This window comes from Cheilinus undulatus, linkage group 6 (genome assembly GCF_018320785.1).
Source record: "Cheilinus undulatus linkage group 6, ASM1832078v1, whole genome shotgun sequence".
In the NCBI taxonomy this organism is placed as follows: domain Eukaryota; kingdom Metazoa; phylum Chordata; class Actinopteri; order Labriformes; family Labridae; genus Cheilinus; species Cheilinus undulatus.
Window position 1 is genome coordinate 32,667,363 of NC_054870.1, and position 72,089 is coordinate 32,739,451.

The window sequence follows — 72,089 nt, forward strand, 5'->3', positions numbered from 1 at the left end:
ATGTAAAATGTGGGCTCTGTGACAGCTGCTGAATACAGCTCCGGCTGTGACGACATCCAATCCTGGTGTGGCTCTTTGCTGTCATGTAGAGTTGGGAAGTGGTAGAGTAGCGTTTTAACCTTTCCTTATTTTGCATTTCAGCCAATAGTGTCTCTCATCTTAGACAAGGAAAAATATAAATTTGATATGAATTATACTATTGCATGAAAACAGCGTGTAGGCTGGCAAAAATTAATCAGACCAAATATGCAAGTTTGAAGAGATGGGATTTGAAAACAGAGAGATATGCTGGTGCAGATGTCTGGTGGGAGGAAGGTTCAGAGGTGGGGAACAGAGTGGCTAAAAGCTCTAGATCCCGTGGTGATCATGCGGGCAGGTGGGACAGTGAGGTGGATAGAGGAAGAGGACCTGAGAGTGTGGAAGGGAATGCTGATGTGAAGGAGGTCAGAAAGGTATGGAAGAGCAAGGTCATGTAGAGCAAGGTCATGTATGGCCTTGAAGGTGAGGAGCAGAATCTGAAAGTCAATGCAGTATCTGACCGGGAGCCAGTGCAGCTGCTGAAGGACAGGTGTGATCGTATTTCTGAGGGAGACCGAAAAGAAGAGAGTTGCAGTAATCAATTTGGGAAGTGACCAGAGTGTGAACTAAAACAGTGACAGAGTTGGGAGTGAAGGATGGATAAAGGCAATTAATGTTGCTCCGGTGGAAGTATGTAGATGTGGTATCATTATTGATGTTTGATTGGAAAGATGGTGTGCTGTCAGAAAGACACACAGGCTCTACACTTGAGGGGAGGGAGAAACTGTAGAGTGATCAATTGTGAAGGAAAAACTGTTGGATTTGGCCAAGGTGGATTTCCTGCCGATAAGAAGAACTTCAGTTTTATCACTGTCATGTTTGAGGAATTGTGTGCGAACAAAGATTTAGTTTACTGCAAATATTCACAGAGGGAAAAGGATGGGAGATTTGGTGGATAGATAGAGCTGGGTGTCATCCACATAGCAGTGAAAGAATAGGATTTTTAATTATTTGAGTTGCAGGAACTGAGTGTGGCCAGAGAGGTATGATGTTTATGTGATGAATTGTGATTGATTTATCAAAAAGCTTCTAATTCATATGATTTTTTAAGTTTTTTGTTATTACTGCTTATTTTTCAAAAATACATTCAAACACTGCTTCCATCCTTCCATCCTTCAATTGTCAACTGCCCTGCATTGTGGAGGGTTGAAGCCAGTTAAAGCTGTCATTGTGTAACACTAAGGTACACTGGACTGGTCACCAGTAAACCATAACCTCTAATTCCCACATACATTTCCACTGTAGAGAAATGTTTTCCCTCTCTTGTTCCACTAACTGCACGCTACTCTGGCTCAGGCAAATCCCTGGAGCACCACCCCTCTCCGCTTTCAAGGTGAAAAATCACGGAATATTACATTAAACCACACTTCCATTGTAGCAAACATTAACCTTTTAACTTCCTAATGTACTCAACCTTGGTCGAAGCAATAAAATCATGGAATCGGGTCACAATAAATGGCAAAACAACCCCTAAAAGGCAAAATAATCCACTGTTGATAAAATATTTCTGCGTGAACTCAAAGTTCTCCAGTGATCCCTGGCCTCTTTTCCCAAGTTGATCAGGGCTGTGCATTGCCCTTGACATACTTTCAGTGTGCAAGGTCACTCGCCTTTGGTCAGAGCAAAACCATGGCGCTGCAGAGCGTGGCACAGCCGGTTTAAGGTATTCATGATTTATGATCAATTGTTTTGTTACAACATGCCCAGTATAATGTTAATCACTGTAATCCATGCTGATATTGATTACTGATTCATGGACTATGTTTACCTTCAAGTTTTTTTGTTTAATGGCACTGACATCATAATTGTTACCAGGAATATGTGGAGTCATACCTGTAATGGTTTAGTTTGCCCCTTACCTTACTACATACTGTCTGTGGTCCTTTTTCTAGAACTCCCAAGGTACACCATAGAAAGTAGTGGATTAGCATTTTATTTCAGTCACAGACACAGTCTTTGTCTTCCCTTGTCTGAGTCAGTTTGGTGTTTTCAACCTTTGTTCCTCGTATGGATACCCTGGTGACTCCTGTGTTTTCACCTGCTTTGTAAGACCTTGAAGTCTTTCCTTTGTATGTTTAAATCCCCAGACAATTCAAAGTCAGCCTTTTTAGTGACATATTCTTCTTAGTCTGTATCTTGGTCCTTACACACCAAATGAGACAAGCTCTGCCCATGTTCCAGCTGTATTTCCTTTCATATTCAGTAGACATAGCAGCACACCATATCACCTTCAGTTTAAAATGATTTAATAGTGATGTAGAAACAGTAGAAAAATGCATAATATTGCACATTTTCATTGAATTGCACTTTCTCAAGGTACAGATCTTTGCATGGACATTGGTGACCTGATATATGTGATCTATTTTCTAGTGATGGGAGGCTAGTATGAGTCTTCCTGACATTTCTTGAACATTTAACAGTACGATAACCTACGTAAGAGCCGCTGCTATAAAATGACTTCAAGTATTCTGCAAAATACCTGCTTTGTAACAGCGTGCAAGTTCAATATCATTGCTACATTATCTTTAGAATCTTTTTCTGCACTTGTCCAAAGCTGGTGGCTACAAGTCATCTCTGCTGTAAGATTGCTACCATACTCCTTTAGCACTGTATATAGCCCTTCTACTCTTGCAAGTTCAGTGCACAGTTGTTTGTGTTGGATGGTAGACAGATGTTCTTTTAGTTCTGTCACTGACTTCTGCGTGAAAAAGAAGCTTCATTTTTGATAATGGAACTTTCGGCTAAATGACAAAATAGAAATAATACAGAGCAATATTTCAATTGTTAACATGAAATAAATGACTCAAGGATGTTTAGGAGATTTTCTGCATGACCCGAGAAGCAAAGCGGACTCTCAGTGGACTCCACAAGAAATGTCAAAATAGCCTTTACTTTTTGTTGGAAATTTAAAACCAAAAAAGCAAACATTATATAAGTTCCCATAGAAAATATTCTGCCTTAGAAGTAGTGAAAACATATATGTTGTTAAAAAATCTCACTTGCTCCAGAGGACTCCATTTGTACCTGCTTCAAGAGGAGGGACCCAAACATAGGTGTTTTTAATGTTCATTTCACAGTACTTTGCTTAAAAAGAACTTGATACTCTAAAATATAGATTCTGAACATTACATGTCAGTGTAGCCAACAGAAACAGACAGGATGGCTGAGGCAAAGTTGGCTGGCTAGTTTGTTGCTTGCACAGTGAGCTAAATGGAAAGAGAGAGACAGAAAGAGAGAGATAAAGGGACAGAGTTACAAAGAAAGGGAGGAGACGGGGGTTATTAACAAAGGCAGGCAGACGTTCAGTCACACAGACAAACTGAGCAGGATGTTAACAGATAAGGAGAGAGAGGAGAGAATAGACGAGGTTTTAACAACAGTGCTGACACACTGCCATGTACTGTACTGCGGTTCGATCTTTTTTATGCGTGTTCCTCTCAAAAAGTCAAATGTTTGTGCTTTGCTGCAGGTGGGGCTGATGTCCATTCAAAGATTATCACTTCAGTCATAAAAGGCCCTCCACATGGCGCCTCCTCTTGTTGCCAAGCAATATGCTCTAAGGGGGAAACAGACCAAAAAGTGCATTGCATTGGAGGAAGCGATAAGAACATATAAATATAAAGTGAAAGGTGAATTTATCCTCTGTATAAACCATCACATCCTTCCTAAAAAATACTGAATTGTATCTCAAAGCTCACCTAGTTTCTGCAGGTGTGTTGATCCTCTTCAGCAAACATACTGGAAAAAGATCTGATAGATTTTAAAAATGTTTTTTGTTTTTCTTTCCCATCTTGCAGTCTCAACCTAGAACCCAGTAAGAACTGATTCCCCTCTTCATCTGTTTTCTTATGTTGACCACTCCTTAGGAATGCTTCTTTATCCATTTTTTTGGGATAACCAGATATTAAAGCGCCCAACATAAAGGACAAAAAGGCTTCTCCAAAAGCTGTCACGTTTAATTCAAAGAAACCAGAGTTTCCAACGAGCATGCTTTTTAGACTCAGTCTTGGTCTTGCGTTTTGGGGTGGATGTGAATACTTCGTTGGAGTAAGGCAGAGCAGGGCATCGTTGGCTGTCCAGGGGGCAGAGTCTTTTCATCAAGGGCTGTAGCTTGTCCTCCTGCAGCTTGAAGTCCAGCTCGACACTGTTAGAAAACACAAGAAGAAAAATTATAAAGTGTAATTTAATAGTACTGTAGTTGAGTATTGTAAAAAAGCATTATAAAGCCCAATAATAGTGGTTGCCATACTATTCAATGTTCACTTAAATTTTCCATTAGTTTTTCCTTTGTCTTTATAGTCCAGTAACTTCTTTAAAAACTGAAGTGGCATTACTGCAGCCAATATATTCTTAAAGCCCAGGTTGTCCTGGATGTTTAGCTTGACCGTGCACCACAGGGTTGATGTTTTACAAGCTTTTCAAGACAATACGTCTTGGCAAGACAAAATGGTTAATAAGTAGCTTAGGGTGAAGGGTTAACAGGCATGAGCACATCAACAGATAAAGTGCCATGAACAGATGTCGGTAGCATATTTGATTTTCATCTGTTGTCTAGTATCAATTTAACTCTGGCATCTATGCTCAAGCTTTTAAATGTCAGAGAAACTCAGCATTTTTGGTCTTACACCAAAATAAGAAATGAAAAAACATTTGTATCAGTACAGTATTAATTTAAAAATCAATATCATCATTGGTATGAAGTTTAATAATTAGTATGTCTCTGTAAATGCCAGGACAGAAATACTCTTTTTGGCTATGAAATATAGTTTGCTGTTGTATGTCATATGGAGGCTTTACGGCTTATTTCACCCTCATTCGTAATCAGTTTTTATGTAGAATTATTAAAGGATGGCCTTGTGATGCAGCATCTTATTTTCAAGGGGGACAAGGTAAAGCACTAAAAAACAAAACAGCATCAGTAAACAGTATACTACAAATACTACAGTGTTTATAGCTGCACTATTAGGTATAGGTGGTTCCCTAGGGTGCTACACACTCAAGGGGGGGCATCATCAATATAGTTTAAAACACATTTGGAAATATTGGTATATAAGATATCTGCAAGAACGCTATACTATACATCCTTACAGAAAGAGAAACGGTGGGATGGTCATCTGCACAAGTCCAGATTTCATTCTGTAGGAAACACTGCACTTCAAACAACAAACAGGAAAACAAGGTTTATTTCTCAAAAGTTAATGGCTAGTATTTTGCTTTGCTCCAACATAAATGACTCAGTTTTTGCCTTATTTCCTGTGTTAGCAGTCTACTGATGTCCAGATGGAGGCTGGGAGTGAAGGCACACGATTCAAATGCACCGGCAGACACCCTGGCAGCACATATCTCCTGCTGCACATATCCACATTTCAGACTCCTCCGAGTAATAGAGTTCCTTTGCATCATCTCTGTTTTTTTTCTCTCATGCAGTCAAAGGGCTTTTCCTGCATAGATTTATAGTGGTACCAAAAAAAAAAAAAAAAAAACAGAGCTAGAATGTGGGTTGCTCCTGACATCAGACTACCACATGCGCCAGTATAATCCCAGCCTGGTCATCGTCTGATTTTGTCCCGGCACCGTAGTTGAACTCTCTCTCCGATTAAATCTCTCTGGCCTGGGAGAAATGTAGGGCTTAATCCCATCCAAATGAAACCATGGAGAGGCCAAACAGATCCTGATTAACTGCCTGTATTCAAGCAAAGGATAAATGCATTATTATACACCGTCTCCCTTCACTTTATTACTATTGATTTGTAGTGTGCTGTTAATGTATTTATTCCCAGAGTGCTCAGTAAATTTTGAAAGCATCGTAGGGCGAATAAATGAGAGTGAATCATATGCTTTTTGCCTGCCAAAGTGACGCTGCCTGACTTTTGGTTTTGGACATTTTTTGATTCATTCCTCATTTTGAACACATTTATGAAGCACAGAGAACAGCACATCTTACAAACCTCATCCTTGCCATTCAAAGTCAAGAGGATTAAAGGTAGGAGAGAGACCCCGAGCTGCCAAAAGAGTCGACATGTGACATGCCAAGGTCAAGCACGCCGGTCCTCTCCTTGTCTGCGGGCGTACAAACAGACGTTGAGACACAAAGCTCGGCCTGATAGGGGAAGCCGCTTTGATGGGCAGCGTAATTAGTTCGCTGAAGGATATGCTATACTAAAAGTGACATAATGAATCCCGGGAACTGTCCTCACCCTTAAGATAAGTGTCAGTTAAGAACAGAGCTCTATTAAAGCCTTCAGGGTAGAAGCACGATGGAGGGCTGGATAGGAGTTTGGCAGGCTTGGGCTTCCAATGAATCAATGTTAGATTAAATGAAAAGCAGGACAAAAAAGGCACAGGATTGTGAGTTTAAAGTCTGTTTAAAGAGAAGTCAGAAATTGGTCTCTAAGCACACTATATGCCAGGCATAAAGCTGTGGTATATGAGAAAAGGCTGAGTCATACATTTGACCAAATAAGTGGTCAAGGCAGACAGTTTTTAACGTTAAATTTTTGTTGTAGTTGTTGTTTTTGGGCGGGGCTATATTGTGGGGTAGTGTGGGGTTCCCTAGCTAAATCCTGCCCTTTTGCACTCCATAATAAAAGCACTGAGCACATAATGATCTTAGTTCACCTGTTTGATTGGAAATAACTACTAGTTTCAACATTAGAGTCCACAGTATTGCTTGGGCTTTTATTCTACAAGTGTATTGTCCCTGGATGCCAGAATTAAAGAAAACTTGATCTGTGTCTTTTATGGGAGTGACAAGATGCTCAGCTAATGAGTCAAGTCAAGACGAAACAGGACAAGAGAAAATTTGGATCTATGAGTTCAAGACTGGACAAGACAAGGTGTGATTGGGATAGGGATGCATGATATTGGATTTTTGCAGATATTTTCAAATTCGTATTAGCCTATGCCCATACCATTATGATCTTCAAATGTAGTTTGTAGAAATATCAACAATCATTGCCTTAAACAGAGTTTTAAAAATCTGACTATCTGAAGACATTTTTAAGATTTATACTTGAGGTCCTTACATCACTGACTGCTGCTGGCTTGTTTTGTTGTTCTTGTTCTTGTTCTTTCCCAGTCCAATCCAAATACAGACCATGTCTTTGGCTTGAACTTCAACTGCATTGTTGAATCTAAGGTAACAGCACTACAAATCAGATCTCAGTGCAATTTTAGTGTGTCATTTACTCAGTTAAGTTTAATGTACACAACATATACTACAAAATACTGAAATATAAAAAGCTTCTTCGCTTTGATACAATTATTTTCAATCCTTTATCAGGGACATCAGCGACACAGACACTTTTGAAAACACTTCAAAATAATTTTGTCATCTCTTTCTCATATGAGCTTTGACAGTGTTGGACACATTACACACACACATGAGTGTATCTGTGTGAGTCTGCTCTGCCTGCTGCAGGGTGTGTGAGTCAGACAACAATGGTTTGTTAAGGACTGTATCTCTGGTTTTGTCTGAGCTACCTTAGAGCGCTATAACAAACTTTGTTTTGCTCAATTTACATTTTCTGTTTACTACGGGCTGTTGTGTAGTTTCAGATTGATGTCATATGCAGCCAAAAGCTGATCATGTGTGACAAATACAGACACAGTGAGATGAAACAGAGAGAAGTCCCAGCAGTGTTGAGTCAAAGTCACAAAGTCACAAATTTGAACACTTCATGAGCCTTCTCTGTGGACATATACTGTGCATAAATTAGACACTGTGGTGTTCTCAGTGAGACTCTGCACAGGTATGTAGCTGCAGTATTTAGTTTTCTCTGTGTTAATGAATTTTCCATCAGTCTCTAGATCAGTGGTTCCCAACCTTTTTTTCATTGAGCCCCCCCTTCACATATCTAAGAAGAGCTGGGCCCCCAAGGATCCACGCGAAAAAAAACAGTGACATATTACTGTCAAAATACAAATCAAATTGAATTATTTTCATCAATTGAAGTCAGAAAGATAGCCAAAAACACAAGTATGATGACCAAAAGTATGGCTAATTCATGTGTTTTATCAATATTTTGGTAGTTTGAGTGACCCTAATTTGAACAACCTTGCGCCCCCCCTGAAATTATCCTGCTTCTATTGTGTTGTTCTGTGCTGTTTCACTGATAGAGCTTGGGCTAGATTATTTATTTTCCTTCATTTTTTTGATCATGCAATGTTACTTTTGCCACTTTAAGTACATTTACTACATCATAATAAATGCATATTCATTCCAAATATCAGATATGGGTCTCCTGAACTACAAATAATGGGTATTGTATCGACCCTGAAAAACCAATATCAGTCGACTCCTAGTTAGAGCAGTCAGATGAACCTCCATTTAAGCAGTTTTTAACTGTTTAGATAGGCGTGTCTTTACCATGAATGCACTGAAACCACATTCAACAGACACGCCCACATCCTACTGCAGCAGAGATAGCTGTTCATGTTTTCATAATCTTGAGACTACAATAAGTGCTAACTAAAAATCTTCTTGGTGTGAGGCTTCTCTTTGTCTTTTTTATGTAAATTGTCATTTAAATCATGTTTTATATCAATATTTAAAGCCTCTTGTACACTGGTTGGCACGTTTTCATTTATTAATGTGTGTTTTTGTTTTTTTCCTCTTTAATGAAAGCTAACATGCTGGAGGAGAGAAAGGAAGGAAAGCTGGGCTTTTATCTTGACAGAACTGCTGTTTCTAGCACTGTTTGATGCACTTGTTTTACTACATCTCTTATTCATATCATCCTTTCTTTCATTTCCTCCTGCCTTTATCTCTATTTGTATCTTTTGTTTTATGTTTAAGCACGTTGTGCCTTTTACAACTGCTGTTTGAAAAATGTTGACTTGACAGAAAGCATAGAATCAGAGATTCACAGTACCGCCACAGAATAGCCTCAGCAATTATTAAGCAATTAATCACTTGGCAGATCACTGCAATTACTGTACGCTGTGGACAAACGCCTCAGTGGGAAGCCACAGGCAACGTTGTACGATGCAGGTGGTGCTGGGCAGCAGGTGCTTCTGCAAACAAAAACCCCTATATCTAAGATCATCTCCTCACACAAACAGATTGAAGCGACTGGAGACACGAGGCTTTTCTAGGGCATTCAGCAAAGCAGATTAATCACCTCTTTAGCTATGCAGTGTGAGTAGCCGGCTGCTGTGATCAGTGGCGAGCCGTTTGTTTGTCTGTGGTCGTGGTGTGCTGAGCGCCATTCAATGATTGTTGCTCCTGGGAGGGATTCTGCTGCTGTGAGACATCTTTTTAGCACCGCATACTCAATTCATCCCGCAGTGTATACCTGCTCACTACAACTCTCTGTTCTCTCTGCCGTGAATTTCCCTTTGGCCGTTCACAGTTTGAGATCCCAACTTGACAAGACGAGGGGTTCAGGCCCAGAATAGTGTAACATCTTCAGAACTACGTGGGGAGGCACAGTAGATGAAATCAGCAGAGAGTGACACTTATTTCCTCCATTGACAGGTAACAGTTGAAGCAGAAACTCCCCACAGGTTATGCAGATGAGATGCAGAAATGCTCCCTGTCATGTATATTAGATTTTAAAGCCATTGCTGTTGTCGTTTACATGACTCTGTGCACCACAGACACAGAGAAAACCCCAGTCTCATTAATGAGAACAAAAAAAAGGGGATCTTGACAATTGTCCGCCAAAACAACCACAGCCCCGCCATCTCAGCATGGATCACAAGTGCTAATTAGCTGCTCGCGACTCATTGTATTGCATTTTAGTTGTCTTTCCCTGAACTTAGCTGTTCTTCAAAGTCGGCGATCGTTCCAAATTGGATACACCACGATGTACACTTTGATTCAAATGCTGGTTCTTATTCAACATAGCATGATGGAAAAAAAAGCCTCTCATGCTTTGATCATAGCATGTTGTTAAACTGGGCTTCCTGCTGTACACTCGGTGGACTCAGCGGTAGGCCACATATACAGTAATTTGCAAATGATGCTCTTATCAACATGAAACCAAATACAAAGGCTTCCACTTTTTTTGGAGTGTCTATAAAGCCATGGTGTTTTTGCATTCCTTTAATGCAAAGGGCAAAGTGAAAAGGAAGGAGTATCAGTGAAATAGAAAACAGTTTGAACATAAGGGTTCCCGGACCAGCCATTGTTGACACGTACAACAAGTTGACGTTGTGAAGTGACATTGATCTTCTTGATATGCTGTCTGCACTTTACAAGTTCATCTTCAGATCCCAAAGATAGAAAATGTACATTTGGTGGCACACTGTTACAGTGGCAGTAATCAATGCATGGATCTGCTACAGAAGAGACCTGAAACAACCCCAACACAAGCCTGAACCCTCGCCCCTGCGAAGGTTTCAGGCTTGTGTTGGCACCTCTCTCACAAGTACAGGAAAAGTCAAAAAGTGTGGCAGACCACTGTCCTCTCTAGAGGCAATGCCAAAACCTCCCCAGAAGAGGAAAACCACTGGGGTGCTCCCTGATGTGAGAAAGGATGGCCTTAATCATTTCTTACATGGGAAACCCAACAGAGATGTAAGCACTGCACAGGCACTTTGCCCGTGTCCACTGTGAGAAATTCAGAGTGCATCTTTGCCTGAACAAGGACAGAAACTGTTTTCAGGCATACCACCAAGAAAAATGAAAGCTGTTGTTATCCACAAAATGAGCCAAAATAATTGAAAGGTTCCTCTTCCACTATGCCAGCTGCATTGGTGGAATTGTCATTGCTGACAATGCATGATGATAGCAGATTAATAATAATAATAGATAATGGAAAATATGTTCTTATTTGGAATTAGAATAACCAATTTGCTGGATATTTTTTTGTGTTTCACATATTCTTATTAGTTGAGAAAAACAACATTTTAATCATTAGTGCCGTTGTTATCAAATTTGATACAAACTGAAAGTCATATATGGAAATTTATATTTGAAAAAAAATTTTTTTGGTTTGTTCAAAAGGACCAACAAAGGCTCCAGTTTCAAAAAAATGGGAATTTTCTGTCAATTATTTGATGGTTAAGGCGTTACAGGTTTAAATGGTCAAAGGTACGAGCATGTGCACACAAAAATGTTGGTCTCAATGTTAGCTATAACTCCTAAGGTGCAGTTTTTGCAAGAAACATCTAGAATTACTGCACAATAAATCTGTCTCTTGGATAGGGATAGTACTGCATATTCCCAGTTTTTTTCTGTCTTTTTTTGTCAAAATAATGCGTAACATTTTTGTCAGTTACCAGTGTATGAGAGTGAATCATCACTAAATCACCAAATCCCTTGTTAGCACCATCGTAGTGTGGCAGCACAATTTCATGGCACTTGTAAATATAAAAATGCTTTTGCTAGCTTAGTCTTGTTATAATGAAGATATAATTATTTTCCATGGACAAATTTCATTCCTACAGCCTTTTATCTCATGTGTTAGTGTATATAGTGCTGCAACTCGTGCACCGGTGATTGAGAAGACAAGAGTGTTTCTGTGCTGAAATTTCCATGTGAAAAGATAACAAAAGAGAAACGTAATCATTTCCTGAATTAATGGCATCAATATGAATATTTCACTTTGAATAAGGATGTTTCCAGGCACCTCTTTACCTATTACCTATTTGGCTATACATCTGCTTAAATAGCATTTAACTGACTTGTCTAAAGAGGAGAAAATGCTGGAAAAACAGTCAAATTCATCAGAGTCATTGTGTCAGTGGGTATGATATTAGCCTGATATACTGTGTAGAGCATGGCTGATATAGCATCTAGCTTTACCACCTTTTGTTAGACACTAGTAAGTCATTTTATGAAGCTTTAAACAGCAAAGACTCACTGCAACAGAGGCACTGAATATGCTAATGCTAGCGAGAGTATTGAGGTATAGAATTGGAATCTGTTAACTGGTGATTTTCAGTGAATGAATGAGATGTTGAAAACTTTGTGTAGTTCTCCATTAAATACATACCTAATGAGCATATTTTGACGTTTCAATATAAAACTAAACAACAAGGTAATTTAGAGAACACCTACTGTATGATTTAAGATTACTGCCTGTGTATGGAGAAATGCCTTTTCCAGTCTGCTCTTCTTCAGTTCCCCTGTGAGCACCCTTTAGGTGACTCACTTCATTTGACAGAGTCACTGACTTATGTGTGAACTATATTATGTAACTTTTTGTTATCTCTGTGGCTCTAAATTATAGACTTAAATGCATAGCAGCCTAATGGAAGCACCTGTACTTCTGTCATCTACTCTACTTAGTGATGCCATAATAGTCATGTGTCCTCAAGTGGTCAATGTTTGCTTGCCTGAGCAACTCTGATGGATCCTTTGAAGACTCTAGTGTTGACAAGGCTCATGGGTAAATTGTTAATACTTAACAGTTTCCTGCTACATGCTTAACCAAAGAATAAAACACGTTATCTAAGAAACTGCTTATTTGATGATGGCTGCAAAAGCTAGGGAATCCTCATCAGTTCCAATGTAAAAATGCTCATTTGTGGTGCACCGGTAGTGGCGTGGTTAAGGCGCGTGCCATGTACGCAGACGACCCGGGTTCGAATCCAGCCCGTGGCACTATTTCCTGCATGTCTCTCCATGCTCTCTTCCCTATTTCCGACTCTATCCGCTGTCCTAGCTAATAAAGGCAAAAAGGCCAAAAATAAATATCTTGAAAAAAAAAAAAAAAAGCTCATTTGTGAGAAGGAATAAATATAATTACAGTATGGTTTTAAGCAAATTGGATGTTAATGGTTCATGTCTTTGTTAGTGCTCATTATGAGACAGGCGATTGTAATTTAACCTCATGTGTTTTTATTTTATCAAGCCTAAGATTTATATATAATTTTGCACTTTCAGGGACATGGCTGAGTTGTCAGGTGGGGCAATCAATTCCAGAGCTATCAACTACTACCATTCTCCAGGTTGTCCCATTTTTGTCAAGGTAATGCCACAAGTGTCTCTTAAAACTCGTCTATGTGAAATCAAAACTTCCTGAATGCCAGATACCATAAGGGTTATATGATAAATTGTTATTTTTAAAATTGGGTAAGAGCGGCCCTTTAAACAGTGCCTCCATCCAAAGGTTTGATAGACAGCATCAGTATAGCTATTCCCTAATTTATTGCCCATACATTCAGCCTCTCCTGCTCTTTCACTTTCCATATGCATGCCCTGTTTGTTACAATGATGTATGAGATGCTGCAGTGTAACAGAGGGTGGGTGGAGACTGTCAGGAGAGAGCTGAAGTCTGGATAAGACCAATAGATTGACTTCCTTAGCTCAGCAGCTGTTAGAGTCCTGAATTTATCGGACACATTGGAGAGGCTGGACTGCTCTGGAATCAAGGCCCACATCTCCGGGGCTGCTAGTCTTGGTAACAGTTGCAACATGCAGTGGTTGTCTATCTCTAGAGGGTAATTGGTCTTGCGGTCCTGCCTTGCTTTTATTTGCTCATTTTAATTTGCTTTCCTGTACTCATGGCCTCCTCATCAAGGTGTCAAACAGAGCAGTTTGTCTGGCAAGGTGATTACTGCTGCCCTGTGAACTGTTAAACTCCTAACAGACTATTTTAATAGGGATGCTGGCGGCTGGATCATACAGCAGTCTGAGCTGTGAAGTAGTTTTACATGACTCACTAAGAAAGCACAGCTGAAATAGAGAACATACTGAAACAATAATGAGAATTTCCTGAGAAGGTCTGTGCAGCTGGATTTTTTTCCGGAAAAATACTAAGCACCATTTGCAGAATTTAAGATATTTATTACAATTGCTTTGGCAGCGATAGATAGGACTGTGATAGATCACACCATGCTTGCCAACTGCAGCTCTGCTCTATTCAGTGACTGTAAAGAACCAGTTGGATGAACTGAAATAAATGGCTATTTAATGATACAGAGCACAGATGAAATGATAATCTTGCACATTATTAGTACTCTGCAGAGTGCTTCTTTTTATTAGCATACCACATGCTCCGGTTTAGTTACAATAGACTGAAAGCACTTCTTTTGCAATCAGAAATCCCTCCGAGTTTGCTAATTAAGCCAAGCTGCTCTGCTGAAATACAGAGTTGGCATACTTTGTCTTATTGAGGCAGTCGACTTCTTGGTTTTGTCGTACAGATTATGTTGCTGTCACAACTATGATTTTCCATGAAACAAAAATAACCTCTATTGCCTCATTTACTGTATCTGCAGAAGTCATGAATAAACAATGAGTTTGGGTAAAACCATACAACACAGATGGGATGCACAGATAACAATACCAGTATTGGGTACCAAAATCAAGCCTAAATATTTATAAAACAGTACAGATATTATGCACTGTGTCATTTTTTATCATTATTTTTGCCTCCCATTATATGAGTATTTGGTCAAAGTATGAGCCATGCCTACTATTTGCTGATATTTCAACATAAATGAGGGTGAAAAATTAGAGGAGACTGAAAACTGTGCACTGATAAATTGTAAAGAGAAGCAATGAGGAACATTTGATGAAAATAAAACAAACATTCAAAATAATTTTAAGAACAGTTATGGTATTATTAGGTTCTCGTATTCAAACTTGGTGTCAGTGAATACCCAAATTTAAGTACTGGTACTTGTGCTTCGTCTGGACAATATGATATTGGTGCGACCTATAACACAGGGATGTTTGCGCCTTCACAGACTCATTGATTATTAATTTACCCAATTCTGTATATCATAACCTAACTGTATTAAATTATGATATATAAAGTCAAACCAAGTCATGGTAATGGCAAAAGATCTGGAAAGAAAATAATAAGATGGTTAAGTTAATCAATAGAAACACTAAGGCACATAAGAGAACACCTGAAGGCTACATTTGATCCACATGCCATAACAGCTGCATTCATTTCACCTGTGTTTCTACAGTGTTTTAAGTGTACATATAAGGACCAAATGTTTCAGTACCACGGAGAATCATGGGAGCAGTGCTGGGCAGTGTAACCAGCAGTCCAAGCCAGACCAGTAGGACACATTAAAAAAATATATTTTGAAAATGGCAGAACTTAATGAATGAATATTGTGCAAGTTGTTTGAAAACTAGTGGTAGCACCTTGATCTGCATTTAAAGGTGCTATTTTATATTTTTGTAGTACCCTGTTAAATATATTTATTGCAAAGAGCAAAAAAAACTATTAAGTAAAATAGAATGAAATACCACAATCTAAATTGGAAGCCATATCTCTCAGCTCAACTCGAAATTATTAACATAAATGATGCTAGCTCGCCCATGCAGGCCAGATAGACGACAACAACAGAACAGTCATGTTGCACACATGCAGGAGTTGAGTGTCAGTTGGACGGCAGCAAAGGAGGAGCAGAGGCCCTCTTGTGCGGACATGCTCAGCCTTGGGGGTCTGACCACCATGGGGATTTCAAAAAAATGTCTAGGGATTTCCAGACGGTTGTCTATAACAAATTTAATGGTTGGTTACAATTAAGTAACATGTTTTTTTGACTTGGGATTGCACCAGTGACATCATTAGTTATTTATGGCTGTTAGGATGCTGTTTTAGGTTGGCAGTGTGCTGGCTGCTCGTGCACATACCTTCATTGTGTTGTTAACATTAAAGCTGCTCTAGTGGGTGAATTGCACAGTGGCTATGTAGGTAGAGCCAGTTGTCTCATAATCAAAAGGTTCGATCCCCTGTCACATGCCGATGTATCCTTTGGGCCCACTGCTTCATCGGAGGTGTCTATATGGATACGTTTGAATGGGATTAGCTACCACTGATGACCAATTCACTGTGTAAATGTGGAGTGATTGGAGTTAAACAGTGCAAATGGGTAGGTGTTACTTACAGTGCTGCAGCGCTTTGAATAGTCAGATGACTAGATAAACACGACACAAGTTCAAGTCCATTTACATTCACCCCAAAGTACATTATGTGTATGGTATATTTGTACAGATGGCTGTATTGTTTCAAATGTATGGAGCTATTTTCTTTTTTTCCAATCTTAAAAGGCAGTTTTACAACATGTAGGGTATCCTTAAACTTGCCACTGTAGTGCCCTTTTCTAGATTTTCAGTCCATGCCCAAGAAGTAATAGTTTTAAATAGGGATGTTCCTAGGTGTCTATTTCTCTGTTCAGCTAAACAGACATTTAAATAGTGTTTAACTGACTAGTCTGAGGAGAAGAAAATATTTAGAAAACAGTCACAATTATCACAGGGCCACTGTGTCACTGTGTTAGTGGGTGTGATGTGATGTGAGCCTGATATACTCTGTACAGCGTGGCTAACATTAGCAGCTAGCTCTGCCAGCCTTCGCTCCTCTTTGCAGATAAATATTGTGCTTTGATATGTGGCCTCTTTTCACTTTGGTTGAGTAGTTAAATGTTATCTACTTAAGCTTTTATTTCCATTTATTACTTAAAAAACGGTCCTACTGCGCTGTTCCTACTACATTCAAACTGTTAAGCTACTCATATTTTCATCAGCTGAAGTGCCAGAAAGCTCGGACCGGAAGGCAGCGGCCATCCACTGAAGCTACAGCAGCCTATCGTGGTGGGAGGTTTATTACAGTTTAAAAGGCATAATAGACCAGGAATTCAACCCCTCATTTATGAAAAAAATTATAGGTACCGTATTTTCCGGACTATAAGTCGCTCCAGAGTGTAAGTCGCATCAGTCAAAAAATGCGTCATGAAGAGGAAAAAAATAAGTCGCACTGGACTATAAGTCGCATTTGTTTAGAAATTGACACACTGTTGTCCGTGCTCTGATAGAGAGGCAGTTGCGTTGCGTGAAGCAGTAATACCAAGAAGGCCCACCTGCAAAGTAATTTATATTCATCTCCTTGGCAACTACCAGGGCGTGGTGACGTAACTGTACCGTTGACAAGCCTCTCCCGGCAGCACGTTGTTTAAGCACCCATCTGTGGACTCGTTCCTCCAGCTCTGACCATCTTGCTTTCAGCCCACGATTAGCTTTCTTTGTTTTCTTCATTGCAGTAAGATTAACCTCTGCTTTTTGCCAGTCCCTCACAAGTTTCTCACTCACTCCAAACTTTCTTTCTGCTGCTCGATTACCGTTTTCGTTAATTTTGTCAGTGGTACAGGAGCATATAGCATATAGTTGTCACAAGCCTAGAGCGCCCCCTCGCGGCTGTAGACGGTAATGTTTACTTCTTGTGCATGTCAGTCAGTATGAATTAACATTAAAAAACATGATAAATTATATATATTTTGATATATAAGTCGCACCTGACTATAAGTCGCAGGACCAGCCAAACTATGAAAAAAAGTGCAACTTATAGTCTGGAAAATACGGTAATTAGTTAAGTTGGGTGCTGCTGTGTTTAGCCACTTTCTTATAATGCATATTTTATTTGCAGCCAAAAGAGCCTGCAGCAGATGGAAGGCTTTCATTCAAAAGGGGCATATATGAGTCTTTAGAGTTCTGTACATAAGAAAGAAAGCATAACCCAAGTTGTAGGTTTAATAATGAAACAAATATTTCTGTCTCACAGTTAACACTTGTATACCAATTCATTTCTTGTGTTTTTGAGATAATTTTTTAGCCATTGCAAAATTCATGGACATCATTATTACATAGAAGTCCTATTTTCAGCTCTTAGAATCATCATATATTTCCTGGCAGTGATAACTCTGCCATGCTAAACTTGGACTGTTGATACTGTAGGTGTACTGTGGGCTTAATGCTTTCTAATATTAAGATCCACAGAATGTATTTAACCTTCAGTGTTTTTCCTCAGATGCGCACAGCTACACCTTTATGATAGGGTTGTTTTAGTTCATCAAACTTTTGATGAATTGATATACTCTGGAAAGTTCTTCCCTTGCAATATATACAATGATATATTCATATTAATCTGAAAGTCTTATCAGTGCAGATTTATCAAGTTTTCTAGTTGGAACCTCCTTTATTGTAGGGCAAGTAATTTAAACATTTAAATCAGAGTAAGCACTTCCTTTCCTTCCTTCTTTCTTTTGTATTCAGATTTATTCTGAATTTGTTTACTGGTTTGAGGAGAGCCGTCTTTAAAAGAGTTTGCCTCAGTTCCTTCCTCCTCTCTGATTTTCTGGCTCAGTAAAGTCCATTGGAATAAAAAGGAAAATAAGGCATTTGGAAAACTGATGCTGGGCCATTACCATGGAGATAATAATAGTTATTGAACCAGACAACCTGAAGAAATTTGGTGAAATCGGAACAAAAGAAAAGTGGCATCAATTTATCTGGGCTATTCTTCTTTAATTATAAAACCTTAGCCTTGTTTATTTCAACATCTGTAGGAACAGCTGGGTGAAGGATTATTCTAGGTTAAAGTCCATCTGTTTTAGTAACATCATTTAACAGAACACTAGTCTCTCCAGATTGGTTTGCAGATAGGATTTGAAGGACCTATTTAGGTTAGGTGAGGCATCAGGTCATCCGGAAAGCAATTGCCTGACATCTGTCAATGTCTCTGATTGCAGGATCAGATCCAGGTCCAATTATTTTGCCATACTGGTTGGCTATTTTTATACCTCTTACTAAGGTAATGTCAGGTCAGCTGATGATTGGGGATCCGCAATTGGCCTAGGTTGGGTGATCTTAATTTCTAATGAGAACTCAGGCACATTCTGTGGCAGGGTTGTCACTCTACCATTTATTTAAAAAGAAAAAGAAAAAAAAACATGCTTTGATGCAATTCTTTAAAAATCTAATGATATATGTATTGTTCTTGACCAGTTATTAATCTGTCTGTAGTTGTCAGACTTTAATGAAAGGCCTACAGCAGTTGGTTCCATACACATTTGTCTGGTATAAATGCTTACACTTGTTGCATGACTCCCGATAACCCCTATTACGTGCAATCACATGATCCACAATGCTCGTTGGGTGTCAGATAGTGGGGGGCAGTCCCTTGGAATGAAGGAGGAAGGTTAGGAGTTACAGTTGTAAATGGATCTCTGGGCTGCAGTTATCATCAGAAAAGTTCAATATAATTGCACATAATCACTACACCCTACAAATAGTTATTTTTACCTAGACAGATGAAGGGAGACTGAGCTAGGAGGCTAGCAGTTTGGCTCTGTAACATACAAAAAAATCCTCCTTTGTCACAAACATGCTTGTAATTGAAATGCCAATATACTATTAACCGAATAATCCTTGTGGGGTAAGTGACCAAGTAATGATGTGCCATTCATGATGCAGCCTGTGCTACAAAACAGCTCCTTAATTTCAACCACAGCAGCTAGCTCCCGTAAGGGTGCCAGTTTACTTTCCTCCTTGTTTTTCTCGTTGTTTAAAGGGGACATATTTTGCCCTTTTAAGACAAGTTTATATTGGTCTCAGAAGCCCTTAAAACATGCCTGTGAAGTTTGTTGCTGAAAAAACACTCAAGTATTGGATTTTTGCATGTCTAAATACCCCTCTGTTTCAGCCCTGCTCAGAACGAGCCACGTGTTTGTGGCTTTAAATGTTAATGAGCTGTCTGACTCCGCCCCTGACCACACCCCTCTCAGAGAAATTGATGTGGCACTCCTGATATTACAGACACTTTCATCCAAAGTTAAGGACCTGACTGGGATTCAAACCATCAATCTCCTAGATCAATGTCAGCAGGGTAACCCACTGAGCTATTCAGCATCTCAGCTGGTAGCTGAGAGGAAGATGAGGAGAAGAGCGTGGAACTTTCTTCCAACCAAACCTGGGGGCAGTGCTTACCACCCATGTGAGGTCATAAGGTTTAAAATCTGAGAACGGCTTGTTTCAGCACACATTTTCTTAAAGGTGGAGAAAGAGAAGGTGGAAGGGAATGGATTTTTCTGGTATTTGAGGGGATTCTGGACAGGCCAGGGGCACATATTCTTGTTAGAAAAGCCTGAAAAAGTGATTTTTGAATAATATGTCCCCTTTAATCCACATTTGAAAAGCCAGGCTAGTACCAAATGAGGAGCCATTTGGGAGCCAAACAACCAGCTCTACTGAGCTGAGCTAAATGATGTGGATCTCATAAAGGAGACGAATTTCTCCTCACAATGAGAGACACTGGGCAAGAAATACAGGTAAAATCAGAGTTAACTGTGCTAAACCATGGCAAAACTGTACTGAACGATAAAGGGCTGCTTTGTGGAGATGGACCATGCATGAGTGATGTGTGACACTGCTTGTCCAGTTATTATAATATTTTTTTTACCTGATTATTTATACTTTCGGGGCACAAAAGTAGCTTTAGAATAAGGGTGTTGCTGTTTTTGTCATTTCAGCTCAAAACATGGCCTTTTTGGTAGCATGTCTCTATGCAGAAATCACTACTTGCCCCCCAGAGAGAGTTCCCCTCTGTTGTGTGACATCTTCTGCAAATAACCTGTACCTGCTTTAATACCACTGCTACTAAAACTGAAGTCTGATGCACTCAATTCAGTTACTTAAACATTTCCTTGTGATTAACAGCATCGACTCAGTTTTTGTATTTTCATGTGTAAGATTATTTAAGCTTGCTCTGTCTTTGTTTAAAGAGCTTTGGTTGAAGGTCAGTTCAACCCCGAACATTGTAATTGTTTGGAAGATTTAAACCAGAATTAAGAATCATTCACAACAAGTGTTAGCACAGATTTTACTGCTGAAAGCAGCTAATGTTAGTCAGTGCAGTCTATTTGTTCTGGTTTGTTGTCTGTCACATGTGTGAAACTTCCTGTGCTGCTGTCTTGGCCAGGATTCTTCTGTAATAGAGATTTCTGTATCTGTGGGAATATTCCTGGTTAAATAAAAGTAAATAAAATTAAATGTTTTTTTCAAGCTATTGTCTTTTTGATACTTCTGATCATTGAAATAATGGAAACCGTTTTTAAACACATTTTTGAACGTTTTAAATATTTTGAAAAGCCCATTTTGTAGAGGCTTGAATCTGTCAGCAGTCCAACATTGCTACTGTTTTTGAATACTGTAAAAGAAGGCTGATATTCATTGTTATAGCAGTTTCACTGTTAAAATGCTACGTTTTTTGGAGCAGATACTTCAGAATAACACACAGGTGGCTTGCGCGTAGGTCAGTTATATTGTTAATCAGCAGTTCTTTATAAGTGTACATGGAGGATCGGGGAATGATGATGCATACCTTCACATGGCCTCTCTATCCTCCTAACCCAGAGACTGGTGTTTTCCATAGTAACGAGACACTAATCCTGTTTTTTTTTTTTGGAGCAATTCAGAGATTAAAACGTATGACTGTCATCTGTTACACCTCAAGCAGGATGATGTGATGATTCCTTTGCCTTCTACTATCGAGAGAGCTGAGAAAAATATGAAGAAATTGCCTCATATAGTGTACACAAGTATGTGTAGCTAACTTAAGTAGCTCTGTATCAGTGTTTACATAGGAATAAATTTGATTTTATATTGTTAAAGGAGGTAGGACATGATCTTATATTCTTTAAAGCAGACACAGAGCCCAATAAGAGCTTTAACATCTTACATCACCATGCCCAGTTTTTGTTTCAGTGTCATCCTCTGTTCTGTTAACAGGTGCCTAACAGTGTGTCATACGCACAAACATAAATATTCTTATGGACACTTAAAAAAGTGTCTTCACACATTTTATGGAAGTTCTGATCCCCTCATTATTCCACAAATCAGTTCCTATTAATGAGGGTCTTTTTTTGGGCCAGTTTGAATTCTGGATTCCTTTCTGGAGAATCAGACTCCTGATTCAGTCAGAGAGAAAAGCATGCTTAAAAAACATTACTGTTAAAGACACAAATTTAGCTTTGGTTATTAGTACAACTTCAAATGGCACAATTTGTACAAGAACTCCACACACACTTAATTTATTTGCTAAATTGAGGGAAAATCCTTTGAAAACAATTGCCTTTGGTGGTTTCCCACTGTGATTAGCCACAGACTTTTTCTACTACCCCTGTATCTCTGGAAGTTCAGCCCGTAATCATTTCTACAATAAAGCCCCAAGGAATAAGTTGGATACCAAACATATTAGCCCTGCATCATAGTTTAGTAACTTTAAGCTTTTATATTTCACAGTAAAACCTTTTTTTTTCTCAAAATAATGAATATGCTTTATTAAAATCTAATTTGATGATGTACAAGGTTAGAATCAAAGTTGTTTTAAGAGAATTTTTACTCTCTAACACTATTTGTATTTGGCCACCTGCCCATCACAACAGGGTTTCCAACAGGGACTGTAATGGCGTTGTATTCAAATATATGCACTTTAGTATAGAGCAATGTCTTTGCATGCTGAAGCATTAAAATTGCCCTTCATTGGAGATAAGGGGCCAGCCCAAACTCTGAAAAACAGCCACATACCATTACCGCTCACCCACCATACATCACAGTTGGTACAATGCAGTCAAGCAGGTAACATTCTCTCAGCATTGGCCAAACCCATCTGACTGTCAAACGGAGACGTGAGATTAGTCACTCCATAGAACATGTTTCCACTGCTCCACAGTCCAGAGTCAGAGTGCTTCACACCACTACATCTGATTCTTGGCATTGGTCTTGATGACGTGAGGCTTACATGCTGCTGCTTGGCCATGGAAACCCATTTTATGAAGCTCCCGCTGCACAGGTTTTGTGCTTAAATTGATGCAAGTGGAATTTCAGAACACAGCAACTTTTGCCACCATGCGCCTTTGCAGTCGTTGACCCTGCTCTGTGATTTTATGTATTTTTTTCTCTTCTTGAGTGAATGCTGTTGTTCCTGAACACTTCCACTTCTTCCTAATATCACTTACAGCTGACTATGGAACATCCAGCAGGGATGAAGTTCCACAACCTGTCTTGTTACAAAAGTGGCATCAATCACAGTCCACACTTGAAGTCACTGACCTCTTCAGAACAATTTTGTATCACAAATATTAGACTGCATGGCTAGGTACTTGATTTTATGCACCTGTGGCAACAAATATCATTGAAACACCTGAATTTAATTATTAACAGATGTGGCCTGATGCCTTTGTCCGTAGAGCATGCGTGTTTCCCATTCCAGTCCTGGAAAACAGTTTTAAAATGTCAGGCTATTCCATGACCTGTCGACTGAATCCTGACTCCTGATTAAAAACTCCTGACTATTTCCCTCTTGTTGCCACAGTGACAGCTCTTGTGGTAATTATGCAATTTTTATTTCTTTATATTGCTTTATTATCAATTTGTTCTTTTACAGTATCTCAGCATGTTGGGGCTTTTTAATCACATGCTATCACTCTGTAACCACGATGTGAGGGTGCTTAAGATAAAATGAACAATAATTAAACTTGTCATATACTCCAACACTGCTGTGAGAGTTTCTACAGAGAACACTTCAGTAGGGGATTACATGTGGGAGCAAAACAATAAAGAGGCTGTTGAGCTTCATTATTAAAAGTCTCATTTTCGTCATGTGTTTCGTTCTCTTTCTCTATTACTCTAAAGTCTAGGGAAGTGCATGGAATCCATGGAATCATCTGTTAGCAGTCTCAAACTGTGACAGCCATCTCAATCTCTCCCCTCGATGAATGCACAGTTGGAGAGCTGTGTATTATATTTAGATTTTCAGACAAACATTGTCAGGGACAGTTCAGTGGTAGTTAGATATTGATAGACACATGTCCCTACTTAATTCTACATTCATGGCAGTGGTGAAAAATGTTTTACTTCTTCACCGCTCTTCTCACTTTTCTTCCTCTTTGGCTTTTTAAGCAGTGCCTTTACTGCTGCATTGGACCGATTAAAATAGAATGGCATTGCCACACTGGCATTGTGCTGTAATTGCAGTTAAAAATGAAAAACTCATTAAATGCTGTCCTTGGGAAAATAGTATGAATAAAAACACCTGTCAGACTCTGATGAGGGCCAGAACCAGTATAAAGTAAGTCACCTTGCTGTTTAATATATGCAGGAAATACCCACAGTAATTGAAGAGATTTTAGAAACACATGCAGTGTCAGTAATGTTATAAGGGAACCTGTAGTCAGTTGCTTTTTGCATAGGAAAGCCACACTCACAGAAGTAAACGAGGGTTTCACATGAAAATAGACGCCAAGTCTGGTTCATGGCTAAGATTGGCAGTTGTTCAAGGGGACATGACAGTCATTGAAACACAGGAGAGAATACATTTTATTATTGCTGATGTCATACTGCCAGGTGCCACAAAAAAGAGGCATTCTAATTTCCCCGTCAAACCAATTTTATTTCCCTGTGAGGACGGACAGAATTTGTGAATATGTCTCGTTTGAAAGGCCTGATCCATTTTAGAAATTTGTTTGAGAAAATCCTCAAAAAGCCAAGCGAGAAAATTGCTGAGCGGACCACTTTTTCCCCGTCACTCAAGAACAAATCTGTTTGTATAAGAGGTTCCTGTGTGAGGCCCAGAGATTTCTCATCTGGCTGTATCTGATATGAAATGTAGATCCTGCTTTTTCATTTTCCACTGTGGTCTTACACCACAATCTAGGTCAGCTAGACACAATGCACTTGTCAAGGGAGGAGAGGGAGAGGCCTCTCAAAAGATGTTACATAAAGCAAAAAATCCTGAAAAACTGTGTCCTTGTCCTAGACGTGCTTTTAGAGGCTGTTTGTCTCTCTGCGGTTAAAGATACGCACAAGTAAGTGTCCAAACGAATATGCTATAATCGATTTGTATTCAACAGTCAAAAAGGACAGCAGATTCAATAAGCTCTCTATCAAACCAGATGCTTCATTGCAATCCAGCAGCTATAGTATAAATAGAGAAGCAGGAGTTTTAAAAAGAAAAAAAAAAAAACTCTTTACTGCAGCAAACTTCAGAAAGGAAACAAAGTGCCAGTGTAAATTTTGTTAAAATCCAAGTAAAGCAAAATGAGAATTTTGTCTGTAACACACTATATAAGCTATGTACGACTAAATTTTGGATTTAGCCTGCTAGTAAGTTTGTCAACACTTTAAAGTTTTCTTCTGTGCATGCCTAAATGTGGGTCTCAGTGACACATGTTAGCCTCAAATGAATGACCCCACCCTCTTAACACTACAGAAATATAAAAGCACAGATTTTTTTTTTCTATAATACAGCCTGGTGTTTGGCGTACTATCTATTCCTACTGAAATTAGGGGCCAGCAATAAAATTCTGTCCTTTGTTCAGTGTGGGGGGAATTTACCCAACCTACAAGCCATGATGGCACGTGGGTCACTAAAAGCAACGTAAAACAGGGATTTACAACAGAAAACAATGTAATCCCCCCCAGACTACTGCCTTTCCTGCCCTGACATAGAAACGAGCAGCTATGAACCGTCATGTCTGGGTGCAGACAGCTGCTGGAGTGGTTGTCTCTGTGTCGTTCAAACCCAACACAGCAGGAGCTAACATCTTAACTTATAAAAGTGTGTTATAACAGATATCTGACTTGTCTTAAGTCTGGGATCATTAAAAGAAGCGGGCTGTGGCTGTCTTCTCTCTCAAAGCAGCGGCCATTACTCCCTGTTCTCAGCTAGAATTGTCATACTAAAGTTAAGGGTCTGATACACACCTTCTATTTCTGTCAAGTTGTCACAATAAAAGTCTTATCTCATTTTCATCTAGTTTTCTTGAAGGGGCAATGTGAAAAAATTGAGAAGTATAATTTCAGATCACATGTATACACAAAAAATAAAATGTTAGGAGGCCTGCATGTGTTTATAGCTGCAAGAGAAAATGAATAAAACTTTATAGCACAGACCAACACTATATTGACAAAAGCGTTTTGCCACACCTGTTAATTATTGAACTCAGGTGTTTCAATCAGACCTGTTGCCGCAGGGTATAAAATCCAGCACCTAGCCATGCAGTCTCCATTTGCAATATTGTGATACAAGATGGGTTGTTCTGTAGAGCTCAGTGACTTCAAGCGTGGTAATGTGATGGATGCTTTGCACTAAGACTGTTTGTGGAACTTCATCCTGGAATCTTGAGGAAAGCCTTCCACAAAGAGTCAAGGCTGTTAAAGCTGCAACAGGGGGGAAACTTCATATTAAAGTACATGTATTTGCATACAAGTCATTACAGTCTCTGTTGGTGTGATAGTCAGGTGTTTCAATATTTTTTTCCATACAGTGTATCCGTCTGTCCTGACATGAATATGATGATGTCTCTGGTGGCTCAAACACAGAGCTGACAGATCATATGGAGCAGACACATGAGGCCTCTGTTGTAGCATTTTTGAGTGCTGCATGATTAAGTAATAATGTGCAATTGTGATTTTACTAGACAACATTAAGATTGGGATTACCATTTAATTCATAGTTGGTATCATGAGTCTACTCTCCGGGTTTTTAAGGAAAATGCAGACAATAATAATAGTTTTGAGATGTGTATTTCTCAACTAAAAAAATATTATGAAGCATTAAAAATGGCTGAACCTAAAGTTGTTACAGTACTGTTTTAAAAATAACTTAATATTTTCCAAAAATAAAAGTTTTTGTTATAATGAAAGTGCTGTAGATGCACTATTGCAAACTTAAATAACTACTTCTTAAAGGTCATATATTTTACCCTTTTAAGACAAGTTTATATTGGTCTCAGAAGCCCTTAAAACATGCCTGTGAAGTTTGTTGCTGAAAAAACACTCAAGTATTTGATTTTTGCATGTCTAAATACCCCTCTGTTTCAACCCTGCTCAGAACAAGCTGCTTCTGTGTCTGTGGCTTTAAATGTTAATGAGCTGTCTGAGTCCGCCCCTGACTCCGCCCCTCTCAGGACATGGATGTGGCTTAATGGATGTGGTTCTTCTGATCCTCAGGAGAGGAGTTCAGAACTTTCCTCCAAGTGGGGAGGGCCAACCAAACCTGGGGGCGGTGCTAACTCCCAACATGACATCATGAGGAGAAAATCTGAGACCAGCTTGTTTCAGCACACATTTTCTGAAAGGTGGCAAGGTGGAGAGTTTGGGGAGGTGGGGGAGGGGGTTCTTGGGGGGATTGTGGACAGGCCAGGGGTACATATTTTGCTAAAAAAGGTGTATTTTGCATAGTATGTGACCTTTAAGTACAAAAATCATTGCAGCCTTTAATTTGATTACGTGAATACACAGCCTGATTGCAATTGTGTTTGGATTAACTGTGCAGCACTCATGATTCATGATTCTGAACCTTTTTTTATTAGAGATGTTTTTAATCATTTTTATTAAGCCCTGTGATTCATAATAACCATGTCATTAAAAAAAAAAAGTACTAATTTATTTTTATTTTTTAGTTTATTCATTATTTATTTCTTTACAGGGAGTTGAAATATAAAAACTTCCGTCCATAAAAGATGGATACCATGGGTTGGAGAGAATTTTTCAAACAGCTGTCTGATCCCTCTTTTGGAGAACAAGGTAACAAGGGGGCTCAGCAGCAGAGGTTCAAAGTGACAAATGATGCAAGTTTACAGCTTGAGTGGATTTCCCACCTGCTTCTGAGCCATTTTTCTGCTCTGAGCATGAGAGCACTCACACAACATAACAACATACCTTTTTGGAAATGTGGAGTAAGAGTAGTTTTTTCTTCAAAATTCATCATGCTTTATTGTTTTTTATGCAACTCTAGGTGATTGAAAATTTCCAAGCAAGCTCACACCTGCACATCTACAGAAATGTTAATTAATGCTGGCTGTCTTTATGAATAAAATAACACATGCAATAGGACCTGATAAAATACAAGGTCCTCATACACTCTGTGACTCGGTCAGCTGTATTTCCTATCATATCTAATTCACTTCCCCCTACTGTGTGTGATTACTTATTCATGAGAGAGAACCCATACATCCCCTAGAAAGCCTTGGATGATACTGGAGGTATTATTTATTACTTCATCTATTGTAGAAAAACATGCTATAGGGCAAAATCCCTTATACTGTGCATAGTATGGCTAGAAGCTATGCATATGCATTTTTGAGATATTCTATCCACATCCCTGATGCTACTTTGTTGTTATTCTCTTTTGGTATCCATTAACTGTACCACACACTGCTTTTCGTTCTCATTTTATCACATTTCTGTTAAAGTACAAGTATTGTACGTGATATTCTTCTACATCCTCTTTATGTGCATCAACACTTCCTCTAAGCATCTTTTTCAGCGAATCATCACAGAAAAAAAACAGAATTAAATGCAGCATTAATGACAGTCTGGCAGTGAAAAAGGGGCCCACCTGTAAATGATGCATGCGCTGTTTCGACAAGTGTCACAATTTGCTGTGTCTTGCCCTGTTCGGTAGGAGAGCCTGTGAACAGAAAGATGAAAAGATAGATGTGATCTCCAGTGGCACGCTTCAGCTTCATATTCCAGCACCTGTGGGCATCGGCTATCAGCCACATTTGTTCAGCTCCTTTTTTTCTCCCTGTGTTGTTTATTCCCCACAGTTGAGAATGCAGCAGGAAGCTCTGATCCTGCAGTTCTCTCACATTCAGTTAATAAAGTGTGCAGACTTGCTGACTTCACATAATGGGATTACTTTGCTTTGCCATGACTTAGTTTTAAAATATGTTATGTGCCTCTCTTCTGTAGGAATGGGAAGTAAGTAGCAGCTAAATGCTACATGAGTCATCTGTAATGAAAAATCAATGCTTTACATTCTGTCCTGCTCTGTACATTTCTTTTATTTCTCATACAACTCAATTTGCAACAGACACAATGAGCATCACGGATTCAAAAAAGCAAATCCACATGACAAATTGCTGCTGCTCCGTTTATAGCATAGGTACACAGCCCCAAGGGTGTGCTGTCTTTAAAAGAGTTGTAATTTGTTATGTTTAACGACCTCGGCAAAAGACCAACTTAAACCCTCTCTTGGGGCAAAGCAGAGGCTTATGTGCATATGTCAGAGAGGACACATTAATTAAACACTTGCTTTTGTTGGTTTTTACACTCTCACGCCTCTTCTCATGCATGTTTCCTGCATCAGCTTACATAAACATGCAGGTATGCATTTTTTTATATAGGCTATATGTCCCTGCATGCAGCAGCAGACTGCAGTAGTAAGAGGACGATGGGAGGGGCTGTGCTGGCCGCGCACATGTAATTGCTCGCTGTCACGGTACCCCGTCACCCCTGTAGGATGACATGCGGTGGGGTTGGACCTCAAGTGTTCCCCGTGACATGAGAGGTGACCTCATTGAGAGAAGAAAGAACAGCCTGCGTGCGGATCGAAAACGCTGATGGGAGCTCAAGGTCAGCGAGTTCATCCATCCTGCCCTGTTCTCAAATGAAGTCTCTTTGAACAGCTGTGAGCAAGGACAGTAACTCACTGCACAGACAAGGTCTGCACTAGAGCGGTGCTGCTGCTCCCTGGCTTTTCATGTACAACTTTTAAAAAGCTCTGCTCTAATAATCAAGGCGTATTAACCTAAATTTATAATCACTGCGTATTCTCTGCATAGAAAATACTCCTTTTTCTTATTCAGGGTAAAATGTTCATGACCTAACATAGAGGTAATGCTTTGAAGAAAGAACATCACAGGGAAATATTCTGAAGGCACCTTAGAGGGGAGTAAAATCTCAGAAAGACGTTCTCTAGGCCAAATGTGTGTTGGCAGAGATTCAGTGCTGTGTTGTTTGCAAACGTCAGCTGTCCTGGGATATGTCCTGCCCTCTTCAGTGCTCTTTCCCTGTCCACCCCCCCCACCCCACCGCCAACGTGACCATTACCTGCCGGCCTGAACACTTTACTTATTGTTTATTATTTATTGACTTGTGTGCAAAAACAAGTCAGATCCTTCTATGGTATAGTCATCTGCACAATCTGCACAGATTGTTTTTATTGTGCTGTGCCTAAACCTAAAGCATTCCTCCTTATAGAATCACTACAGTGTAGGGTCAATGCATCTCATTATAGAAAAATATGAGGCCAACATTTAAGGTCAAGCAAAAGTCTGATATTTTGTGAGAATGCAAAGAATTCCCCGTATTTTCTAAAGCTAGGGATGTGTGGGATAAGCTGACTAAACAATTAAACATTGTCACCCTTGCAAGTTAGCACCAGAATTAATAATCAATTAAACCAATTATTGATATGGGCACCAGTTTGGTGCAGTGGGTAGAACAGCACTGGTCACTGGATCAATTCCTTGTCTTGGCACTGTTTGGTGCATTCCCGCCTCCCCCTTTCTCTCTGCCCATATTCCCTGTCCCTCTTCAACTGTCCTGTCCTAAATAAAGGCAAAAAGTCCCCCACCCAAAAATCTTTAAATAAATATTTATATTCTGAAAATGCAGGCCAATAGTGCTAATCACTACTGTCATTATTGTCCACTCCACTGATGTCAACCAGCTCTGTGGATGGATGGATGACATCTTGCAACATGGGGCAGTCTGGCTATATTTTATTGTAGAAATGGAGGTAAAGTTGAATGAAGGCCGCGCCAAGTTTAACGGGCGTATCACCAGCTTATGTGAACATAGACACTCTATAAGTCAGTTTGACTTAACTAACCCTCATATGCTGTGGTCCTGTGGGTAGATATTAAAGTTCTTTTAAGGGGTTTTCAGGTTGTGCTTTTTTGCAACCTGAAGAGAAGAGAAACAGAACACAACCTAGTGCTTTATTTTTAGTTTCTTCTTTCAGCATTTTTGGAAAAATACCAAGCATTAAGTTTGGTTTGATTGAAATTAAGATGTGAAATTGATCACATGCACAGACATCCTTTTGAGTAACCCCTGGACTTTTGGAGGACAATGCAGAAAAGGGAAACATTGTGGAAGCAAAACTAGAGATATGAACATTTTTTGTTGTGTCCAGTGTTAATTTTGGAGTTAATTTTAGTGAATAAAATGCCCTCTTAAATGTCTTTCTAAAAAACACATCTATACCCTTTCCAGACTAAAACTTTACTTTTCCTTTGTTAATGCAGCATGCCAAAATCAATAGCTTTGAAAAAAAAACCTGAATAACATTCAGTTATTCATGATAAGAAGAGAGGGACTTCAAATTTGTATCTATGTGGCAGTGTAAAGAAAGCTATCTGTATGTCCACCCATGCATTCAAGGAGAGAACATTTGTGTTCATACTGTAGAAGGCAGAATCTGCATCCTTTAACTGCACCTCTAATAATGCAGATGGAACACAACAGAGAAAGGGCACTATAGCAGGCTTAGTTTTGTGGAGATGAAAGGCAAAATGTTATGAGGCTGCACTAATTGGCCCTTTAAAACAAAGTTTCACCGAGCCACACGAGGGTGCCTTGTTCTCCACTGGATGTGGATAAGACTTAGGCATAATTTGCTTAGTGCTGCAGTGGATTTTAGAGATGGATTGCATTGAGCCCTACAATTGCACTTTTTTAAGAGTCTGAGTGTAAACATGGCTTGATGACTATTTAAAGCCAGCTAATGCATTCTACTTCCCAGAAGAATATCCTAAGAAACATATTACACTGGAATTTACTTGAAGAAAGTTAGCTCTGCATTAAAGCAGTTTTGCTCTTGCTTTAAAAAACATAGAGTATATGCTGTGATAAGCTACTAATTTCCTTTGTAGCAGTGCTAGGAGGATTGATTAGTGACCTTCTCCTTCTTTGCACCATGTTAAAGATGAGTTAAGTTTGAATATTTCATATAGAAATGTATTTATTGCAGTGAAATTAGATAGATGACCTCAAATTTTTTTCCCATAATAAGTGAAACATTAAAAATCTCCATGATTGGTTTGCTCGAGGAGTAAAAATCAGTGTGAAAACACACTCTAATGATTATCTTTCACCTGAAAATGGGCTGGCTCCTATAAATCAGTACTTGAGTGCTAAAACATGTGCTGTCATGACTGCAATTATAGCTGCCACTGTCACTCATTGCACACAACATTAAAAATTCATCCCCATCTACTTTGTACTGCAAGTAGCCGCTTTGCATGCTGCTTTATAAAGCAATGCAAACTAGGCCATACAGTGCCACTTTTTAACATATTTTCTCCCTCATTTGGTCATAATCATAATCCTTTAGAGAAAATGATGGTAATTAGATTGAAAAGACTCCTTGACTAAAGATGAAAAATGACCAGCAAAGATGGGCAGCATAATCTGAGGAAACTTGGACTTTGGTTTATGTCCAAATGTCTGTAGAATGAACACTTTCCTATCAGCCGCAGCTTGACTTAGTTTTTGATGAGTACATTTTAATTCATTGATATGGCAAACTAAGATGGTGAAAATGATTGCTGCTTAAAGTTATGAGGCTAGTGTTTTAACTATATGTTGTACTGACAGCTCTGTAATGAATCTGTAATGCTGCAACTTCATTGCCCTTCTGCCAGGTTGGATCCAAATCTGGTAATCCAGTGATATATCTGAAAAGTAACTGTATCAGGCAGCAGGTTGTAAAGGTAATTTCAGAGTAGATTTCCAGGTAGTCACACTTTAGCACCAGTCTCAAAGTCTTTCTCTGCTGTTCCTCAGTGCCACTTCGCCTTGTCCCACGTCCCTCCTTCATTATTCAGACTGAGTGAAGCCATTTGGAGGAGTGATTTTTATTCAATTGTGCACCCCAAATTTAATTTGGTTTTAATTCTTTAGACTGTTAAACTAAAATACTTCAACACTTCAGTTTGGGATATCTCTACAGGGTTTCCCATAGAATGACACTGTGCTTAGGCGGTAGGGATAGCCATCTCACCATCTACTTCTTAATGTGGAATTGTGACTCAAATTTCTGATATTTTTCAGCCAGTCAAATTCAACTAATGAAATTTGGATTCAGACAGTACCAAGCATGTGATAAAACAGAAAGAGTAAAAAAAAAAGTTTGTGTACAAGACTTTCTGTTGACTTTTTGGCAGAATTTTCTTTTTACAGGAACATCCTCATGACCCACTGAAAAGGTCTCTGCAACCCACTTTGGGTCCCAACCCACCAGCTGAGTATCACTGCACTAGTAGATGTCTCTCTCTTGCCTGCAAATGATTTTATACCAGTTTAAAAAAACAAAAAACAAAAAAAAAAGAAAAACTGAAAAACTGGTCAGTCAGTTTACTGGGGTGGGCCACCCAGGTATGCCACTGCTGATAGTTCTCTGTGAATTGTACCCTTGGGACAAAACTGAGCCATTTTACCACAACTTTGGGGCAACAAACAGTGTCCTTAAGTGAGTGGGGATATCTCTGTTACCACTTATGGCTCACATATATGAAACATGTTTGAGCAAAACATGAATAAGGTGAAGGGAGAGCTATCCCACCAGTGTGAACACAGAGCTGAGAACAACAAAGTCATAAGGAGTTTAACTTTTTTCAAAAAATCCCGACTTAATGATATATTTTGTTTGAATATTTTTGATTTCTTCTATAGCTATGTTTAAAATGTTGAATATTATACCCTTTAGACTCCTCTACATTGAAGCCAGACTTATCTTTAGACAACCCAAAGGGAAAGAGTGCAACTTCAGAGACTAACTTTGTGGCTCAAATTTGGCATCATTTGTTTCCTGTTGGTTTGGACCTTTTTTGTAAGATCTAGGAGTATTACCAACATTTTTTTCTCTTTTGGTTATGATTTCAAATAGAGCAGTTAGATTAATTCGGCTAAACTGCTGGCTGCTTTACAATCAGTTATTTCTTGGCATTGAACTCAGTTGTTTCTGATACTGCTGTGTTCCCATGTCTTGTATTAATGTTGGAGGGTACAGTGTTATAATAGCCAATAGAAATTATGGCAAAGACACAAAAATAGAAAAACAAATTGAAGGAAAAAGATATTGCATTGGGTACATTGTGAAATACATGTGTATTATATAATGTGCATATGGCTGTATGAGTCAGGGTCTTACTGTCAGGCTCTCTGTACTCACCCCTCTCTGTGTGCTTCACCTTTCTCCAGCTCCTGAATAACTCCAAGTAGGACCTTGATGGTCTCCTGGCTTGAGTTTATGAGGCTCTCCATAGCCTGCAGCTGTGCTTTGATATCCTTGTCTCCAGATAAGGGCATTATCTGCTGGCTGCTCCCCATGCCCGGAGCTACCGTGTCTCTTGGAGGAAAGCCCTCGTCCCCCCCAACTGTTTGCTGGAGTTTAGAGGAGGCTGACACATGCCTTGTCCGACATTGCCCTTGTGACTGTGCAGAACATTTGGCACTATGGGGAAGTGTCTGTGACTGCTGTTCATTTAGCTGCGTACCTTTTTTCCGTTTACAGCTCACAGACGGGCTTCCCAGCGAATCCACCTGCGTCAAAGAGTTCCATGCCACGGGGCCTGTTCCCTTCAACTTGTCCTGTGATAACTCTGAGTTAGCCAGCTGACGCTTTGAGGAGGTGCCAGCTTCCATGTCTTCTTTGGGTAATCCTTTATGTTTGGTCCGTGTCCCACAAACCTGGTACTCCGGTTCTCTTTTGGAAGGAGGGCTGCATGGATGGCACTCCTCCGAGAAATGCGAGGAGTCTGGACAAGAGGGTCCATCCACGCAGTTGGCACTGGAAAGCAAATCCTCCGTATCACTGCTGTCATCAGTGTGGTGAAGCAGTGCTTTTGTCTGCCCCACAATCTTTCCCTTGTACTTAGAGGACTCCCCAACAGGCTGTCCGTCCTCTCCTCCTGCCTTTATATCACTCAAAAAACCATTATTTTGTCCTTTGTAATCTTCCACCAAAGCAGTATGTTTGAAAGTATGTCCCTTTTTCCTCTCAAAAGGAAAAGTCTTGTATCTTTTAGTGAGGTCCGGCGACGTTTGGACACCAGTACTCTTGGTGACGTTTGGAATGGAGCGTCTCGCAGGCATGGTCATGTATTTTCTGTGTGTCACTTTACAGGAAATGGATCTAGAGCGTCTTCCCCGAAACTCATTCTGAGCTTCACAGATATCCTTGAAACGCACCTGTAAGGCCTTGTTTCTCTTCTTCACCTGCTGCTTGCCAGTCCGTGCATCAAGACTGTGTGAGCGGCCTGTGTCTGATTCTGAATCATCGGAATTTGAGAGAACAACGCATGTGGTGTCCTCTTTGCTCACCATATTTCCTGCGAAAGATAAAAAGACAGAATTACTCTGTTATCTAGGGGGAAAGAATGTGATCAGTAATCACTGTAATAATCTACCACAGCAGATGGTTTGGATCTTATTCCCCATTGGATTGTCCTAAAATGTTCTGGTAACCAGTGTTGGGGTAACAAATTCCAAACTAATCTGCTGGAGTGCTCACATTGTGTTTTGGTTTTAACTTGTGATGCAACACAATTTTGCAATTCAGCATAACCATAATATGAATTAGTTACTTTTTCTGGTAAAAGCTATCTTGATGCAAAAAAGGGGCATGAACAGCATCATAATAAAACCCAAGTTTAGGAGCCTAAGATGTATTGTATTTGTTGAACAACTGCCGTCATTGTCAGATTGTGATCACAGGAAAGAGGTGTAGAGGTTATTGCCTCTTTTACTGTTATAAAGGCCATAGAATTATAGATAATAGGCTGTGAGTTGACACACTTAAAGGTAAGCTATGTAACATCCAGGTAATATGATCAAAATGTGTAACAACTTGCAAAAGGTCTTTAAAATATTGTTTAACATTAAAAAAAAAAAAAATGGAATGCACTGTTGTAACATACTTTTTCACCTCTGCATCTGGGTACCCACTGAGTACACTGTAATGCCACTACAGAACTTGAGATTATTTTGAAAGGTTTGTTCCTCAGATCTGCATCACCCCTTCTCTTGACAGATTTGCTGTGCATATTTTGCTGTGTGGTCAACTTTTTCATTCTCATGCACAGTACCTATAAAAGGTATTCACCCCCTTGGATGTTTTACTTTTTTATTGATTTATAAATCAATCATGGTCAATATGATTTGGCTTTTTTTGACAAAAAACCCTCTTTAATGTCAAAGTGAAAACAGATTTCTACAAAGTAATGTCAAATAAATAAAAAAACTGGAACTTAAAATAATGGACAGCATAAACATTCACTCCCTTCAAGTCAGTATTCAGTAGATGCACCTTTGGCTGCAATCACAGCACTGAGTCTGTGTGGCTCCGTCTCACTAGGCTTGCACATTTGGACACTACAATTCTACTCCATTCTCCTTTGCAAAACTGTCCAAGTTCTGCCAGGTTGCATAGGGATCAGGCATGAATAGCCCTTTTCAAGTCCAGCCACAAATTCTCTTTTGAATTGAGGTCTGGGCGTTGACTCCAGAACATTCACCTTGTTGTCTATAAACCATTTCTGTGCAGCTTTTGCTGTATGCTTCGGGTATTTGTCTTGCTAGAAAATAAATCCTCTCCAAAGCCATATTCCTCTTGCAGACTGAATAAGATCATCTTTTAAGATTTTCTTACATTTTGCCACATTCATTTTACCCTCTACAAGTCTTCCAGGGCCAGCTGCCAAGAAGCATCCCCACAGCATGATGCTGCCACCACAGTGTTTCCATGGGGGTGGGGATGTTGTGTTTTTGGTGATGCGCAGTGTTTGGTGTCTGCCAAACATAGCGTCTTGCCTTATGTCCAAAAAGCACCATTTAGTTCTCATTAGACCAAAGAACTTTGTTTCACTTGACCATGGAGTCTCCCACGTGCCTTTTGGTGAACTCTAATTGAGATTTAATGAGTTTTCTTCAGCAGTGACTTTCTCTTGGCCACTCTCCATAAAGCTTTGACTGGCAAAGAACTCAGGCAGCAGTTACTGTAGCAGTCATAGGTGTCTTGGTGGCCTCTCTCATTAGTCTCATTCTTGCACAGTTACAGTTTGTGAGGACTGACTGATCTAGGCAGATTTATAAATGTGCCATATTCCTATAACCTGACATGCCAGATGGATGTGTTACACACATCCATCTGGGAAAACTTCAATACAAAGCATTTGGGAAAGGGCAGAGACTGAAAAAAAACTCAGACGGGGATTAGGTGAACGTTCTGTCTGTCACATCTTTACGGGCCAATCAGAGCAACAAACACCTGACGTAGCCGCTATTGAGCTGCGCCTGTGCCCCTACCGACTAGGCTAAACTCCTTAAAGAACTACATAACGCAAACCATGGTGACTGTAGACATGTCAGTACACAAATATTGTCATTTTTGAAAAGAAAACAACTCAATACTTTCTTTGTTCTACTTTTAATGAAGAAATGTCATCAAGATCTGATCAAACTTACGCTCTAGCAGCATCCACGCTAACGTCTTCCTCCATAATTGCACCGGCCTCGTCTTGCTGCTTGCATACGTCATGACCCTGATTGGTCCTGCCACTTTTTAACCGGGCCCAAACAGTTCAGACGGGAGCTTTGCAAGATGGATTTGCCAGTGAGAAACACAGAAACGGGCAAATTCATCTGCTTTGCAAGGTTAATATTCCTACCCTTTCTTAAAGATAGATTTAACTGAACTGGGCGATGTTCTGTGCCTTCGAAATTTTTTTGTATCCATCCCTTGACTTTATATTTTTCAATAACCCTTTCTCTGCTTTGCTCTTCATTGCTCTTCATTGCTCTTCATTGCTCCAACTTTGTTTACCTTCTCAAATATTCAAAGGCTAACGTCATGCTGTAAATCAGTGGTTCCCAATGTAATTTCCTTGGAACCCCCCTTCAAAATAAGCAAGATATTATACATGTCCTTGTATGGGTTTATAATGAAGAGAAAGGGATTAAAAAACAAATATACTACTAAAATTTAAGTTACACGTACATATACTGAGTGTTCAAATCTTTGTCCTTCAACATTTTATTAAAGACAATTACAAAGCAGTTATCCATTTTCTATATTGCAGCATGAAGGGCTGAGAGCCTTACTTTTTTGTAACTTGTCTCTCTAACTTCTTCTTCCTCAGTTGTTTCCTTACTTTCAGAGCCAGTTGCGACTGAAATAGCTCCTCCAACGTACGGTCACCACTCTTTGCCTCGCCCACTTTTTTTTTTTGCACTGCTGGTGCCTCTGCTGCTCAGCTCTTTGCTTACTCTGCCAACACTGAACAACCACTTATGTACAGTGGTGATCATCATCAAGATTATCCTCTTGAAGTTTGATCCGTCCCTTAGAGTACATTTTTATAATAATTATCATGTTTGCACTGAGCATTGCTTTTATCAGCTGTCATGTAGACACCTTAGAGCTAGAAGCACATTTTTATTGTTGAACTATGCTGCACTGTGGTTTCACTAATGCATTATGACAGTTTTGTGCTATTGATTTATTTAGCTGTGAAACAGCCAGTCTCTTATGTTATTATTAGAGGTGTTTGGGGCCCATTTGATTTGTTTTCTCCCCTTTGGTTGACGTCATTTTTGGGGTTTCCTGTCAGATGGCAGTAGAATCAGGTTAATTCATGTGCCTTTGCTTAATTAATTTCACCTCAACTGCTGTCTTGCACACAGCCCATTAATTAAGCTTCATGGTAAAGTCTCTAGGCACACACACATGAGAGTCACATTTGCATTTTGTCCATACTGATCATATTCTGCTGTACATTAGGGAAACACTCAAACTCAAGCAAATGGGTTTATGCGACGGCTTGCTTTACTGTTCTTCATATCATAATTACATCTGAACTGCTGAGCTCCTGTTCTCCGGTCCACACTGATATACTCGGTCACACTTATTTCCAACCTTAAGCTTACTGTATGAACACCCACTTATAGTCCTTATCAATGATACACAACATTTCAGAAGGTATATTTTTCTAAGTTTCTGCACTCAGATTGCTTGACAATATTTTTATCCACCATGGTTTGAGGCGTTCTTTGGCACGGTTGGTGGGAGTCAGACGTGTTTAATATATTCCCTTCGGCCCTAAACAGAAGAATCCCACACATATGAGAGTCTGCAAATAGGCTGGATTTGGGCTCCTCTACCTGTTTGCACCTGTAGGCTCTGAGTCCCTTTAGGGGAAATGTATTATCATCACTTTGGATCTCTGCTGAGCTGAGCAGACTGACGAGGTCAGAGCCAAGACACCAAATGTAAAAACACTTTAAACGTGCTGTGATCATGAAATAACTTTATTCCACCTAAGACTAATTAACCTTAAACTTGAAAGATTTTAACCCAATTAATCAATCAGTTTCATTTATAAAGTACAATATCACAGTAGGAGTTTTCCAAGCCACTTTACAAACAGCTAAGGCTCCGTAGGCAGTCTGTCACCTCTCAAAGGTCAGGAGTCCCAAACTATAGCAGTCACATGTCGATGTGTCCTTGGGCAAGACACTTAATCCCCAAATTGCTGCGTCAGTGGCTTGGGAATGTGTAGGGATGGGTATGAATGGGATTAGCTTATATTGATGGCTTTTCTATACAGCAGCCTTGCTATCAGTATGTGAATGTGGGTTGAAGGGTTGGGAATGGGTAAGTGTGACCTGCAGTGTAAGAAGCACGACTAGAAATACAAGACAGGCTCAAATCCTTTATTTAAGTCTGTTTAGTTACAGAGCAGATCCTGATTATTCTGTTTGTTATCTTGTTATAGGAGATATGAAATTAATCCACCAATGAGAACACATGACAACAGAGGCAAGCAGACGATGGACAGAGGGAAGGACGGATGGACAGATGGATGGATAGGTAGGTAGATGCACATAAGCAGAGTTTCAAGGTCTGCATTAAGCAGAGAGTGTAGCATCCCTAAGCAGGCCTACCTTTTATTTTAATGCCATTAGAGCATGGAATAATCTCCCATCCAGTCTAACAAACTTCACAAACTTGTCGACAGAGCAGTCAAAGGGTGAATTTTGAAGGATCAGTCTTGTCAGCATTTGTACATCTTGACCCCAGTTTTACAACCATAAAAAAAGGTTTACTAATATCTGTATTTTGCTCTATTTTTATTTATGAATGTGTTATTGTGGCTCTCTATATTTCTGTTCACATGTGTTTGGATGCCTGGTTTGATCTGTGTTTTACTGGTGTTGCTATTTATCTGTCCAGGGACGACAGATGGAAATTAGCTTGTGAGCTAAATCTGGTACAAAGCATCTCTTTTTCTTCTTGAGACCAATGTTATTTTGTGCATTGGCCCTGATATAACATAACTTAATAACTAAACATAAAGAGACAGAAAGACATTTAGCAATAAAAAAATATATCAGATATATTTAATAAAAGGCTTTGTATGACTTGAATATTTCCACAACTGGGTTTAACTGTAGGTATGTTTATATGTCTTAAAAAGCTAGAGAATATATTTGAAACTTTTTTTTAACAACACAAAGGATCATGAATGACTTTGAGAGACCTGCATACCACTTAGAATTCCAGGTGAAATAAGTCAAAAACTCCTCTCCAGGAATACCCAAATTAAATGAGTGCTGTGTTTGAAACATTTGAAGTCCAAGCTCATCAAAGGCAACAGTTTCTTTCCAATCTGTCAGACTCACTGAAGCTGCTACTGGTATCGAGTAATGCAACAAAAAAAAAAACGGAAATATTTTTGTTCTCATTTGAATATGTGATGTGAAACCGAGGCCTGTAGACAACTGCAGCTGGGTTTTTTTTTTAACTTGGAAAACTCAACTGGACTAAAGCATGAAGCCTTAGTTAAGGTTCAAATATGATAACAATAGAACAGAAAATGAGCATTTTACACCTTTTTTATGAGGAAAAGTCCAGACATTCAAACTGGAGACTCCAAAAAGGGTTGACAGACATTTTTCTATACAACACTGCTAAGAACTGTCTGGACAATATAATTGCAAATATAGTGGACTATTGAGAACAACAACTGCAAATTTGAAGTTATAAAGAACAGTCCATGAATGAGTTGGACTAAATATTTGACTGGATTTAGATTGTGTTGACTCTTTCTGTTTCTGATGGAATATTATGATCAGGAGAGTACAGGAGAGCTTCTAATGGTGAGCTGCAACCAGTGAGATGAGAACTCTTACCTTTGCACATGGGACACCTGCTCTACCAACTGAGCCTAACGACATCCCTTAACACTTTATTTTATTTCACTTTCAGTTATTTATTATAGACACAAACTGATACTATGAAATACAACACAACTCTTACTGTACTATAATTGCATCACCAGTGAGTGGTAAAGAAGGGATATTTGTAAATGCACTATACTTCTATGTATTGGAGCATAAAGAATATTTACATGTATGCTGCCATTGATGCATCATGCATGCTGAGTAATGACGTCAAATAGGGCTGGGAAATTAATCGCAAATTAGATTAAATTGCAATATGGCCTGCTGCAGTTTACAAATGGCAGAATTTGCAAATTTTTTTTAACTTCAAATGTGTCAAAATAATGCATTTAATGCATTCTTTTTTGTAGAAGCAGTGATTTTGTGCACATTATTCAAACATTCAAGTGTCCATTTTTTTTGGAGTTGTTTACAAAAATCCTTTTTTACTTGTTTTATGTACGTTTTTCTTAATCATAACATCATATAAAAATGATAATCCCCTTCAATAAAGCAATTGGGATCTGCAGTAAGAGTAAAAATGATAGCAGTTAGATCACTTTTTAATCGTTCTGCTCTGGTTCATTCTATCTAATATTGATGAAACTTAGCGTTAGTTTACAGAAGTCAGCACCCCCCCCAGCCACAGTCAGCTGATAGCTCCCACAATCATTCACTGCTCTTTCTCTCAACACAGCGCTGTAATGTACTTCTCACTAATCCCTGCTTGTATTAATGCTTATGCACCAAACTGCTGCTGCTGGCAAAGCTTTAGCTTCTCCACTCCAGCCACCTCCTTTATAGCTTAAAGCTTAATGCACCCTCATATCCAGATTCATGCTGTATATTTATATACATTGTCACAAATATATCTATCCATATGGGGGTTTCTAGATATGCAATCCCTGGAAAGTCAAGCATGCTGCTTGACTGACCCAGGGAGCTTCTTTTGAGCTGAGCCTTCTCTGCCAAGTAAAACTGTAGAGTCCTTTTGCAATAAAATGGTTAAAAGTATGATGAGAGTGTTCCTGACTGCATGCATTTTATAAAATCAAATAATTTATTATTAAAATTTGTTGAAAAATACATTAGATGACAAACCTAATAATAATAGCATATAAAATCGCAACGCAATATTGGGAAAAAAATTCACAATTAGATTATTTTTGGAAATAGTTCAGCCCTAACGTCAAACGGCTACATTGCCCCCCTTTAACATCTTTCTGATTGCACTCACCTTGATCTACATGACATTTCCTTCGTCTTTACTACCCCGCACTACAGAAAAGGTTTTAAGGATGATATCACTAACCACAGTGCATTACACAAAAAGCAGCCTACATGTAAATCTATTTTTTTTCTCAAAATGTTGACATCTAATGTGATTCTTTGTAAATAACTCAGTAAAGGAGTTATGTCATAGTTAGCAGTATTCCTTTTAAAAGAAACATTTCAATACTTTCTCATCATATTGAAAATGTACTTACTTTAATATATGTTATTTTGTGATTATAAATTTAGCACAATGATGAGTGGGAACTGCAATTAATTATCTAGATCGATTTTTCTCACACCAGTGATCTGCAATATGCATTTGTCATATAGTAGTAACCTTTTTTATGGTTCATTTATCATAATCAGTGTCATTATTATTGATGCTATTATTGCAAAGTCCTTCCCATTTTCACTCATTTCCAATGGCATGGCTTTTATTGATTATATAATAAATCACAAACTGCTCTGATCACATAGACACTTACCATTTCTTTTCACAGTAAATATGCTGCCTGTTTAGAGTGGGTCCCCATGTGGAGTTTAAAATTAAGGTCCCTATAAGATGAAATGAGGAATATTGCCTTTTTCTGTCTCATCCTAGTGAAACAAATTTCATAGTTGGAGCATGAAATATATCAAGCAGCACGAGGAAATGAAATGATGTCTGATATGGTTGAAAGGAAACATCAGAGAGAGCTGGTTAATCATTTTCATATGACAAGACAGCACGCGATAAATAAACTCCAATGAATCATTTATTAGAACACAAAAAAAGTCGAGCTGTTCATGGTGTCGCAGCTTCTGTGAAAGTAATCACGTTTATCAGCGCAAGACATTGTAAATCCATCAATGTAATTGTTCTAGTGGGGAAATTTATACTGAAGAGACATTTCCTTACTGTCAGTCTCACCGCTCCCAGGAAATTTGTTAAAGAAAGGGAAGGCAAGATTAGATTAATGCTAATTTCTCATTTGCTGTTAATCTACAGCCGCAGTGCATGGAGGGTTCCTGTGACATAAGCACTTCACATGTAACGCTGGAGAAAGAGCACACCTTTTGATAGGGCTGCTCAAAATGTCATTGAACTTTTCCAGCTGCAATGTGCAGAAATGCATTAGTCAAGCCTCAGGTCTGCAAAGTCAAGCAAATGACCTGAAACATGTTATGCTGCTACTCATTTGGTTCCTTTCCAGTGTCTTGTTTCAATCTCCTCAGGAATGTGTCCTGTACGACACTAGTATGCACTTCTTCACCAGTATACACAGAAAACTGACTGCTGTGCATGCTGAGTCCGTGTCATCTACTTATGTCACAGGTAGTCTCAACAGGATGATCAAACACGTCATTCATATTTTAATGTAGTCATAACATATTTAGAACATTTATAGTGGTGATACCCTACAGGATGTTTCCTATTTGAGCTGTAGCTGCAGAGCATGCATGCTAAATTGTTGCGTGATACAAGAACAAGTATTAAACCAGAGCTTTTTTTAATCTTTGAAAATGACTTAAAAATTGCAAGTAATCCCAGCAAAGAATTCTTATTTGCAACATTTCCATTCTATACCTTCATCAGGAAAACAATTTGTTGAAACTGTTCAGAGATTTTTCTTTTTCATCGAGAGATTTTTGTTCAGTGGATAGAGTGAGAAACTGGGGAAAGAAAGATTGGGGCATGCATAAAAGAAGCTAAATGCCTCATTTGAACTCAGGGCACCTGCCTTGAGGAGTATAGCCTATGTACATGAGGTACACAGGCATACCCACATATCAAATGGCTTCAAGCCTTTAACCAATCAATATCATGCCATTAGATCTGTGTCACTTAATCAATGCATTTAACAAATTTTAACTACTCTGCCTGGCTACGCTCTGCTGTTCTCTTTGCAAGCTGCTTTTGCAACCCTCCTCCACCCCAGCTCCTCCTTCATTCTGCTTCAGACTTAATCAGTGTCATTCTGTTGTCACTGACTCCTGCTCTGCTCTGAGTTTTTGCTGCTTCTGCCTCTGCCTTAGGATTTCCTTATTAGCATAGGAAGAGCAGGAATGTGTGCTGTTCCTTGTAGGCTCCTGGAAGGGCGGGGGGGGACCCCAGAACAGCCACATCGGCAAATATAAATAACAGCATAAGTGCTAATCAATAACTGCTAATTGACAAATATTTAAAGCTGCAAATCATGTGTGTTTCTTGACAAAGTGGTTCTGACTGAAATGTCATTTCATGCAACCACAGAACAGACTTTTTGATTTGAGCCGTTTTGCCCATTTTGATATTCCTACCCTGTAGACTTTAACCAATGTCACGTGAGTAATGCCAGATAAGTTCTGCTTGAGCATGCATGGAAATTTGATTTATTTGTATGTCTACCTGTTACACAAATCGTTTAAGAAGAAAAGTTAGCAAGACGACTATTTGATTAGTCGCCAAAAATTTGATTCCTGAAGTCAGCTACAATTCTCTGTTGCATAACTGTTTAACAAACAAATGTAATGCCATCACAGTAATCCTATACTTTTTAATGTGTATAACACCAACCATTGGCCACTGTAAATTAATGTGGTACAACTGCTAGCAGGTACAGACCAGCTACAGCTATTCAACAAAATCAGGCCTGGAGCTCTTCCATTAACGTATAAGTGTATTTGCAACACTTTCAGTTGCATATATTTTCTTTGTGTTGTTCTGTCTTTTGCATAATTTTGTGTTTCCAGAGCTTTGCTGTAGTTGCATTTATTTTGCAGAATGTTTCTTTTCTATTTATTGGCTGTGCATTTCTATTAATGTATTGCTGCTGACTTTTGTACATGTTTTTTTTTTATCTAAATTTGCATTGCTTTTGTATTTAAAGTCTGTATCATTGAATGGAGCTGTTTTAGATTGTTGCTGGGCATCTACAATGTTGGCCATGGTAATGCTCCAATTCACATCTACATGTATACCTTTTATTGGCATTTTTTATGTATAGCTGTGTTTTATGAGAGTTATCTTGGATGTATTGGTGTGTATTTACATTAGGGTTGTCACCATTACAAAATTTGAACTTTAATATTCTAGGAAAACATCAAATTTACCAATACCTTTTTTAAGACTATGGCTAAATATATAGAAGTCCTATGCACTTAACTTTGGACAAATGTTGTTTAAATTATCAGAAGTGGCTGAATTTGCATTTTTTGATTGATTCATTGATTCCTGTGAACTAGGTGTATTTTTTTTAAGTCTGGGTATTTTTATTTCTGCCAATATTTAAAATGACAGACATTATCTCATTTCATACACCAGGAATCGGTAAAATATCTAAGTACATCTTATGACCTTAAGTGGTACTGGTTTGTGTGTTTGCATGGTGGTTTCTAATAATTGTATATTTTTTGCATCATATAGGAATGTTTACAAATAATCACAACAGTAGATGAGGGCTGGTTATAAAAGCATTGTGTTGTATTTTTCAGGCAGCTGTAGGTGTTGCACCTTGCAGACCGTCCACTGTAAGTTACCTCATCCTTGGCCCAAACTGTAGATGAAACCGAATATATTTAGGTGCAGCTGTGTTTCATCTTGCACCCTATTAATGCCAGAAACATATAAATAAATAAATAATGACAAAACTGCATGCCAACAGCTTCTGGTGTCACTTCAGTCACTGCACTGCATTTGGTGCCAGATGAGGGGGAAAAAAAGAAAAAGAGGCAACTAGCTCAATCTCATTATACACAAACAATATGGTGTGCTGTGTCATGAATTTACACACAGTTGTTGTGGAATTTGGAACAGCGGGGCTTTATTGGGGGTGGTATTTGTTCTGAAACATAGCTTAGTATGCACTTTGATTTAGCGCAAGTTGTTTGTCGGAAGCGGTTGTGCAGATAAAAAGAATTTGTTCGAGGCGGATTCACATGGGATCATACTATTTCACACTCAGAAATAGCAATCTCACACCACTGAAAAGGTAATCACATCTGCAGGAAGTCTCTTCCAAGCACGTACAGTTTCTCATGCAGCCATGTAAGGCATGTAAAGCAGCTAAATGGTGATCCACACAAAAAGGAATGAAGAAAAGCTCCTCAATGACTCGTTGGAAATCAGAGATTGAGAGCGAGCCTGATGCGACACATGGATCTGTTCAGATAGTTGAGCGAGAATCTCCTTTGCCTTGTCGCCTCCTTTTCTCCTCCTCCTCATCTTCTCAAAGCAAGCTATATCTCTGCTAATGACCTGAGGTCCTTCCCTGATTTGGCCTCAGCTATCCAAAGGATTATGAATAATGCATTGACTCTAAAATTGCAAAAGTAATCCTCTGAAATCTCCTTATGTACCCTGGCAGACCACGTTGTCTGTTCCAATTGCCCTTCAGTTCTTCATGCTAAAATGCTGTGTGCATGAGCATGAAAAAAACACTAATAAAATAAAATCACTGTAAGCTACAGTATCATGATTGATTTATCACAAACACAATGTTGCAGAAATGTGGCTGTTTGTAAAGAATGTTAATAGAGGGGGTTGTATCCATTTTTTTTTTCATGCAATAGCGGCTCCACAACACTGCTGACTCATGATTTATGCCCCTCGCATAGCAGGGAGGAAAGAGACGGCTTTGCTCGGATTGCCTTACATCCTTGTCAGCTCGCGTCAACGCCATAATTACTGAAGTGCATCTGCAGGATATTTACATAGGATAACACTGTCTAGCCACTCTCATTAATGGTTAAGTAATGTTATTATGGCATCCTCCCACTCCTCAAACACAGTTATCTCCTCTGCACCATCAATACAAAGTGACTGCATCATGAACATGGGATGTTGTTCAATGCAACAGCTCATTATTTCAGCAATAAATGCCTAAACACGGCTGTAGTACAAGATTAATATGCAAAGGTTGATGCTGTGCACTCTATTGGACCTTATACTCCACCTGTATGCATTGTTACTGCATTACATCTATTTTATAGGAGGAGTTTTTTTATACGGGTTGCTCTTAAAGAGGGGTAAAAATACTCCCTTTTTCTCTCCAGCAAGGTCTTTTGTGTTTTAACAATTCACATTCTTTCTATAAAGTGCATTTAAAGTCAATATTGCAGTAATCTTTTTCCTCCAAACAGCATCAGCCCCTTCCTCACGACTATAACTCCCTTTGGCCAAAGATTCTCATCCTGTCTTCGCTTCCATTCTTGAAAACAATCTGAGGCAGTTTTGAGAGCTTCACAGTCACGCACTCTCACACACATACACCATCTTTTACCAGCTGTCGTCCACAGCTATCTGTATCCATCCGGGGCTGCCGGCTACACCTGTGAAAGTTTGCTTTATGACATTGGCTTAAAAGATTTATCACAGGGCTGCACTCCCTGTTATGTGGAATAGTTGGAGGTTTTTAAAAACAGCTCCCATCCTCCTGTATCTCCTCTGTGGGAGCACTGGCTGTGAAATGGATCTCTGGGATGAGGATGAGGAAGTTTGGATGGGCTCATATGCAGAGAGGAGGTTTTTTTTTAATGTGTGATTGCATGCTGTCTTGATAGTTTTTTTTTTTTATATGAAATAATAGAGCAGACAGGCAGGCTCAGCCTTCAACACTTTGGAGATTACATCTATAGTGCATCACCCTGATGAGTTCATTGATTAATAAGGGGTTGGGCTACTGGCATACATGTGTACTTAGGTTTTACTGATGATTAACTGGTGTGTAATGTAGGAGATGATATATGTAAGTCAAAAAGATGCTGAGAGTATTTTTTGGCACCTTTGAGCCGTGCCCTTTGTTCGTTTCCTGTAAATTCAGGTAGTGAAAAGATGACGTGTTGAAAATAGAGGGACAGAGAGGGGAGAGAGAGAGCAGATATAAGTGCAGCTCTCTATGTGATGCAGTACTCCAGAGCTTCCTAGATCACACATGTCATTAGTCATGATAAGTCCAAAGTCCATCGCTCATCAAATTCAGCCTTGAGGAGCACATCAACCCCGCCTCCGCATGCGAATTTGTCACATACAGTCTACGCCACTTAATATGCAAGGTGTTTTCCAATAAATTCCCATCATTCCGACAGTCTTCTCTCAGTGCAGTATACAATACTCCATTAGTGATCGCTCATCAATATTCTTCTGGACTATTCACAAGTACAGCAATCTTCGGCATCAGCCTGATAAACCCTGCATGTCTGTCACCGGCTGCAAAGGCACGCATTTTGATGAAGTGTATAAATCAAAGTCAAATTACATCATCTGCAAAGAAAAACCTTTGACGTGTCTCTTTGATTAGTCATTAAACCTTTCAGTGCTTGGATGCAGAAATGCCCCCGGTGTATCCATATCTTATGCATGCAGGGGTAATACACATGCATGCATCAAGACTTTTTTGCAGTATTTAAGCTAAACTCACGTATGCTTTAGGTGTTTATCAAATTAGCATATCAGATGAATCCTCCACTGTTTGTGTAATACCTGTGTGCAACTCCCAGAAAGATAAGGCGCATACTTCTTACCTTGAGAAACAGATCAGAGGTGCAAAGGACAAGAAAGCGCAGATCCCTTGTAGAGCCGGTGTTCATCCATGTATTCAGCGGGCACCAGGGGACCGTCCAGCCGCCAGAGCAGCTCTCACAGGCTGCAGGAGGACAGAGTGAGAGGCAGCCGGTGCGGTGACAGCTGGAGGAGTTGTGACACATCCGGCAAAGATTCAGGTTATCGGGATGGGGGGGAAAAAGCAGAAAGCCTTAAAACCTCATCTCTGAAACCCCCCTCTCCTGCTTTGTACTGTCCCCCTTCTACACCTCATTCAAAGCATCACTGACACTCGCTTGCTCTTGTCCCCCCTGCACTCACCGGGAATAGGCACTCACACATGCAGGGGAGATCTCCATCTCGCGGTGCTGCTGCTGCTGCTGCTGCTGTTGCTGCAATCCCTGTGCGTTTCGTGATTGAGTGTATGTGTGTATGTGTGGAAGAGAGAGAGGCAGGGAGAGGGTGGGCTGGTGGGTGGATGGGTGGGTGGATATGGCAAAGGGAGGAAGGATGAAGAGGAGGAGAGAGAAGAGGAGGAGGAGGAGTGAGGGTAGTACGCAAGCTGCCGGGGAAAGTCCAGAGTCGCCGAGCTGCATCATTGGAGAAAGAAGACCCCCTTAACTTGTCCTCCACGGAGCTGGCTGGCTGCGTTGACACCGAGCTGTTATATAATCTGAAGGGCTTTAGGAGACAGCAGAGAGGGGGAGCTGCGAAATAATCATGCATTGTGCTTTTAATTGGATGTCTCCTACCCCCTGTTACTTTCATACATCTTGCACATTGTTTAGGAGAGCTGATGAAGGGGGCCGAATGGAGTGAAGGAATAGGAGAAGTGGTGTGTGGCTGCACAAAAGGGGGGAACAGAGGAGGCGAAAGAGCCAAAAGGGCAGCAGTTTTAATGAGAATCTCAGACGAGACAGAAAATGAAATGACGAGAGGGAGTAATAGAGACAATGAGAGAGAGAGGAGAGAGGCAGAGGAATACTTCACTGTAAAGGGGAAATATTGATTTCACAGGCGTCTTATTATATATTGATTTCTTTAAATTTCTTAGTGGTTTATGGCATAACGATGTATAAACTCCTTTTATTATAGGACAATGACATTATACGAATGCAATCCATGGTCTGCAATGAGAACTTGACTTCTCAACAGGGGAATTACTTAATAGATCAATAGAAACAGCTTGCAAACTGGACATACAAGAGGGATGTTTCAAGGATAATTCCTTTAAATACACAAAAATATGTTGTGAAAAGTCAGAAAGATTTGGTTTCAGTATGACCTTTGTTGTGACAAAAATTGTTGTTGCCATGTGGTTAAAACTGCAATATTTGTGCCCCAATGCTTCATTATATTAAGTTGCATTATTGTTAATGAAGAGGAGCATCTAAAAAAAACAGAACATCAGGAAAGAGTTGTGTTTTTTCTAGTAATATAATTCCAAAAGTGATACCTGCAAATTTTCTGGACTCATAGCAAACAAAATGAAACGTTTCAAGACTTCTTTTTGGTTTTTATCTTGACGCTGACTACAGCTTATAGCTCCGCTTGTCTTTGCTTGTCTGGCTCCAAGGAAGAATGGTTGGGAAACACTGTTTGAGAGCACTTTATGCTACCATCTGCTGGGAAGCTTCACTGATTTCCTTTTTCAGCAGGACTTGGCACTTGCCTACAAAGAAGCCAAAACTACCAGAAACTGGTATGCTGACCATGGTATTACTGTGGTTGGGTGGCCAGCCAGCTGGCCTGACCTGAAATCCACCTGAATCTCTGGGCTAGTGTCAGGTGGAAGATGAGACACCAGACTCAACACTGCAGATGAGCTGAAGGCTGCTTGGCTTCACGCCACATTGTATAGATGCAGTAATCTGTGCAAAAAATAAAATAAAATAAAATAAAAGCTCCAGCCAATTACTGAATGCATAAATGAGCTGATTTTTTTCAGAAGTTTAACATTTCTGTTTTAAAAATCCTTTTTTTTTAAATTATTTTTTGTGTTATTCTTATATTTTGAGAAAATAGATTTTTGATTCTTATGAGCAGTAAGCTGTAACCATCATGTTTAAAACATTTTAAACATTTTACTATTTATGTAATAAATGTACACTATATGGAAGTTTCATTTTTGAATTCAATTACTGGAAAAAGAGATGTTTTTCATAATATTCCTATTTATTGAGATGCACCTGCATGTCATATAAAACAGGACTTCTTATTTTTTTTCTATGTCCTAGATTTGTATACGTCTGACCTTTAAGCCTGTTCCCTACCCCATACGAACAGAGAAATGTGTTCTCTCCATCTTACCATTCTTTTCTCACAGCCCTAGTCTTTGCAGCTTGTTCTTGACACATCATCTGGGCATAACTTTTATCTTGTGTGGTGTCTGACAACTATTGTGTGATTGGCCAACATTTTAAGTGGGTGAGGTTTAATGTGGAAAAGCTGAAAAGTTGTCATTCTAGTGGGAGGGCCCTATAAGGACTTCAGCAGGAGTTCTGCACATGAGTTTCTTGTGAAGTATGAAATATCCTGGCCAGAACTAACTTTGTTCTTGTTCTTGCCACCTCAAGATAAAGAACAAATTTCTCTGTCATTGCAGAGTTTATGATAGGCTGTAGTCACATTCCTGAAGTTAGCATTATACATAAGCCAATGTAGCTCAATTATCTTTGGCAATGTGAGCCCTAACAAAAGTAGCTGTGTAGCTAATGTTAGCTTTTTTAGTACTGATGAGCTTTGTGAGCTTCAGCTTTAGCTACATTAGCTACATTATCTACATAGCTTATGCAGCTAACAGAGGTACATAAGCTACATTTGCTACGTGAGAATGTTTCATGAAGGACAAGCTTTTTTTCCTGTAAGCAGACTGTTTGCTCAGCTTTTTACACATTTTGTAATCAGGTTTTGCAGGTCAGATTTTTAACTGTTGACTTTTTTGTATCCTAAATAGCCTTAATCCTGTCCCTAACCAAACCAGAAATTTGTAAATTGCATTAAAAAAGTTACATATCCACTCTGACAAATGTGGCTTCTCCTATTTACCGTCCGCAAGAGGGGCCATCTGCAGCCAGACTCCACTTGGAAACATGCGGGGATACATTTTCCAAACACTAGGGGCGCTCAGATAGCCTAGCGGTCTAAGGCGCTACCCATGGATGCAGGCGGCCTGGGTTTCAGAAGCCCTGTGGCCCTTTAACACACCTCTCCCCACTCTCTCTCCTGTTTCCAACTCTATCCACTGTCCTCTAAAAGCATGAAAAGCCCAAAAATAAATCTTAAGAAAAAAGTTATCCAGACACTATAGAAATAGATAAACTTCACATATTAGTTCTCGTAGTTGTTTAGTTGGAAAAATACTGTTTTTAACTATGTGTTTGCATCTGTTGGAAGTGTTGGCTGTGAGTATTCAGAAAAATCAACATAACACTGTCTTTAGATGCAGTATGCACATGAACAGTTGGAGGAGTTAATAAGGAAACTAGGAAAACTGAATGGAATCAGGTTTTTTACGTCACAGAAAGGAATGAGAAGCAGAGTGGGGGCAGTTCTGATAGCGTGTTTTAACCACCTGTTTTACCAGCTATGCTGGTGCTGATGTCACCTTCTCTACCATGATCTAAGAAGCTACATAATCGTAACCTTCTCAACTACTGTTGTATCTGTAGGCTATATCACACTCATCTAGAACCTAAATACAGTCTGAGCTTTCTGGTATACCCTCAAGAGGAATACCCATAGTAACATGCACATATCCAAATATGTAACCAAATACATTCATTATGCAGCCTACTGTAAATGTGATCACAGTAAAAAAGCAAGCCTATCTCAAGCCTAAGAAAGATGGCAGTAAGGTTCAGCCAAGTGTCACTTCTAATTGCCCAGGTTTTTGTTCAGTTTCATTGTTTGGCTCTCTGCTTTGTAAGATTGTCCTGAAGATGGAATTCTGTTCTAAATAATAGTTTACCACTGAAGCTTTCACAGTTAAAGTCTATTGAAGTGTAAATTTCAGTGCAGTCATTTACAGCAGAAGGCCGTTCACAGAGCCCTGAAGCCTTGAGGGGTAAAAAAGCCAAGTCCATGTTTTCAGGCACACTTTTTTTCATCTGTGTGTTTAACTTTTTTGACTCTTGAGATAGAAGATGAATCCATCGCAGGACCTTAGTTTTACATTTATGCTTATGTAAGAGACCTTAAGGTTTTTTATTCTTCAGGAGCCAGCGCAGTGTTCTGCTGACTGCTGTTCTATTGATTTAATTGTGCGTTCTCCTCCTGGCCCTGCCTGTTCATAGGCCTATGACAGGCTTCTGACTGCCTACTGCGTGCATACTGATCCAGCACACTAGTAACCACAGCTCTCCCTCAGTCACAGCACCAACGTAATCTCACAGTGCTTAATGAGTGGAACAACACAGTTGACAAGTAGGGAAAATCCCCCTCCTCCAACATTTCCTCAATCCCTTCTCTACTCTGCCGTTTATTGACCTGCCAAAGGCTGCGTTGAGAGTGTCCAGATTTATGCAAAAAGAGCCCTCACTACTTGCTGATGACTGTCAGCTTAACCGTCCATTATGCTTGGATCCCTGAGGACAGCTTGGGCCTGTGGGCCACCGTACATGCAGAGACTGTAAAATGGTCATACTTCATTGAAACTGAATGAAGGCTCGGGTAAGTGAGAATGTGTGAACAGGAAAACAGCAGATGTTGCATAAAAGATTTAGGGAAAATGTTGGAGTTCAGACACAAAAGCTATTCCATTTCTTCCGGTTGATTTCCGCAGTCTCAATTGAGTTCTTCGAAGTCTCAAAGGTGGAAGACAGAGCTCTGACAAATGATTCTCTCAGATCTGCAGAGCATCCCCAGGTGAAAGAGGAATGTTTGTATTAGCATATGAAAAAGCCAAAGTAGTAAACATACATTTTTATCTTTTATCTAAATTATTCATGACTGTTTTCCCACTGTATGCACCAAACACACAGGGATCTGAACAACTGAGATCACTGAATAGAGTTGTGAATTAACAAGCACTTTCTCACTATGAGAAGAAGCTTCACAGTTGTGACTGCAGCTGCTGAAAAAACTTTGTGAAGAATGATTTGGAGCCTATGGGACAAGTTGAGCAGCACTGGACAAACACTTGTGCCTCAAAGATATTAAGGATGGCAAGGTCAGACCGTCGGTCAGACGGCCGGCCCACCACTTTGTTACAGCTGAAAATAGATCAAAAACTATTAGATCAGCTGTCATGAAGGTTTGTACAGATGTCCCCAAAGGATGTTTCCTTATGACTTAAGTGACCTCCTTTCTTCCCCCTTGTGACACCAGACAGATTCAGTTTCCTCTTCTTCTCTTAATATCTCAATATTTCAAGATAGACTGACACAAATCTTTGGTAGGCTGCAGACATGAATGGCTTTGATGTTATGCTACACTATAATGCCACTATGATGTGAAGATTTTACAGAAGGTTATTCATGTATTTGTATCGTGATCAATTATCCCTGCATATCAACTTTTATTACAAGTACATTTATGTCCCAAATACTATGGCTTAGGACCAAATTCCTGCAAACTTAAGTCCCAATAAACCACATTATGTGCACATGTTCCATGTTAATTACAAAATAGAATTAGTGTCTTGCTCTGCCTCTGATATTTTTCCAAATGCAAAAAAGTGATTTTTTAAAATAACATATTCCTTGTTCCTTCTTTGATTAAAAGCTGTAAAATGGTCTAAATCATAAGTTTGTAATTCATTGCTCCCTAATGCATCTCCAAAATTAACTGGTTTTAACTAAATTATTGTGTGACAGTGACAAACAACAACAGAGTGTGATGCTTGTAAAAGCTTGTAAAATATCATTTATGAGTGAATCCATCAGATTTTACAGCACAATTGGTGCAAATTAGGGATGTGCACAACAAGTGGTCCAAGTATAGTTGATTAAAATTCCTCATCTTTGCTCATCAGCATCACTAGTGAATTAATGATGCCATACAATACACTCTATAGTCCCCTCAGGGAAATCTGTCTTGGACTCCAAGTGCTGCACACAATAAGCTGCCATTAACAAACCATAAGTAATAAATAAAACAATATCAACAATAATCCACATGTACTCAGAGTTGCACATATCAATAAAAGATCCAACCAAATAATCCACATATATTGCACGTACCCATATTGCACAAGATTCTCACAGAAATAGTTAAGGAAAATGATAATAATAAATAACAATGAGAAAGAGATAAAAAACAAAAAAAACATTAACATTTTTTATTTGATCCTTATATTGTGTCCAAGCTGTAGCACTGCCACCTGCCACTAGTCAGTCAAATGCTCATTGAAATTCAGACCAGCTGACTGGTCCATGGGTAAGAAGACACTCTAGTGTAAAGTCAAACTTGAACTACTTATGTAACAAGGCTAAACAGGGAATCACAGTGTCTGCTGTGAAGTGTTAACTGAGTGTGGCCAACTTTTACAATACTAGGAACACCAAACTTCTTCCTTTTTACAGGTTAACATTCACATATCTGTGTTGAATTTGGCTGTCTTTGCTAGTTATACTTGACACCACCTAATACATCAGATTTACAGTAATATTGGTGCAAATCAGGCATGTGCACAAGTAGTCAAAATGGTTGACCAGCATAGCTAATTAAAAGTTCTAACCTTTGCTAATCAGCAGTTGCTTGTCAATTAAGACATGTTTTTTATGGCCCTTGTATCGTGTCCAAACTCTAACACATGCCACGTTATTATTGCATGTTTTATGTACACACAAGAACTACACAACCAAATGTTCACACATCAATGCGTATTACAAATGGCTGCTTCACTGCTCAGAACATGCTGGAATACATAACACAAACCAGACAGGTGGGTTTTGGTGCCACTTTTTAGCTGCTTTTCTTCCTTCTTCAGTCATAATCATGCATTCATGCAATCATGAAAGAAAACAGGAGGTATAATGCTGGCTTGACTGGAAACACTCCTCTGTAAGGATGAATGACAGGCAGAAGAGGGCAGAGCGACCTGTGGGCTGTGAATCTGTCTTACAGCAAACACTGGAGGCCAAGAGCTCAACTACCATTCTGTAGTTAGTAGATGTGCACAATCCATATGGCAAAAACACGGTACTGAAGGAGCGACAACAGTGTTAATTTTGACAGCTATATTTAATTTTAGTCTTAGTCTAAGTTTGGGCAGTGGCTCCCAAACTTTTCCTGTCGGGCCCCCCTTTGGCAGATGAAAATATTCTCAGGCCCCCTCTACCCCTCACTGTACATATCAACATATAAAAATATGTAAACCTACGACTGTCAGTCACAATATTTGCAAACAAATTCCTTTTTTTCTGAATTTACTACCACATTAAACTTCATTAAACCTTTGGTGTAATAACGATTGTGCCCTTAAACAGAGTTTTAAAGATCTGACCCTCTGAAGACAAACATAATTCCTGTAACTATCATGGGCTTCTTTAGTGCTACAGATCTTCTTGAGTCTCAGTTAACTTTCAGTGCCTAGCTTTCATTTTTTTTTGTCTTGAATGAGGCAACAGAAGAAAGACTTTGACTTAAACTGCCACTGTATTGTGCATTGCTGATTCTGAATTGGAGTTGGGGGGGGGGGGGCATGACCCATTTTGGGAACCACTGGTTCTTCAGCTGAAGTCACATTTTAATCATTTGTACCCTTTCTAGTTGAGTCTAGTTTTAGTTGACAAAAACTCAAAGACATTTTTGCCCAGTTTTAGTCAATAAAACGTGATTACATTTTATTCAAAACTTTTTGTCAAAGCATTTATTCTCTTTGCCTGAATCTGGTGTCAAATCTGCCAAACCTAGATCTGTGCTTTCTACAGATGAGAGTCAGAGGAGCTACTGAGATGTTGTATTGATGGATTCACCCACACTGGAGTTATGTTGTGGACTTTGAATGTCTGAAGAAAACTCAACTACATTTTAGTCTCAATGATGAAGTCATTGAAGATTTAGCTTCTCTTAGTCTAATCTTCCTCATGGAAGAAAGGTAGTCAACAAACATTTTTCAAAGTTTTTGTCAACAAAATCAACACTGAGAAACACAGCTCCATAGAAACTACCCATTGTAGACTGAACAAAATGGAAATTGTTCCACTGGAGGACAGTTTAAACCTTTTTTTGGGAGATTCAAAGGAACAGACTGTGCCAAAGATAGCATTGCAACCTAAATTCCAGATTTTACAGTATATATTCTCATTGATCATACTAGTACCAAAAGGATATTTTTATCTGCCAATATTCCCATCAAGGCATAAGAGTCAGCATAGGGGAGAAAAAAAATCTTTACACAAAAGTTCACAATAGTTAGCAATGTTACTATGTTATGTTAGCGTTCTGTTATTAGCTCTTAGCAATGCCAAAAGCAGCACTGTTGACAGCAACAAGCGCTGCTCTACAAATTTAGTGCATCATCAAGATGATCCATCTCCCTCATGATCCACGAAAAACCATGCAGCTCATAGTAATCTTATGTGACACAGACAGCCAGGGATACACTCATATACATGCATCATCTGTATACCACTCCGAAACCATAGATGAATTCACACGACCCTTGCTCGCCTCATTGAACACAGACGGTGGTCATTTTCCAAACCGCCGTAATGTTAAATGATATTGCCCTTGTTTAGCAGATAGAGGGTCTCAACGCTTTGACTCCTGCTGTATTACAGAAGTGTTTTCATCAAACTGCCACTCCAGTGTAATCCTAACAAATGGCATTAAAAACACAGCACCATTAATCACTATTAATGTCTCTGGAAAATTGGCTTAACTATCTGTAAAAACTCCCACAGAGAAGCCAACGCTAATGCTGTTCAAGTCATTTCCATTATACAACACAGGCACGTAAACAAGGAACAAATCATCAATGTAATATGGAATTGTTATATAAGACATAATTTCCCTGTTTGCCTCAGATGATAAATGAGTAACTATTTATCATTGTGTATAAACATAATGGCACAGATGTCATAATATTGGAGTCTAACAGTGCTTGTTCTAACCATATCAGTGGCATGACTGATTCAGAATATAATCCAAATTATCTAATGTGAGAAATTAAGTGTTTTTGATTGCATTATGTAAAAAGTTGGGACTGTTTGTGAAATACAAAAAAACACAAAAGACAGTGATTTACAAATCCTTTTCAATGTATAGTCAATTGAATTCAGCACAAATACAAGATATGTATTTTTCAAACTGGCAAACTTTTGGCCTTTAAAAAAAACTAAAATAGATACCTGCAACCAAAAACGTTGTCATAGGGGCAAGAAAAGACTTGAAAAATTATGGAATGCTCAAAAAACCTGAACTTATCATGGGTAAATAATTAAATTGCTCAAAGGGGTGAGGCCTTCCACTTAAAGATGGCTTTGGTAAATAGTTCAGCAGTTTATGAACAATGTTACAAGGATTCTGGAGGAATCTCTGCACACAAGGAGCAAGGCTGAAAACCAACATTGAATGCCCATGACCTTCAACTCCCAGACTGTACTGCATTTAAAACCAGGATTATTCTGTATTCTGATATCATAATGTGGGCTTAGGAGCACTTTAGAGAACCTTTGTCAGTTTACATAGTATGCCACTGCATCTAAAGTGTAAGTTATGACACTATACCATGGAAAGTGAACACCAAACCCTGTAAAGTGAAAGCCACACATCAACAACGTCCAGAAGCCCTGCTGACTTCTCTGGGCCTTGGCTCAAGTGAGATGGGCGGCTCTTAAGTGGATACATGTGCTGTGGTTTGACATTCCAGGTAATTATTTTATTTTATTTTTTTTAAATAATGGACATCTAGTCCTCTGGGCTACAGAAGTACCATCCAAAAGCCAGCATTTGTGACTCAGGGGGTATATTAGTGCTCATGGCATAGGTAACTTGCATATCTGTGAAGGCACTGTTAATACAGAGAGGTACATACAGGTTTTGGAGGAAAGTATACTTCCATCCATACAATGCCTTAACAGAAATTCCTGCTTATTTCAGCAAGACAATACCAAGCCATATTCTGCATGAGTTACAACAACATGGCTTCACAGTAAGACTGCAAATACTAGACTGGCCTGCATGCAGTTCAGGCATGTCATCCAATGATAACATACCCGCAATTATAAAGCACAAAATGCCCCAAATGTCCCCAGATTCTTACAGGGTGTTGTTAGAAGAGAAGGTCACATAACATGTTATAGAAGTTATGTAGTCCAAATAGATTTAGAGACAAGATAACGATTAAAAAGCAAGTTTAACACATTTTAGAAGACATCCCAACTTTTTTTGGAATTGGGGTTTGCATATTAGTATATATAAACTTTTATTCATGCACTTGCTGTTCCACTCTTTGCCTCCTCCACACTGAAATGACAGGTCTCTCCTCTGTGGCCCACTCTTGTTTGAGGAGTTTCCAGTGTAATTGCTTGTCAGTAAATCTATTTGCATATGCACTGTGTGCCCAGTCCTCCTGAGACCACATTCAAACACAGCTAATCTGGCATTTGGGACTCAGAGCTGCATGTGAGCTGCATACTTTCCCTGGATCTACAAATGACAGAAAGAGAATGAGTAACTGTTTTTTTAAGGACAACCTTATTTGTAATAGTTATCCTCAGACAGTTTTATTGTTTGCATAAATCTAATTTAAATATTTGATTAAAAGACTTTAAGGGTGCAGTTTGCAGGAGAAATATTGGCTGGAATAGAATTGGATGAACAACAAAAAACTAAGAAATAATTACAAGGAAAAATTAAGAGTCTACAGCAGCCATCCCCACATGGCGGCCCACGGGCCAGCTCCGGCCTACCAGCAGCAGTCATGTGGCCTCGTGAGACGTTTGGGGAAAAAAATGGAATTGAAAAAATAAATGTAACTTTCAATATTTACTTACTTAAGTTTTAGGTATCATGATCTATCTAAAATTATAGCAAGGAAAGGTCGTAATACGATGCAATAAATAAGTTAAATATGGTACATTGAACCCTCTGTAGAGCACGGAGGAACATCATAAAAAGACGCAGGGCAGAGCAAACACCAGTGCACCTCATTCATCACCTCAGCTCTGCAAACATGCTGTCCAAAACGAAAGGCTGTTACTGACTGCATGATTTTAAGACTGAAGGAAAAGGATTTATTTTGTCTAATTGTGATATTTTTTTAAAGATAAAGAACTAAACCACCATGCACAGCTGCACTTTGCACTCTCAGAGTCAAGTCCTGTCCACACCTCTGACTAGTTTGTCAGCCACAAACGCAGACATCGTATCTCACCTCACATACTCTATACTTGTACAAAATCTCAGTATAACTGAAGCTCTTTTAAAAATAAACACAAAGTTATGAAATTTTGTCAGTTCACCTGAGACAGTAAAACTAGTTGACAATAAGGCTAAAATATAAAATATTACCACTGCAGACCCTTGTATCTTTGAACAAAAGTCACTTGCATGGCACAAGTAATTAATGATGTTTAATGATTGTTGTAATAATAAAATTGGCATTTTTAATTTCCACAAGTACCAAATATTATACTGATCAGAACCACAGCAGTAACTTTACAGCGCAATATCGTAAATTCAGTTTCTAAAAATGACAGAAGTTGACATTAAACAAGAGAGACCCTTCAACAAGTGAGTGGATTTACTGGAGAACTGTAATGGGTGTTTCAGAAGAGTGTGTCTGTGTTTGTCTCACACTGAGCAGGACAGAGGAGCAGAGCTAGTGGCAGTGGCGTGCACAGACTTTTTCAAGGGCAGGGGTGAAAAGAAAAAGGGCACATACAGCGCGTTCTCGCCACTGAAGAGGGCACTAAGTTTCAGGTGTTTTCGAGGGCACTTTAGACAAGTGTTATACAAATGACACATTATATAGCCTTAAAACAGACTCATTTGACAGACTATTCAAGTTAGTTTGTAGTTGGGATTAGCATCCACAAAAACTGTGTAGATTCAACGCTGGACTGTGAAGAACACACAGAAATAAATAAATAAATCCCTAGGGGGTCTGGGGATCTTACCCCAGAACATTTTCAATTAAGAAGATGCCATTTCCTGTATTCTAGTGCATTTTAACACCATATTAGCACCAGATAATCCAAACTCGTTCTGTGAGATATAGTTCTGGCTCAGTATAGAGCAAAAATGGGCCCAACATAAAAGTCATTGCAACAGTAGTGTTTTGCCAACCGGGAGGGCACTTAAGCACGCATTTTTACCAGCCAAGAGGGCAGTTTATCATGTTTTAACCAGCCAAGAGGGCAATTAAGTTTTTTTTTTTTCCACCCAAGAGGGCAATTTAGTGTGTTTTGCCAATGAGGAGGGTACTTAAACACGCCTTTTTGCCACCCAAGTGGGCAGTTTATCATGTTTCAACCAGCCAAGGGGGCAGTTTAGTGTGTTTTTCCACCGAAGAGGGCAGTTTAGAGTGTTTTGCCAACCAGGAGGGCACTTTAGCATGTGTTTTGGCTCCCAAGAGGGCACTTAGTGTGTGTTTTGGCTCCTAAGAGTGCACTTTAGCACATGTTTTGGCTCTCAAGGGCACTTTAGCACGTGTTGTGGCTCCCAAGAGGGCACTTTAGAGTGCGTTTTGCCTCCCAAGAGGGAATTTTAACACACGTTTTGCCTCCCAAGAGGGCACTTTAACATGCATTTTGGCTCCCAAGAGGGCACTTTTGCGTGCGTTTTTCAACAATTGGGCCACGAGGGGGGGCACCAAGAGGACTCAAAACAGGATGATACAAAAAAAAGATATAAATACAGTCACAGAATTACACTACAGATTATTGGGAAAAGTTCAGTCTCACTACCCACTACCTTGTGTAGCAAACATTCGGCAGCATATTTTACAGATTACACTGTTCTGTTGGATGGCTTCCTTTTTAAATCAAAATTACTGCCCAATGAAAGGTCTAGTGCTATTTTTCTTGGAATCAAATTGTCCATCTAAATCTCCAACAACCGTCTCTTAATACTTCTTAACTTGTTTTGGCTGTGTCTACCCTTCTGCTCCCTCATGCTTTCCTCCCTCGTCTTGGATACAAAAGGACATGTGTGGCGGAGAATTTTCTGGATGGACGGGGGAGTGTGCTGTTTGCTGTGAAAGAGGCGTTAGGAGACAGTGGGAGAAGTGAAACTCCAGAGAGAATTGCACGCTGACGGCTTTAAACTTCCATAAAAGTCATACTCAGTGGCCATTATGTTGTCATCATGGTTGTTTATACATCTCACTTTGCAAGAGCTGCGATACATTGAGTGTACTCGATATAACACCCACCTCTAGTAAACTTTGAATTACTTTGAAACTTAATTTCATTACTTGTAACTCTGTTTTTATTTTCATTCCCAGTTTTCAGGCTTTCTACTGCAGCGTTTCATTCACAGTGCAGCAGTTACTAGACTATTTGCACATCATGCACATATTGGTCCCAATATTGGTAATTACTCGTGAGCCCCTGCAGCAATGCTAACATACTGTCCACAGAGCCCAGAGAGTAACAGTTTCATGATGGGGGCTTTTGGGTTCGAGTTGGACGAGTGTCCCTCCTCTTCATTTTCCATCATTAAATACATAATGGCCCAGATTTTGTTTGCTCTCAGTGTGTGTCAACACCAACTGCAGGCTCTGGTCGACAGCACACTTCAAAGTGAGAAATGATCTCGGAGCCCCAGTGATGCCGGATGTGCTTGGCTCCCGCTTCTCATCATGAGCACAACTTCAAACTGGAAGGTGTTTGTTTCCATGGCAGCCCATATTGTTGTGACTAATCAGATATTTTCAGAAATGATTATATCTGCTGTGGTTTTATCTCATCCGAAAAAAGTATGTCTCCTGGAACAGCACAGAGGAGAAGAACATATTACATTAAATTAATGAAAAGATATGCTCTGTGTGTTGCTCTGTATAGAAGAGGATCTTAGACAATATTTAATAGGGGAGATGGAAAAAATGTTAATCAAATATGTAGTTAGGACTTTGATATATCTTGGCTAGTATAAAAACTCAGAACACCACTCTCAGTGGGCTGTCATCTGTGAGTCACCAAATATGGCTTTGAAGTTCCCTCATGCGTGAAGATGTCATCTCTGCTCATCCAAATTAAATCACTGTTGCTCATCAGATTTTCCATTTGAGCTCATATGCTATCTCAGTGGTAACTAACCCCAATGGCCATTTAGTGAACCAGACATACACACTGTACTGTATGCTGCTGGATATCAGGGGATTAACCCCTTGACACAGCATCTTTGAACAGTGAATTATGATACTTCATCATTACCCAAGGAAAGCAGTATCTCATGATTCCCAAAAAACCCATAGTATCTTTAACATTGAGGGTCACATAACTATGGTGAAGAATTTAAATGAGATTTAGTGCATCACTCAAAGAGCAAAGCCTTTTGGAATTATGCATGTTTTTTTTTAAATGATGTAGATTCCTTTTCAGGTTAGACCGAGTGTATGTGAGACTGACTTCCTGTCAGGATTGTTCCACTTTTTTCAACTTGACACATCATGGAAGCATCTCTGTCAAAAATAGACTCAGTACACACTTTAAGTGGAGCACAGTGCTTCTTAAACTCACTGGGATGGGAATTTGGGATTTTTCAATGGGTTTTTGGATCAATAAGATCTGTGTCCAATAAAAGTTAATGAAACTTGCACGCTTTGTTCATACAGGTAATCTTCATAGATTAATAATATATGCATCATATTTGGCTCCTAAATATAACTGATTAGAGTAAAAGCAATGTCTTGCTATATTGAACTACAACATGGTTGACTGGATTTAACGTCATCATCCAAGGATACGAGTGAGAAGCAGACTCAGTGTCACACTACTGATGATAACTTATGATGGTCCTGACAAATGCTATTGTCCTAGATAGTTGCCCTTTTAGCAACCGCCTTTATTAAGATGCAGAAGATATAAAATTCAAAAGTGGGGCACTTTTCAGGTATATTATATGGCCCAGAAAAAAACGTAAAATCTCGAGCTTATGTTCAAGATTGTTCTCAAATGTCAGTCATTCAATAAATTACCAACGTATCAGTTTGAATTTGTTTGTTTACAAAGAGTAAAGGCAAAAACTAAAAGGTAATAATTGTAAATTCAAGAAGGAAAAATACAAATGTTTGACAGGCTATTAGAAATACACAAGAAATTTGATAACTATAAAAAATACATTAGAAATGTCATGTACTTCTGGCGCGCCGGTAGTCGAGTGGTTAAGGCGCACGCCATATATGCAGGCGACCTGGGTTCGAATCCGGCCCGTGGCATTATTTCCTGCATGTCTCTCCCCGCTCTCCTCCCTGTTTCCGACTCAATCCACTGTCCTATCTAATAAAGGCAAAAAAGGCCAAAAATAAATCTTTAAAAAAAAAAGAAAAAAAAAGAAATGTCATGTACTTCATTACTGGAATGGTTATTTAGATAATGTTGTCAAGTAGTTTTCAAGAGAAGACCATGTTTCCATGTATTCCCTATCATTTTTGTTATTTTGCAACCTGAGAGCAACCTTTTCCAGCCTGATTATTTCAATCCTTCTGGTGATCCAGTCTTTATGGGATAGTGCAGTTGACACAAACCAGTTGTTCATTATTACTGACCATGCATAGTGATAGAAATATTTTCTTATTATTGCAGGTATAACATTATAGCTGTTCAGATCACCCAGTATACATGTCTGTAGTGTGAGTGGTGTGACTGTGTTTGTATGAATCATTGCTTGTTATGTTTATCCAAGCCAAATATCTTTTGTTTTAATGCAGTAACAGATTTAAGTGTTCCCTCGGCAGAACCACATTTAATACAATTATTATTTTCAAGAATATCGCTTCTGTGGAGCTGCGTAGGGGTGTAGTAAAGCCTGTTCAGGATTTTAATTGCCGTAATTTGTTCTTTGTATAATAAAATGGTTTTCTTGCATTATCCAATATGTCCCCTTGTGATTATGAATGTTTAGATCTCTGCTCCATTTCTCTGTAATGATCTCAAGTGGATCTGGTCTGCTTTCATTTATTATCATGATAAACTCTTTGAGGACATCTTTTTTGAACAGATTATGGTTAAAAAAAAATACATCTTCAAAGTTGTGTGTATCAGTGTTTACTTAATCTGTAGGGATTTTTTCCTTTAATAGCACACTTTGTCCAGTTGGATAGTCTGAATGCATGGAATCCCAAATGGATATCTCTTATCAATACCAACTTTATGACAGCAGACTATAAAAACAGTCTCTGCTCCACATGTTTCTGTTGACTAAAGGTTGAGGGGAGTCTTCCAATTTGTTGACCACTGTTGATGGGTTGTGTAACACCTCTTCAGAAACCACCATCACTAAGACTACATGTTTATGTCGTTTATAGGCTTGACTAGTCATTTTACACTATATTTTCAATATGGTTTATATTTATGATATAAAAACAGTCCCACTTTCTTCACTAGTTTAAGTAAAACAGCATAAAATTCTCTTGGTGACATTCTAGGCCACTTATGTTTGAACCAAACATCTACAACTGTCTGACCATGAAATTTACAGTGAATTTATTTATTTTTTGGTTTGATAAGCTCCTCAAGCTCTTGTAACAAATCCCAATTACTGCTGGGCTACTTACCAGCATAGAGGGCCAATTATTTTGGGGCCAAATTACACTGTGTGAGAAGTTTACTGAGCTTCTCCATTGTCTCTTGTGAAATTGCAAACAGCTTAAGTCAATGGAGTGTGCTTGCGGGGTACAACATTCTCTTAAACAGTAGGTACTCAAAAATAAAAGTGATCTAATGCAGGAAAGCACTCTTGATGTGATTTGTGCTTGCTGAAAAAAAGTCCTAATGTCTCCACTTTTCAGGTAATAATATTCAGCTGACCATATGGCAGTCTGTTTCAACTAGAGACTTAATATGATGCATGATGACCTGTAGCCAGCCAGCCATTAAGACATGGTGAGCATTAGGCACACACACCAACATCACGACACATCCAAATTCACATCACAGACTGTATTTAATATCATATTATACACACTGAGTGATTCATATGCATACAGAGACCTTCAAATACACATTACCTGGAAAAGAAGACACAGAACAGAAGAACTGCAGTAGCAGAATAGAAATTCCAGTCACGGTGATATATGAATATATCAACTGCTTCAGGGTTGAAACCACTTCCCCCACCACTTTTCAAGCTCACTTGCCATCCCTTCATTTTTTCAGCTCTTCATCTTCAAGCATTCTTCACTTCCTGTATGCTCAGTCATAACAAACTGTGCTGAACCACATGTAGTGGAACGTTGATTTTACTCTAAAATTCCCCGTGCTTGGCTACATCAGCTGGGATAGTTTTCAGACATTGGCTCTCCGTACCTCTGTTCAAGACAGTCCCATCGAATCGAAGCAGATTGCATTGAGGACTTAATAATGACAGTTCTGAATCACTCCCCAAGTAATCTGTCTAAATTCATACACCCTTGAGATGAAGCTGCTGCTCGGTATTACTGGAGAGAAGCTGTCAGATCTGTCAGGAGCAATAGTGGAAGTGCTTACTCATCACTGGGTTTACACAGTATGCTTTCAACACCCAATGCTGGTCTCCCAACAGACTGGACATATGAACTCCACTCAAGGACTTTTCTAAATCTGATGGCCATTCACTTTTCTTTTGGTAAAAACATATACACCATGTAATAGCTTCAGATGACCCTGGCAAATTGATGGTAGGGTTTGATAGCAGCCTGGTTAAGGTTGGTAAACGGCAGCCAGGCTTTTTTCCCACTTATGCATGGTCACAGAGGCCAGTCATTCCTATGGAAATCTGAGGTGCCTATAAAACTCTTTCCTCAGCAATATTTTTTGTCTGGAATGTGCTTTGAGTATGCTGGAAATACTGAACTTTTCTGATGAATTCCAGAGAGGCATATGAGTGCTAAATAAGTGCTAAATAGCTAACAAGCTATACAATGAGTCAAATATAGCAGAAATATAGCATGATTTATCAATTGATACAAAGTCCTGTTGATCCTATAAGTGAAAAGTAATAAGGTATTATTTAAAAAAAACTGGGTTAGTTAACATACAAACAAATATTTGAATGGCTAAACAAGTTTGCTTAGCTTGGCTCTTCAGCCGTCTGTATGTCTTTTTAATATAATATTTCTAAAAACATGCTAAGCTCCTCCTGAAGTCCACTGTCATCTCTACAGTCTTGAGGGGGTTTAGGTCCATGGTGCAGTTGTTCTACCTCCTACCTCAGGTCCCCTGAGATGCGGTCATTTTTGTAGATGGAGAAAGCAGGGAGGAGGGGATCATGCCAGTGCTGATAGTCCTCGTGCTGGATATGAAGCTGCCCCACCTGACTTATCTGTACATTGCTGATGATGCAGTGATCCTTGTAAAGACCATAGATCTCCTTATGGGGGCTTTCACCTTGCTGAGTGAGGAGGCTGAAGTGTTGGGATTGCATGTTTCCTTGGCCAAAACAAAGATCCAGGCGTTTTGGGATGTCTTGGATGACTCTGTCTTTCAGTGGTGAGAGCATGAAAGTTGTGGAGTAGTTCACCTACCTTGTCGATGTAAGTCATTGATCTGCTGACAACAAGGCTGAGATCAACCACAGACTTGGACTCGCCTATTGGGCGATGGGTTTGCTGAGCAAGACAGTGTGCTGTTCCCAGTATCTGGACATGCAGACGAAAGTCAGACTCTTTTGGTCCTTCCGGTCTAATGTCTAATGCTGAAGTGCTCAGGAAAGCGAAGATGGTAAGAGTCAGCTGCCTGATAGGGGAATGGTATCTGCGCTTTTACAGGCACCTGGCGCACTTTCCCAGGCCTGATCCAGCTCGTCACATACTGGGTGCTTAGGACCTGGTGGGCAGCTGGGCTCGGAGAGATGGGGTGTGGACTTGGCACAGGCCTGGAGGATGGCCATCAGGAGGCCAGAACAGTGCAGGACCAAGGCTGATGTGGCAAAGTGCCAAATGGTCATATTCTTCCATACTTGACCTGATCTGCTACCACCTGTCAGTCAGGAAGCCGTAGATCCACCGGCAGATGGAGGCTGGCACTGTGATCTGGTTGTGCTTGTGGTGGAGGATTTCCAGGATGGTGGTGGTGAATGCTAAGCTGAAGTTCACAACCAGGATCTGGGAATAATTCCCTAGTGAGTTAAGATGATGCAAGATCTAGAGTAGTCCCTTGTTGACTGCATCATCCAGTGACCTTTTTGCCTGGTAGGCAAACTGCAGAGGATCCAGCAAAGGGGCCTTTGATGTCTCTCAGGCAGCTCAATACCAGCCTTTCAAAGGATTTCATGACCACAGACATCAGGGCGACAGGTCTGTAGTCATTCAGTCCTGTGAAGGGGACTTCTTGGGGACAGGGGTGATGTCAGAGCATCTGAAGTTAGAGGTCACTTCACACAGCTCCATCTCTTGAAGATCTGGGTGAAAATGGGGGCCAGCTGCTCAGCACAGACCTTGAGGCAGGAGGGGGATACACCATCAAGTCCTAGAAACTTCCTGATCTTCTTTCTCTGGAACAGCCATCACATATACTCATTGAGATTAATAATAATAAGATTTTTTTATTCATTCATTCACCCATCTAATTTATCTGTGGTATGCACCAATGCATCTGTTGAACATCAGTATTGGCAGATGTTGGCTGTGTAGATAGGAATCAGCCTATGTGTAAAACTGTTGTGTTGCATCAATCTTATGGTGGCAAGCTGGTAATTAATTTTTATAAGAAGTTTTTTTATTGGTCTGAAGATGTCACCTATTGAGCAAATTGTGATTTATTAGGGTCAACAGTGTGAGAGTAAGATTCCCACTGCACGGTTTGTGATATATATTTATGTTTCGAAGACATTTCAAGACAATGGACTACAAACAACAATATAAAAAAACATCAAAACCACAAAGTGTGTTTAAAGAGACAGTCACAGTTGATTCATCCGTCTTATATTCCAGGGAGCAGATGTGCACAAACTATTACTTGTACTGTATAGTATATTGGCTGTTGGCTAATTTGTTAGACATCTGTATCTGCCCTAGTTTTTACGATCAGTTTATCTCTACTATCTATTTTTTGGGTGGTGGCAGGACCTTTGACCATTACATTTGGCCTATTAGGAAAGAGGAAGCAGTTCTGTTCCCAGCTCCACATGGATGTTTTGCTCTGTATTCTGTTGCTGAGCACAGTCACTCCTGCAGAAACTCTTTTGACCATTTGTATAAAAGGCCTCATTGATTATTCTAAACTAAGGGCCATAGGTTAGGGTTGAAATGTACATCAACTTGTAAATCAACCACAATGCCTTCCAGCTTAGCTCTGCCTTCACCAGGTGGCTCACCTCAACTCCCATGTTGCCACTGACTCATGCACCAATCCATCTCTTGATCTCACATTTTAACTTCCATGGTGAACAAGACCCCGAGATACTTGGACTCTTCCCCTTGGGGCGGAGACTCACTTCCAACCTAGAGGGAGAAATCTTGCATCTTCCTACAGAGAACCATTTACTTGGATGTAAAATTGCTGCTCTTATATCTAAAGCCTCACACTCTGAAAATGCCCCTGTAGGGGTAGACAGTTTAAAGCCAACAGAACTAAATCATCTGCAGAAGAGCAAGATCTGAGCACCCCAAGCCAGAGAATATCCTCCCTATCCTTGGAAAAAAAACAAGAAAATCCTTGACAAGGGACAAGATAAATCCTGGTGGAGAGGGGCACAGTGGGGAACATGACACAGTTTGTGCCAGGGGATTTTGAAACAGCACTTTTGTTTAAAAAGGACGAGACAGCTTTAAGCAAAACTCCCATTATCCCACACACAATCAGTACCTCTGCTCCAAGTGTTTGAGCATACCTTCCACTCCTTCTGTTTACAAAAAGTTACAACCCACTCATGAAACTGAAGAGATTTGTCAGCCAAGAAAGCAGAGAAATGTCAAAAGGCTTCGGTAACTCAAGGTGCTCCTTGGCTCCTTCAGCAATCTCTGCCAAGAATATGGGTTAGGCTTCCCCTAAATCTTTGAACTCGGCCTCCTTACTCTGAACTATGGTCAGGATTTCCTCAGAGTGGCTTTTCCAATCCTCAACAATACCCCTGTCAGAGCCAAGCCCTGCCTTTCCCTGCATCAAACTGTTTTCAGTGACATCTTTGAGACATTTCTACAACACCATTTTGTTTTTCTTGACTTTTCTTTAAAAGCTTGTAAAACATCAACCCTGGGGTGCACAGTCTAGCTCTAAACATCCTTTTTTAAAGACAACCTGGGCTTGAAGAATATGCGGCTGCAGTAATGTCACTTGGATTTTGATGAAGTTATAGAACTATAAAGGACAACACAAGAATTGTTTGTTTTAAAGACAACCATTAATTAAAACAAGAAATCAATATTTTCATACCCTGGACATTAATGTATTTTATTCCGTGTACAGTCATGTTACTTATGCCATAGAAGCCTGCTGTCTATTGTTAAATAACAAATCACCATCAAAGCATTCATGAAATTATTCATAAGATAGAGAAAACCTGAATGCTTTATGCATTCAGAACAGCATTCTAGGATGTGTCCAAAGTCAAATCCAGTTCTCTTTTAAACAATTATGAGTTCAACACTAAACACTATTAAAACTTAAGCTCTGTTACTGCAGTGTATTATTCTATGCTCTTTTTTTAAACTTATTTTTAATTTAAAAATTAAAATCTGTTTTTGTTGTTGTTAATGCCAATGAAAATCCTTTAAGTGTAAACTGTAATATGCGATATACCATTTAAAATAAATCAGTGTCAGCACTGTGTTTTAGTAATTGTACACTAAGCTGTCAATTTGTCTTTCATTCAACATTACATTTCTTTGACACTTATAAATAGTTTTGCAGACATAAACATGATAAGTCTGCTGTTTGATATGGTACTTCGCAAAGGACTACTATTGATACACAAGGAAATCTCTTGAAACTTAGGAACAGTTCCATTAGTATGCAGCTGAAGCTCAGATCTCCTGGAACAATCTCTGTGCCGGACCAAATTTTGAATGAAACACCTTCGCACAAGACTCTGATCTATGAAGGTGGTGTTTTTCCATATATTTTACCTCTAACAGAAACTTTCATCCACTGAACAGTGTTTAATGTATTCCTTTATTATTTGATCTTTATTTGAAGACGTGGTGTGAAGTTCTGCATATTCTGCCTAGTTGTCAATACAACATGCTCTGTACAAAGGAGCAGAAGAAAGAGGGAAAGACTAAGGGAAACACTCTTTTTATGGTTACATAATTGGAAACCTCCTGCTTCTCATGCTGGAACAGCCAATTTGCCTGCGACCTGTGTCACACAGCTATAATTACCTCCGGCCAATTAGAGAGACAGATCTTTAGCTCTGCCTACAGCCAGTACAGGGAATTTAGTTTGCTACGGATATCCCCTTTGATTTTGGAGCTCTTTTAATCAGGATTGTGCCGTCCATGAAAATCATGGTCGCTGCTCCCCAAAAATTTCACTTGGTGACTTTTCTGCTGAGTCATGGCAGCTCAATGAAATATGTTAATATGAATTTGGGTGAGCATCTGTGGTAAGCTGTTGTAACACTGAATTATAAGGGCAGAAAAATATTTCTTTTCAGACAAGAAAAAATAGTTTTCAAAGTGCAATTAAAGGTATAAACTGTGACCTGCAGGCTAAAAGGTGTTACATTCCAGCTCCACCACACCTCTCCTTTAGGGTGCTTTCACATTAGGCCCAATTGATTTGAACCACGCTGCAGCGCGATTCCTCCCCCCACTGGCTTGCTTTTAGTGCCTGGGCCCACTTGCGTATGTACTCAGTCTAAAACAGCAGGTGGTGGTATGCATGTAGCTGGTTTACAACCCTGCCAAGGAGGAGAGAAAAGAAGAAACTACCATGGCAACCACTGGGGTCATGACCTGAGCAAAGATTGTTTTTGTTTTGACCTGGCAAAAGTCCATCCTGCAGCCATGAATGATTTAATCCCTTTTTAAGATGCCAGCAACTTCACTCTTTTTATCTGCACATCTACATGCAGCTCAGAGGATTAAATGGGCTCGCGCTGTGCAGATACAGCGGTTTTTGAGGTGACAGGACACTCAAATTGTCTTTGTATCTCATCTCACTGACTCCAACTTGTGTTCATCCATAAGGTGAGTTACAACAGACCGTTTATTGACTGGATTTTGATGATTTTCGCCCTTTATTGAGGAAAACATGTGAACAAAATGCTGCACTGTGGAAGAAGTTTAGTTCTTACGCTGACTTCATAAAGCTGATTTGACGCTCTGTCCCGTATCCGAGTGTGGTTGCATTCACATCTCATCCGAAATGTGCCAGAGTCCACTTGAATCGCGGCAGAGACCACCTCCCCAAGTGGGCCCGGGCCCTGTGCCCGGGCTCG

The 72,089-nt window shown here is 39.4% G+C and overlaps 1 protein-coding gene across 1 annotated transcript; it reads right to left on the reverse strand.

Annotated features, from left to right (window-relative positions):
- Positions 1-4,038: 4,038 nt before the first annotated feature.
- Positions 4,039-49,012, reverse strand: insyn2ab (inhibitory synaptic factor 2Ab). The gene is made up of 5 exons (XM_041788727.1): positions 48,939-49,012; positions 48,599-48,761; positions 33,795-34,953; positions 28,170-28,241; positions 4,039-4,222 (listed from the first exon to the last, which is right to left on the reverse strand). Exons 3-5 carry the CDS (start codon positions 34,946-34,948, stop codon positions 4,039-4,041), a joined length of 1,410 nt encoding a protein of 469 aa, XP_041644661.1. The 5' UTR covers positions 34,949-34,953; positions 48,599-48,761; positions 48,939-49,012.
- Positions 49,013-72,089: the final 23,077 nt, after the last annotated feature.

Coding starts and splice junctions, on each gene's coding strand:
- insyn2ab (XM_041788727.1), bottom strand. CDS start 34,948: ATGGTGAGCAAAGAGGACACCACATGCGTTGTTCTCTCAAATTCCGAT. Junction 28,242..33,794: donor GGTGAAGCACACAGAGAGGG/GTGAGTACAGAG, acceptor TTCTGTTCACAG/GCTCTCCTACCGAACAGGGC. Junction 4,223..28,169: donor AGCGCATGCATCATTTACAG/GTGGGCCCCTTT, acceptor GTTTTCTAACAG/TGTCGAGCTGGACTTCAAGC.